The sequence below is a fragment of the Notothenia coriiceps genome, unplaced genomic scaffold (genome assembly GCF_000735185.1).
Source record: "Notothenia coriiceps isolate Sejong01 unplaced genomic scaffold, NC01 NC01_scaffold00020011, whole genome shotgun sequence".
Lineage (NCBI taxonomy): Eukaryota > Metazoa > Chordata > Actinopteri > Perciformes > Nototheniidae > Notothenia > Notothenia coriiceps.
In genome coordinates, this window is record NW_011352712.1 from 1 (window position 1) to 58,865 (window position 58,865).

A 58,865-nucleotide genomic window follows, 5' to 3' on the forward strand; every position below is an offset into this window, starting at 1 on the left:
CGTCGATTTTGACATGTGACATCTCTTTCTGATCGTTAGAGCCAATAGAATCGAAGGGAAATCGTCCCGCACACACTCATGTTAAAAAAGAAGGATGTTGTCTTTGCGCATTCAAGGAAGCTATAGAGCCTAGGAATGGCCTGCTCTGATGTTTAAAAACGGAATTGCCGTTTTATTGCTTATAGATTATCAGAACATTTCAAAGGGGACACAGCCACATTGGATATTAACCTATGGATTAACTACATCATCATTGTTATCGTTTTAATGCCATTGAAGATCAGTTTTGACCAGACAAAACCAAGGTAGCCTAAGCCATGTTAGCGTTGTGGGCTACCTAGCGCCACTTGTTTTGATGTACGTTTTTGTTGATAACGTCGCGAGTTTGTATCTTTCAGTGTTGAGGTGGGCACCGTTAGATTCTGTGTCTTTACAATCATAAACGATGTGTTGGATGTGCAGCTAGGATAAGTAATAAGGGACCTAGGAGTGATTTTCGATGCAGTAATAGGTTAGCATTTTTCGCTCGGGGCTAATTCAGAGGCTCACTGTTAGCATTGTGTGTTTTTTTTGAAAAAAAAAATGAAAAAGATCAGTTAAATTAGTTTTTTCCCGTTATATGGATATAAAATATTCATAGTTTATTAAATATTAAGGTTCCTTAGACGTTGTTTCCTGCAAATGACGCGATTTCGGCACCGGAATCGTCCGTGGGGCTTAAGAGGTTGGAACAATAAATATGCTTGCCATGTTGTTTTTGGTGGTATTTGGTTGTCAACCTATTTTTGTTTCTGAAATGTTGAAGTGATCCTACTATATCTTTATTTCTTCCGTTTTTGTTTTGTTTTTGATCGAGATGGGAATGTCATCTCCTATGTGATTATTATGTCCATGTTTGTGTCTTTAGCCTGTACGGCCCACTTGCAATGCCTTCGCGGACCACTAGGGGGCCGCGGCCCACAGGTTGGGAACCGCTGCACTAGGTTAATCATACTGTATAGCTGCTCCTGCTCCAGATACATATAATAGTGATGAAGCTGACAATGATGAAGACGAGGTACAAGCCGAACAGCAGACGGTCGATGACTATCCCGATCATTTGCCATTCCTGAGAGGAGGTGCTCCCTTGGAAGTGTTTGTCCACCTGGAAGCGGATGGCCAAGAGATCTCTGCTCAGCTTCCTCAGTTCTTCCAGGGCCGGCTCCACAGGCTGTTTCTCTGGAGATATTTCACCAGGGGCGCGCTGAAGATGAATCGCTGAGATGTTGTTGAAGCTGAAATCCTTTTCTTTTTCTGTCAAAAACAAAGAACAGCTTCTTTGAAATCGAACATATGTGACATAGACAAACTTGTGCCGAAAACGTCTATTTCCCAGTCTAATAGATTATCCAATGGGTATGGTGAATAGTTTCTTTATGGCAGGTGTACTATAAAATCATCATCAGGACACTTAAAACATTCAATTGTTATCCTACTGCTTGAAATCTCTGCATAAGGTAAACTATAAAAAACCATGACAGCAATACTTTGAATACAATCCAACCAAAGGGGGTTTCTGGAGCGACATGCGCACACCAGTGGAAAGATTGTAATTTTTGAGTAAAATATTAATATATCTGTATTTAATAAAATAATAATAACAAACCTTTAGCAGGAGAGAGGACGACAGTGACTCTGTTGCTCTTTTTCTTTGGAGGGAGACAGACAACGACAGCTAGATATCGCAGCACGATGACACTGAGCCAGTGAGGGACCGCACTGTACTGACTCGAGCTGAAATGCACATAAGTGATCAACACCGTCTCCAACAGGCTGGCCACCATCAGAGCGAGACTGACGGAGAAGAAAACATCTGCAGTAAACAAAGAAAAAAATCAAACAAAATCATGGAGGATTTACCACATTTCTCATTAGGTACTCTAATACATACGTAGCACTGCTGGACTCAAAACTCAAAACATGCAGCAAAAGTTTCCCTATGGTGCCCTTCCCGTGTATAAAATCTGATCCAGTTTAAAATATATATTTTAACGTGCCCTGGTGCTCCTTTCAAGTGAAGGAAATGCAAATGACCTCTAGGATTGCCTTAAAATGACCTTTTATTTTCGTCGCCCCTGTTCCTCAGACAGCCTGGGGCCACCACTGCATATTAGTAACCCTCTTAATCGCTTTAGTCATATCCTGGTTATAATCTCATAGGGGAAATACTGTTTACATTCAACTTGAATAACCTGTTAAGTGCTTGTATATTTAATACTGGCGTGCCTACTGTAATAACCAGACCATAACCTAAATATTTATTTCCAAGTACACCCACTAAACAAAGTCATTGAAGCGTTTTTATACAAGGAGGAACGGAGAAGGCAGAAACCCATTGGCAGGTTGAGGTTTTTGTCAAGCTGGATCCTTTGTTTCATTTTTAGCATTTATGTGTGAGGGGGGGGGCAGGAGCTCCAACAAGCCGTTTAGGACAGAGAGTGAATACCTGGTGAATACACATACTATACAGAGATGCTGTATGAGAAACCAATGTGTTCAATGTGTTTGGAACATTGAACAATTTAAATCTATTCTAGTAGACCTCAACAATGGAAATATGATCAGTAGAAATGGCCATGACACGGGACCTTTAAGTCCTGAGAAAGTCAAATAAGACGGTGTGTAAAACTACACTGCCCAGCCAAAAAAAAGTAACCACTTTGATTTAACTAGGCCAGTATGGGCTTTCCACTGGACAATAACTGCAGTGATTATTATGTTTTAGCTGAATACACGTTTTTTTAACCCTAACTGATGCAGTGATTGACAGCTGATAGGAATGACATGATTGTTAATATTATCATATTAATTCAGACAAACATCGATTCGATGAGACAGTTAATTAATGTAGTTATTGCAGTATTCTGCATATATTTGGTACCCCTTCTGGTCTAAGAGTGAAACAAACTCATTCAGTTATTGTTAATTTAAAATTCATTATATTATTGCCACCTTATATATTTATATTTAAGGATTTACTGTTTTGCTTCAATAATGTCACCTAATGTTATTTAGTTAAAATATCAATATTGTGGCTTTCCGAGTTAACATTGATTGATATGACTGGGATTAAATCAGTATATACTTCTGCTAGGGGATGCCACCCCTCAAAATCTCCTGCCACTCCATGAATATGTTTCTAGATCCGCCCCTGCTGTGGGCTACATCTTGAACCCTTTATTTCTTTAGCATATATTGGTTTGCAAATAGGCAAATTAAAAGTATGCCAAATTAGTTATTAATATGATTATTTTGCAATGCACCTATGGATATAGAAACAACTACCACTGCTTTATTTTTATACTGAAAAAAGCTTAAAAACAGCGATTCTATGCGGATTTTTGGACGTTTAATCGAGATGGACATCGGGGATAAAGATACACCGGGTAAGGGTAATTCACGATGAACCCAAGATAATACAAGTATCGTGTGTGGTCTAAGCTAAGACTGGAGTAGCCTACCAACGAAATTCTACTATATCCAGACATTTTATAATAAATACTTTGTATAGAGTTTGTGTGTGTGTGTGTGTGTGTGTGTGTGTGTGTGTGTGTGTGTGTGTGTGTGTCTTTTGGTATTTTTTAGAAGATGTGGTTACTAAATTATTCAAACATATTTGTATGTTGTCACCAAGGATTATCATCAAATAAGTAGCAGTAGCCAAGTTTTGCGGAAAATGTCCTCCCTGTCACTATATTTCAAAGTAACAGTAATTATTTGACCAGAATGTCATGAGCCGGACCAAAATATTCGTCTAATACTTTAACAAGCCATCATTAAGATTAAATTTAAAAAATCCTGACCTTTTTTCAAATATACTAACCTGGCTGAGATGACACCCAATGCTAGGAATGACTCACTTAAAAACACATACAGCTTTGAATTGTTGATGTTCCTTCAAACCTCTTTGGAATAAAATGAGTAAACATTTCACAGCAGGTGTGACTCACTGATGAGAGGCGTAGTCTCCCCAGTGGTTGGCAGCAGGTCGTTCATGATGAGCAGGAAGACGGTGTATCCCAGGATGAGGGTCATCTTGAAGGAGGACCTGTCCACACTGTGGGGGGGCAGCATGAAGCTGAAGAGGTCCACTGTGATGAGGAAGCAGCTGGGGATCAGCAGGTTCACCACATACAGGATTGGCCGACGTCTCAAAATGATCTTGGGAACGGACACAGGTACAACACCTCAACATTTTTGTTGGTCTTTTGAGATTGATATTACGTTTTTGCTGAGCTCATCAATTCACTTTGGGTTTCTTTTCACATGGTGTCAATAAAAAAAAAATGCAATATGTTTGGCATTTTTACCTGCATACATCCCCATTGATATACATTTGTATGTGTATTAGGCCTATATTTTTGTATAAACCGCCCCTTTCCTTTTTAAAACATTTCCACATTGTGAAATTCTGTGCATTGAAAAGTTTTCGCTCCCTCTATTGTGATCTACTAGTTGTGCTGGTTGCAATCATCTATTATTAATCCCACCTGGGCATCTTTTGTATCCTCTACATCAGGGGTCGGCAACCTTTTTGATATGAAGTGCCATTTAAAAAAAAAAATGTTATCAGCGTGCCAACGATCGAGAATTGTCAACGGATGGGGGGGGGGGGGGTTTGAGGAGCTTGACGCTCGTCAACTATCAGCAGGAGGGCGGGGGAGCCTCGCTGCGGGGAAGCAGTGTGTGGACCTGTCAGCGCAACTTACATGCATAGCCGTGGGAACATGTTTCAAATTGGGGGTGCTGTGGGGATCACATCCTCTAGGAGGGTCAGGAGGGAAGATTTTTTTTCAACATTATAAAGTACAATGCTTCAATCTGGTGCACTTTGAGCTGAATTGCCAGAGACTAGATCTAAGGGGTACAACTCTAAACACCCATATCGAAAAGATCGGTTTACATTTTAATAATCAAATAAGTGTGTGGACATAACCAATAACCTAACATAGCCAATAACAAGTAAATGTAACTTATTTTATTTTTGTTGTTCATTTATTTCTTATTTTACCAGTTAACATTTATTTATTTATGCATATTCTTTAATCTCTCCAGATTTAAACAATATTTCTGGTTTACTGTCCTAAAGTATGCACTGNTCTTGGAGTTTTCAATAAAGAGAAATCATCAGTCAATGAGACGTCTTCGGAGGGATGCGCTAACACTCGGTGTTCCGGTTCCACTGTTTGTTAGCATTCGCAGCTTCACAGTAGCAGCAGGCAGCTGCGTTCTGTGGTGTAAGTTTAAATACAGTGTGGAGTTCCATATTCAAACACAGACCGCTTCTCGCTCTCACACACACGCACATTTATATTATTTAATCTCAATCGCAGCCTGTGGAGTTATGTAATCGCACAGCTGATATCGCGAATTGCGTTCATTAATCCTGCAGCCAGTTCATCATTTAATGTGTTTTCACGGATAATAAACAGAAGGCTGATATAAAAGATGATCCTCATAACAGAATGACGGTCACCTGCTTCATTCAGGGAAAGATCATTTGATCTAGGACGCAGTGGATGATGAGCTGCACATTTCAGACCTGAACATCTGACTGGATTATAAACTGATTTTTATCCTCATCATGTTTTCTTTATTCAGTCTGAGGGGCTGCAGTTTGTCAGAGATCAGCTGTTCTGCTCTGGCCTCAGCTCTGAAGTCCAACATCCATCTGAGAGATCTGGACCTGAGTCACAACGCTCTGCAGGATTCAGGAGTGGAGCTGCTGAGAGATCTTCTGGAGAGTCCAGACTGCAGACTGGAGACTCTCAGGTCAGTTCACTGACTCTCTGTTACTGCTGGAGATCTCACATGTTTCATTAGTTATTCAACTTATTCTTCTACATATATATAACATCCATACGTTTGTAAATGTTGTTTTGTTCACATTTGTATTTCTCTAAATGTAGTCTGCAGTCATAACAGTTGATTGTTTCCTAAAGAAACTATTATTCTTCCACTGTTAGTTGTTAAAGTAAATGTATGTTTTCTTTAGTAAATGGTCTGAATAAAGAAGGTCCTCTGAACTAATATTAGTTTTACATAAAGTTTACTTTGTGACATAGAAATGTTTATGTTCCCAATAGGGCTTCACGATTTGGTGAAAAAGTCATATTGAGATTATTGTGGACAATATTGTGATTTGTGATTGAATGAACAAAGTGTAATATGTACTTGGTCAGGGAAAGAAAAGAGCACAGACAAATGATCATTTTGAAATCTGTATTCCTCAAAGAATCATAAACAAATCAACAACAACAACAATATCTGAGTAGTAGGCTACTGTTTGAAAATAACTTAGAATTTGACAAAATAAAATAAATACCAAAATATATCTTCTTTGAAAATAAAGGTTTTCTCTGCATACTTTCTGCACTACTATCCAGTAAATATAAGAACACATGCACATGTTCATTAAATAAGACATCTGGATGCCCAAACAAATGATGCTGTAACAGAGAAAAGAGCAAGTAACAAAATGGGGCATATTTAGTGTAACCTCTACAACTGGAACAACATATATGTTAAATAAAAGTGATACCCAAAGTAACGCCATATTACAGATGGAGCATTATTTTTAGCCACCAATGAACCTGAAAAGGATATTGCATTGATTTGTTACTTTCATTGCTATTGTATACATTTCTTAAGTGTAATTTAACTCAACTTCCTGTTTTATTTAGACATGCTTTTATTTTGAAGGCGACTTTGCCTATTAACAGGAAGCTACTGTTCCCAAAGAAAACAACTTGATGGATATGAACGGAGACAAAGTACAGACATTAACGGAGATATCTACATTTAAATACGGCGATATCAAAAGAAAGAGTTTACATTAAAGTATTAGCAAGAGGCACAAGGTTAGTGTTAACTGATATAAACATGTGTCCTGATTCGTTTATACTGTTTTATAACTTTGCGGTTCACTTGTTTAATGGTTTGCTAAAGTGATGCTAATATGGATGAAGCTTAACTGTAGTTGTTGTTTTGTGTCTTTGTGTAGCTCTTACGTTGATTTTTGGAGTTTTCAATAAATGAGAAATCATCAGTCAAGTGTACGACCATCTTTCGGAGGGATGTGCTACACTTGGTGTTCCGGTTTCCTGTTGTTAGCATTCCAGCTTCACAGTAGCATGCAGCTAGCACGTTCTTGTGTGTGTAGTTAAATGGAAAATAAAGTGTGGAGTTCCATATTAAACACACCGCCTCCGACTCCCACTCATCGGCTCTACACCACGCACATTTTATTATCTAATTCAATCGCAGCCTATTGCCGTTATGTAATCGCACAAGCTGATATATTGCGATTCCATTAATCGTGCAGCCCTAGTTCCCAATCATTTAGATGTGTTTTCACAGATAATAAAGAGAAGGCTGATATAAAGATGATCCTCAATAACAGAATGACGGTCACTGTTATTCAGATCATTGATTAGGACGCAGTGATGATGAGCTGCACATTTCAGACCTGAACATCTGACTGGATTATAAACTGATTTTTATCCTCATCATGTTTTCTTTATTCAGTCTGAGGAACTGCAGGTTGTCAGAGATCAGCTGTTCTGCTCTGGCCTCAGCTCTGAAGTCCAACATCCATCTGAGAGATCTGAACCTGAGTTGGAACGCTCTGAAGGATTCAGGAGTGGAGCTGCTGAGAGATCTTCTGGAGAGTCCAGACTGCAGACTGGAGACCCTCAGGTCAGTAAGGGGTCTCTGCTGGTTCAGCAGTATTGTATTAAACACAGGGAGGTGTTTCTCTCTCTGGGGAATCAGATCAGTGATGTTACCCACTGACTGCAGGCTCTTTCATTCTTCCACCAACTATAGAAGGCCAGCTGGAAATGCAAACATTTATATATATTATTATTTATTTATAGCCACTGTCACTTTATTTTGTATATATTGATTGTTGTATTGTTTTATTTAGGTCTTAATGTAAACGTGTCTTTGATTCTGTGTATATATATATATATATAAATATTTGCACACATATTTTTATATACATTTTTTTTTATATTCTGGATTGTGGGAAACGGTATTTCGATCTCTCCGTCTGTGCACACAAACTGGAAGAATGACAATAAAGTTGACTTTGACTTGACATTTAGTAATCAACTCTCTCACAGACACATGGGACTTCACTGAAGAGTGGAAAAGGTAGTCTGTTTTTATGGGATGTTTTTAGTTTGTAGACCAGGGGTCGGCAACCTTTTTGATATGAAGTGCCATTTAAAAGAAAATTGTTATCAGCGTGCCAGCGATCGAGAATTATCAACGGGGGGGGGTTGAGGAGCTTGACGCTCGGGGAAGCAGTGTGTGGACCTGTCAGCGCAACTTACATGATGCCGAATTTAACAAACACATTTCTTTCACATCCGTTCTGTGATTCTCCAGAGCACACATGTTATGATATTAGGGTCATGCAGAGTGAGATGAGATCGCTGTCCCTTTAAGAGAGAGGAGAGAGAGAGAGGAGTGTGGGGTGTGGCTTGTGCATGTGTGTTTGTGGATGGTAGAGCGACAGTGAGAGAATGTGTGTATGTTTCTGGAAGTGAAACGAGGAAGCAGAAAAACAGAGGTCTGTGATGTATTTTGTGAAACAGAAGAACAGCTAAATAAATGCAACGGCCTCCCAAGAAGAGCTCGCCTCTCTCCAGTCATTTAAGCTAAAGTGGGTTATTGAACCTGAAGCTTGCGGCTTCTGTCCTCCTCGACTACGGTCTGGGAGCCGACAGGAAAGTTCAACACACAGATGGCCAGTCCGCCCCTTTGTAGCATATTATTTCGATGAGAGATGAGCAGTTCGCCAATGGGCTTTCAACTTAATAAACACAGCCACGCAAAAACTGCGTCATTTGTACAGCTCCTTATGGGTACTGCAATTAGTGAAGTGCTTTCCTCCGTGGTGAAACGATCAGCACTGCACCACGGAGGAAAGCGGCAGAAAGTCACCTGGAGTTAAAGAGAGCGGGGCTGCGTTGCGTGCATGGCTTCCTTCTGCAGGTAACGGGGAGACGCGCTCTGGCGGCGGTCTCGCGTTCAGGATCCGAAAATTAATTTAAATATTTTTGCACTCTTATTCCACTTATTCCTAGTGTGCCACTGGTTACGGTGCCGCGTGCCAATGCTGGCACGCGTGCCAGGGGTTGCCGACCCCTGCTCTACATCCTCCTCATGCTCGGACCTCCTTAAAGGAAACTTTAAGTGTGTTGATTTATTTAAAACTCAGAGTATACTATGACTTGTCTATATTTTATCAAATAAGCATGTAGTATGGGATTGTGTGAAGCTATATCTAATCAAAAATGAGTGACCATGAACAATGTTAGTAGTTAAAAGTGCTTACATAGTATTTGATCTCTGAGTAGCTTCCCTCACTTAACACCAGTTGGGCGTCAGGATTTACATGGACCCCTATGAGCGCCCACTCCCCGTTGTTCTTCAAAACCTGTAGGGACTCCTCCAGGATCTCTTCAGATGAAGAGCCTTGAACCATCCTGATGTCTGTATCTTGAATAACATTAAAGGCAAAGTTTTAGTTTTTAGTAGTTTTTTATCTCCCCACACAAATTGAGATATTTGGACGCTTTCAAAGGAATTTACACAGTTTAAATTGTACAATTTGTGATTGTGTCAACAACAAATCTGATATTTTATGTAACCTTGTGTCACACACATTTCTTTATCAAAACTTTAAGTAAAAATAAGTTAACCTACAGTAAATAACCGCAGTGACTGCTTATACATTTTGTATTTTATGCTTTAGTGATGTTTGAAAAAAGTAATGCAGTTTAAAAAAAAATAGTTTTGAACAACTGTGTTTAATGTTTAAGCAGGCTTACTAAAGTGTAGATAGGATCCAAAGGTCAGTGAGCAGTTTTGGATATCAAAGGGAAAACTGTAGATATTCAATATGCAGGAGCTGATCACTGCGATCGGTTTATCATCAAATACATGACCTGTGTTGTTAATGTAGACATAGGGAGTTTTGTGAGATTTGTCCTCAGTCATGCTGTAAAAGAATATAAAAAAACATTTGATATATTAGGAAATAAACTTAATACCTTTTATGAGGAGAGAGGAATACAAGGAAAAGAGGTTTAATATCCCTCTCCCACAGCCCACTCTTGTCATTGTTTATTTACATTTGTATTTAATGTTGTAGTCTGAGAACTTGAAATGTTTTTGTTGGAAAACTGTCTTCTTAGCTTACAACTCTGCAATGTGGACGTCTGGGATCCAAAGCTTCTCTCGTGGGACAGAGACTCTTGAGGTTCCACATTCCTTGTCATCCCAGCTCAGTCCCTCTATATTCCACTCCTGCATAAAACAGATCAACGTCCAATTGAGGTACAGCTTGAAAAATGACTTTGTTATATTTATGTGTCACTACCTAAATTCACTACAGCAACGTTCGATCCAAAACACCATTATGTCATTATTTAAGTAAATAAATAAAATAAATCAAGGCTTTGGACATATCAAGTCAACTTTAACTGAAGTTTATTCCAGTTATGTAATTTTAAACTATCAGGCATAAAGTGTATTACAGTAACTTGATAAGCCATTCACATATTATTTTGAGTGTTTAGAGAAATCCAACACCAGACTTTTACCCCTCAGTGGTATTCAAAAAGATACACCTCTAAATGTGCGGTAATGCAATCATAATAATTAAAATAATTGCAATAATAGCATACAAAGTTAATGTAGTGGATTTAAACAGTCCAATACTTAGTTGATGCTTGTTTCAGTTCTCTAAGAACTTACCAGAACTTGCCATATGAGTGTTGCCAGTGATTGGGATTTTTCCTCCTGCAGGAGAGAAAAGGTTTTAAGTCAATTAGCCGTTGATGACTTGTAAAAAAAAGTTGAAAGTTGAAAACGTTTTTCAGCAAAGGCATGAAAAGACTTACCACTCCTATTATTCCCACCACAGTGATACTAATGGTTAGGTTAAGTGGACTTGAAAAACTATTAACAGGTCGCAGTAGTTTTTTAGGGAATAGATCCTTCTCAAGTTCACCAAACAAGGATTCAGGTGTAGGGCTGGTGCAGTTCAATGCTGCTGCAAAACCTGAGTTTAAACAGAAAGCATCATTTGTGATAAAGCTCAAATACAGGCACAGTCCCAGTTTTTTTTAATGGTTTGGACATCAAAGCATAGCAGATCTTTCTTTGTTTGCTGTATACGGTAAAGGTATACCAAGTGGATTGTGTTCAGGCTATTTTATTATTGGAAAAACAAAAGGGCTGTTTTTGCGATATTAATGTCCAAATCCCAAAGTGGGAGCACGGATGGGTGCTACGTCCTGAAACAGGGCTTCAATATAAACGTCCGACATAAAGACTCCTCACCTCTTCTTAAAATTGAGTATAACAAGATAATTAACATGTGACATGATTAATCTGATATTTATTTCGAAATTCTCAACAACATTTATATTATTTAGAAGACAATACATTTATTGAATTTAACTTTAGGTTCTAATTAAGTATTTACTGACAACAAACATAACAGTACATTTTTAAATGAATCCTTATCATGTTATGTATTTAAAAAAAGTTCCCAATGTACCATGAGGACCAGATGTAACTGAAGTGCACCTTTTAAATTTAACAGATTGTTTTCTTTAGCAATTGTGTTAGTCAATGTGTCTTACCGTAAAGCAGCATGAAACAGATAAAGATGAGCTCAGCAGAATTCACTTCTGTCATTTTCCGTCAAGGTTAAGCCGTTGTCTTGACAAATGCCTCACATTACAAGACAAAAGTCGTCAGTGTGCTCCTTCAAATTAAGACTTCTTGGTGGATCAATATGATTTTAGGAGTAATCCCTTTAAGTGTGTCTCCTCCTCCAGAGGCAAATATTGACTGTGGAATTTGATACATCAGCACGACCTACTGTAGGCTAAGCCCTATAGTGTACTCCTAGTTGTTTCAAGGAGCCATTTGTCTGATGCTTTTGCATAATGAATGTTTGGATTGTACAACAGGTTTTTAAATCATCTTCTTGTGAACTTGAATTAGATGTCAATATGTTTTCCTTTCAACTGAAGCCAAGGCAAAAAAAACAGCACTGTATACACAAGTATGCTTTTATTAGTTATTAAATGGTTTAGTATGTAACAATGGACATAATTTGCTCAAGACTCAGAGAAAGCTGAGGGTCATGCGAATGCAATTAGGCTTGCAGACTGACATTGCCATCTCCAGAGCCATGATGCCAACAGGACTCAAAACACCCAAATTACATTGAATCCTCATTAATTAAATGTTGCTAAAGTATTTAGGAAATAACTTGTCTTTTAGTGCTATTATTTTCCCTGCTAACAAGTTTGGGTCCATACGTTTTAGAGGAAAGCCCTATGCTCAGACTGAATGACCAAATAATTACTGCTCCATTTAATTTATTCCTGGTAGGTGTTTTCTGTGGTAGATTTGGTTTGTGACAACCAAATATAAGCAACTGAAGTCATTTTTAATAAAAATAACGCTTTGTTAGGCAGTGTACAGTTACCATGGTTTAAACCCATACATTCACATAAGACTAGATTCAAAAATTGAGAGGACATTATGTTTAAGCATGTATTGTTCATTTCAGTTAGGTATTTAGACAAAGATGTCTGCTGAAATAAGATTATATTTCTTCCTCCAACTCCATAGCTGTTCTGTGTAAATATGTCTTAGAGGATGTTACAAATTCGGAGGATTTGTTCAAGATAAAAAGCTGAGGCAAAATAAGATTTATTGAGGACAACTTATCTTTATATGGAAACAAAAATCAAAAGTCAAAATGTCACCTCAATGTAAGCAGTCTGTTTGATCCCATGAGATCATTGTTGCCTGTCAAAAATAAAAGGAAGAAAAGAGACTGGGTCTACTGATTTATTTGCAGCCTTTTATTGTTGCCATATTATCATATATAACAAACATGCACTCTTTCATAGTTTCTCTTAGCATAAAAGTTTAATATTAGAGGTCTGATAATTGTACCCTGTGGGACTCCGATTAGATTTATGAACAACTTATGTTCAAGATCAAAGTAGTTATTATTTCGTTTTTTCAAAATAACTTCAGGACACAAAGTGAAACACAAACATCACATATTGTTCTGAAATCTAGTTACACAGATTGCTTTTAAAATGATTACTTAGACACACTATGAACCGTCCCTGAATAGATTACTTAGGTCTGGCTGATCCAGACACACCACATGCAGATGATGACCACCGCATAACATGAAATGAGCAGCAGATAGACGCGGAAGAGCAAAAAGTCAAGGACGTATCCTACTTGGCACCACTGGTCCGTCAGCTCGTTCTCCTTCTGCAGCGAGATGAGATGGCCACGAAGGTCTCCCAGATATTGACAGATCTGTTTCAGTTCAGGTATAGAAGCAGCACCTGGCAGAAGAGCAGTGATAGGAGGAATCTGGGTGTACATCCAGTGAATGCCAGCGGTAACTGTTAAAACTGACAACTTTAGCACATGCATGACTAAATTAGAACAATAGGAAATATCAGCATATCTGACCTAATGGTGAATTAAAGGCTGCTTACCATGTCAAACTTACAACTTAAAATACCCCCCAAAAGACAACTTATGTTGAGAATAAAATTACATTTGACTTACTAACCAAATAACATAAAGCAAACAAAATTGCCTCACATGTAAGAGACTAATTAAATCACAGAAGAAGCTAAATTGTGTAATTATAGTTATATTTCGTTGCCTGACATACATCGATTAATTGTTTTTCATAGATTACAGCTTGTATTTCTTATTGGTCAGGCCAGTTGGCAATAGTAACAGCGAAGTATTATTTGTAATGGACAGAGTTTGATTACCTTCGTTGGTGTTTGGGTGCGTGGCAGGTGTCTGGATGGCTGGTTGGATGTTCCATGACTCCGAGTTGCTATTTGAACTTTGAGGTTTGTCTTCCTGTGGATCAGAGGGCGGCTGGACGTCCTCTGGCCATTTGTAGCAGATAAGGTTGGCTATGTGTTTGAGGACAACCACTCTCACCCAGTTTGGGACTTCTTTAGATTTCATGGAGCTGTGGTGGAGGACATTGGTAATGATGACCGTCTCCAGTAGACTGATGACCATGAGGGCCAGACACACCGAGAAATAGATACCTATTAAAGGAGAGATTGAGAGATCAAAGGATGCATATTAAATATGTCACATATACAAAATGTAATGTATTTCCTCAGTAGCAGAAGGCAGCAAAAATATATCTGTCCATCAGTACAGTTACTTTGTACAGTGATTTATTTTAGAAAGTATCCCTCTTATATTAGGCAAGGCACCCGTTGATGCTATCTTAATACAGCCATTGGCCACTGAAAAAGCTTCAATCAACCCCATTACACTATATGTTTTTAACTCTCAACATCATCTCGAAGGCAGAATTTAGGAAATGTAAAAAATATACAATTATATTACATTTCATAAAATATGTAATGACTGTTATGATAACATATTAAAAATATGTTAAAACTCAGAAACTCTGCTAGATCCAATACTTACATTTCAATTCCTTTCAGTTTACATCTCTGTGTTAATTATCTGATAAACACTCAACAGGACAGCTGTGTAGTTTTGAAAAAAGCAAGGGGGGGGAACTCAAAACTTCATTGATTGACTTTTGCCACTTAGGGGCAAATTACATAAACGTATTGAAACCATTTAAGAAAATAGATAGGTGGTGGTTGGAATCAGCTACTTCATTATCATGATGTTGGTGATGGTAAACCTACAACTCAGGCTATGATAATGCTCAGGTTACGTCACGACCTCTGACCTATGATGGGCGTGCCGTTGGCTGTGCTGGGCAGCAGGTCGTTCATGATGAGCAGGAAGACGGTGTAGCCCAGGATGAGGGTCATCTTGAAGGAGGCGCGATCCACACTGTGCGGGGGCAGGTAGAAGGACATGATGTCGATGAGCATGAGGAAGGAGCTGGGGATCAGCAGGTTGACCACGTAGAGGACCGGCCGCCGCTTTATGACCACCTAGTAAACAAGGCGCAGTTTAAAGGATCACCTTTACATGTGTTGGACATCAACAACATTTTTTTCCAAAACATGGTACGTTATCTGTCATAACATATAATGAAACTGACTTATCTTAGGAAAATATGCATTTGGAAGGAACATGATATAATGACAATATGTTGTTATTCTTGAATAACAGTTTTATTTTTGCTTTTTTAATTACGTGTTAAACCTGCAATAACGGATTTGGCCACTCAGGGGCAGCCCAATCAAGTTGTAAACACAGCATTGACTTATAGGTATATACTCTCTCATTGTCCTTCTCTACTGATATTGAGCATGTGTGGTGTTTGTTGCTTGGTGTCTGGAGGTTTGGGGTTATTTTTTATCTACATATTTGAACCTCCTGATCGCCTCTTGTGCTGCTTAAATCCTGTACAACCTTACTATCATTGTGTTCCACTCTTTATGACTACACTCACCCAGATGGTAATGATGTCCCACTGGTCGATCCCAAACTTGAGGATGGATGTCTCTCCCAGGATGTCTACTAGCTCCCACTCTCCGCTGGCTTCCAGGTAGCGCTTTGAATTTCCAGACATTTCCTCAAAGGTCAGAGCTGGACCCAACCTCACATCCCTTACTGTGAAAGAAAATAAACAATGAGAGAGGGAAAACTAGTCAAATATAGCACCATCCAAGTGAATCTATAAATCATTTATAAGTTACTCTTGCAAACTACTTGACCTATGTGCCTAATATTGTATGTGCTCATTTAGGACTGTATGTTCCATGACGCCTGGTTGTGGCCGTGATTCACACTTTTTGGGAAAAAATATATTAAATTAACAAAGAGACCAGATGAGTTTGTGATTGTGTACATTTTAGAACGTTTTTTCTTACTAGTGTGCATGTAGGAGCCAAATGTAAATGAGCAATTCTGCACATCAAAAGGAAAACTGAAGATCTCCAGGTTGCAGGATGAGACGAGCCGAAGCATCCTGTCCCAGCGGATGTGACCGGTGTGGTTGACGTAGACGTAAGGACACGCTTGGGAAACATCGTCATCCACACTGGAAGGGATAAAAGACACAGGTTGAAGTAAAAGGACAAAGGTGTAATTTCTTAAGGAAGCAAAATCACAAACAAAACACTTTCACAGTTCATTCCACTTCTCTGCTCTCTCAGCTTTGCAAGCTGTCTTGTCAGATATGTTTTCAACAGATAAATAATCACACTAACAACAAAATTAGATGGCCATATCCTACACTTGCCTGAGCAGGATCCACTAATCCACCTCCTTCCCCCTACTTTCTAGTTCTGAAAAAACTGTGAACAGTATGGTCGGTCCTGCATATCTATACCCTGAACCGTCACAAGGTGGTATGTGTTTTCAACACAGAGGAGGATCCCAACCTGTGGCTAACTTTTGACCAATAGTAGACCTATTTGCATTTATGGAAAATGTCTCCGATGACTATGGTATCATATTAAAGATGAGCAATTCTTCGGATGAGCCTCATGTACGTGCTGCCATACAAGGGAGCAATGATGCAGCTGGTGCACAAGATCACGACAGAGCAGTTTTCATTTTAGAATCACCTGATTGTCAGTGGGCAGGCTTGTTTCTGGCCCTATTTCAGATGGGACCTGAAGGTCTTTGGCAGCTTCAAGATGTGCAAGAAACTCTGGTCCAGGCAGGAAGTGGGATATTTTTCCGTCAAGATCTGTCTCTTGGTTGCAGCTGAATAGTGGGCTATAATTACAATAATATTTACAGTTCTGACTTTTTCCATTGGAAACCTATGATCTCCAGTCTGTTCCAAGTGCACAACTCCAAAAGCAAACACTATACATGCTGACTGTACAGACTGTGTCAAAAATGATGTTTCCTTGGCCTTATACCCACAACTATAACCAGTATAACCTCTTAGTTAATTTTGGCTTTTTTAACACCGCCCTTAATAAAAAGATTGCAGAGATTGTTTGACGTAAAAAGCAACCTAATAATATTTGTATCATCTTTTTTTCTTTGTAGTGTAATTTGGCTGTTGTGTAATAATGTATTTATGCTCTATTTGTTCTTAAATGTCTTTTGCTTTTAATCTGTCAAGCACTTTGAATCGCCACATGCTGAAAAGTGTATATAAATAAAATTGCCTTGCCCTTGCCTTGCCTTGCCTTGCCTTACCTTGCCTTTTCTTGCCTTGCCTAGTGCAACTTCATTATCGTATCCTAGGATGTAGTTCAGAAATGTTGAAGTTCATTATGAGCCATACAGTTTGTGACAAAACCCTGAAGGAACCATACATAAAAAACTATGTACAGCTGGTTAACTTACAACTCATAAACAATGATGTCTGGAGACCAGAGCTGCGCTGCGGGGAGAGAAATCTTGGTGACGCCGTCACACTCATCAGGGTCCCAAACCAGAAACTCATGTCTCCAGTACTGCAGCGAAATAAAATGAATCGGAAAAGTTTTTTTTGCCTTGAAATTTCATAATGTCTGTATGTGATACTTCTGTTGTTACAGGCACATGAAACATCAGATTCCATTTCATTTTTCACAGTGTATTATGTCTTTCCATGCTAAATAGGCCTACCTGTCTCAGCCACAAGAAGGTAGTGAGTATTTGGGTTTTCTCATTCTGAAATGTATTAATCATTGGTTAATGTGAAGTCCTAATGCAATGATTTACAGCAATTCACATGATTTTGATATTATCAAAATGTATTATCAATTGCAGAGATAGATCTTTGCAAAAATATAGACAATATCATTACAGCAATCTTCTTAGATTAAATTCCCTCTCTCTACAATAATGAAGGTTCTCTAAGAGCTTCTTTAATCTGGATTTAGTTGGATGGATGGATTTCTCTGATCCGCTCACGGACAAACTCACCACCCCCAGCACAGCATACAGGGTGAAGGAGATGTTACTTATGGTGGGGTTGCTGAGGTTCACTGCTGGCCTGAAGGACTTCAGGTCAAACACAGCCAGCATGGACTCATGGGTCGGACCGCTTTGTCCCTCTTTGCAGGTCAGTTTACCACAACATAGAGACACTAACCAGAGAGAGGCCGTTTATAAAAATAATTTACTCAATATAATATTATTGCAAACATAAATAAGATAAACTGAAAATAACATTTTAGACTTGAAAAAAGCTAGCTTTGTTTGAATATAATTGTATATTCGTATCAATATTATAATATTAATTTGAGTAAAACTATAGGACAAAATAGATCATAATGACATTCTTATATTAAAATGTGTATAATATAGCTTAATGACTCCAAACTATTTTTTGTAATGAATATATTACTCTGAATGATTATAAACGGTAAATAAAGTGGATAGATGAATGATAGATAAGTGTTTTTCTCCATTTGTACATTCTCATATCCAAGCAGTTATAATTTACTTGGGTAAAACACAAAATATGACATATCATTGCATTGTAGGATCATTTAGACTTGAAACATGCAGGATGAACTAGAAAGAATGTTTTCTGTTGCAGAGCTAAACATGCGTCACTCTGAAAAAACGTAATATGTAATCATGAACAATAAAGTAGTACATAGAAATAGGTCATCATTACCTGCAATTAAGAGTGAAGCTGAGATTATGCTGATTCTCTTCAGAGATGGATTCATGCTCAAGGTTTTTGATGAACTAAATATCCTCCACAACCAACAATCTGACCAGGAGTAAGCTAAGAGCTCCTATAGGCTGTTCAAATGCACACACACTTGTTTTTTGGCACCTAGCAGGACATTGAAATGACTAACAATAATTCCCTTGAGACTAACCCTAATGTTAACGACACCCACTACAGTACATGCCTTACTAAGTTAGGCCCTCAACTTTTGGACAACCCTTTTGTACCCAAATGCTTACTGAGTTCTCGTAATGTCATCAGTTTTGTCCCCATAACATGAGTTATAAAAACAGAAGTAGGCCTACAATATCAAATATATACCAAACAAAATATTACTTTTGTGTTGTGGAGATTGTGGACATATTTTCTTTTACTAACTTATTAGAAGTATATAATATATTGCAGACTCAAGCACATACTGATTTCGCTATCCTTCTGAGGACAGTCAGTCTTAATGGACCAACCTTATTAGAAAATAAAAGTGAATTACAGTATGTGCAGATGGATCATAAACACTCTGAATAACATAAGACTTGTTGTTCCACACCTCCAGTGAGCATTGAACCATTTTATTTTTCAACACCTCGACCTATGGGAGTTCAAATCTGTTCCAGTCTCAAGTCGTAGGCTACCAGGTGCTTAATTATGGCGTTATACTTTTCTAGAAAGTTGAGTGGAGGAACACATTTATTTCAGTTCGTTTATGCTAATTATTCATTTTCGAAATTGCAGGGTTTGAAGCGGTGACCCTGCGGTTTCCATATGATCCGTAGTCTGAGATTTCACCCGCCCCAAAACAGTAGTTCCCTGACCGGGAATCGAACCCGGGCCGCGGCGGTGAGAGCGCCGAATCCTAACCACTAGACCACCAGGGACTAACTATGTGCATAGAAGGACCGCAATAGAATTTACAGCTGAGTTGTTTGTACCTCATTCGACGTGATTTTGAAGGGTATGGAAATTGACGAAACCAAACCATGATGCGAGTAGCCACTCTACCGACGTGGACGTGTTATCATTCTTCGGCTCTAACCAAACCTGAGTTCAAAAAGAGAAAGAAGGAATCTAAATTCACAAGACAGTCCAAATAAATATATAGGCCTATCATATATAAATATATTTTATATATGTGTTCTCTCAAAGGTTAGTCCACCTTCGTAGCTCTACTACAGGATTAGGGTAGAAACTGCTTTATGACTTCTACACACTTAATATTGATCCATTTTATTTTGTTTTCTCTTGTATTTTCTTCCCAAAATCTTGAATTTTAAAGTTCGTTATCAATGGAAGTTAAACCAAGTTTTAAACAGATCCTCTTTCTTTTTTATTTTACTGATTAAGTAGGCTCGACTATTATAAGATCCTATACTTTCTTTCTTACCGTGAAGTAGTGAAAAACAGATGAAAAAAAACATCTCTATGTCTGCCATCGCGTCGTTGTCCCATCAACTTAAGCCAAATGTCAACGGTATAAACAAATTGTGTACCTTTCTTCTGATTGGCTTAACTCAACTCACAGTTTTACTTATGAAAGTATAACATGCTTGTATTCTTTATATTGCATTACCATGTTAATCAGGTATGTGTTGTGGCATCTATGAAATTGGTGAGATTGTGTGGATATATTCCAATCATCTGTTTTGAAACTCTAGCTCATCACTCATATTCAATCATTTATCTGAATATAAGATGCAAAAAAAAAAAGACACACACGGTGAAAGACCATGGCCGCTCCTTTATTACTGTTGAGATGTATGTTTTCAATGAAGCCAAGAACCTTTAAAACACATGCTAAGTTTGGAAGATACCTTGAGGTTAGAGTATTTACTGTAAGTCCAATAGTTTGTACGTGTATGCAAATTATTGTTGAAAGAGAAGAGTCAACAGGAGTTTCAGAAACTCTCGGATATTTGTTTCAAAGGCAAGACCATTTTCAACAAAAGAAAATACATGACAAAACATTCAAATGTATTTTAAAAGGGGTACAAAATGTAAAAAGCTTCTTTCAAATGCTTTTCGAAGTACAAACTGACAAGGAATAACAGAAATCATGTTTTTTATTGAACAAAAAAGCATGATAACAAATAATAGTTCACAATCCCCCAAAATATGAAAAAAGCGAACTCAGAATATGTTTCATGATTTCACCCAGATTATGATCATGGTAACGAAGCTGACTGATATGAAGAGGATGTATAGGCCGAACAGCAGGCGGTCTATGATGGATCCCACCTGGATCCACTCCTGCGAGCTCTGGCTTCCTCCCTGCTGCTGCTGCACCTGGAGGCGGATGGCCTGGAGGTCCATACCCAGGCTCCTCAGCTCCTGAAGGGCCTTGTCGTTATTCAGCTGTCCCTTCTGTTTTGGAGCCTCGCTGTCCGCTGCCACCACAGAGAAGACTTTCATTTCTGTTGCAGAGGAGATGAGGTGATGGAAACTGTGATTATTTATATGTGTTTTTCTGCATGCTGACTTCAAGAAATGTTTCACCTTACACCTTTTAAATTCTACCTTGTGTGGCAGGATTCTGGATGACTGTGTCCTCTAGATCTCTGGGCTTTGGAGGAAGCCTAACCAGGCGACCCAGGATTTGAAGAACCAAGACTCGGAGCCAGCGAGGGACTGGAGAGTAGTGAGCGGAGCCACACAGCAGGTTGGTGACGATGATAGTCTCCATTAGACTACTCACCATAAGAGCCAGACACAGCCCCAGGAACACATCTGGGATATTTAGAATAAAATCCAAGTTAAGTCCAGGCAGGAAAATGCAAGATTAAGGCCATTGACATGACGTTTAATCTCCTTTTATTTCTCTAAAACATGCAAATGTGTCAGTGAACAGTTGCTGTTTACTCATTTAATCTCCACTTACACACAATGGAACAATTTGGTTCTGGCTTCTACTTGCTCCACTATGTTCACCAACCAGTTGCTAACTGCAGCTATTTGGTGCTAGTGTACAGTTGGTTTTCAGAACTTTTACAGTAAAATATGATAATGACGAAAATAAAAAAAACAAAACAAAAACAAACCAAGAACCAAAAGATCCTACTTGCAAAAACCTAAACATGGACTGGGGAGCATTACCTTTACTCAGTTACCATAATAATAATTAACTCGTTTTTGAATTGTGTGTTCTTGCACAAGTAGAACATATTGACAACTGACTTATGAGAGGAATAGTGTTTCCAGTGGTGGGCAGCAGGTCGTTCATGATGAGCAGGAAGACAGTGTATCCCAGGATGAGGGTCATCTTGAACATGGAACGGTCCACAGTCTGGGGGGGCAGCAGGAAGCTGAAGAGGTCCACTGTGATGAGGAAGCAGCTGGGGATCAGCAGGTTCACCACATAGAGGGTGGCCCGGCGCCTCACTGTCACCTGTAGCAGTGTATACCACATTTCTCAAGTTATATAACAGTACAGCTGTAATCAACTGCTAAATTCAATTACATGACATTCAATTTCAGTTAAAGTTTTCTACATTTTAACAGCATAAAAATAGGATAAAACTCACATTTGTAGCATTTGGATACAGTATAATGGTTTGGTTTAACAGACTGACATACTGCTATGTTCATATTACTGTGTATGATAATGGTACATGCATACATCAATATGCTGTGGTGCATTAATGTTTCGTCATTTTTTTACCTTTAAGCTTAACATTATTTGTATAATCATAAGGTATTTGGTGACAAAAAGAGTCTCTATAGACTTTTCAACTTTTACATTTTACTCTTAGCTTTCATCTTGTGTAAATAAGATAAAGCATTACAACAGCATGTTCTTACAAAGAAGCGAATCTCTTGGTACAATTCGTCATCCCCAGCTGGTAGAGTGATCCTTTGCACTGTGAGACCAATGAGTTCCCACTCACCCATGGTTGTCATCACTTTTTTTGATTGGTTTAAAATATCCTCTACAGAGGTAGAGATGTCCATCTGCAGAGCAGCCTCTGAGCGGAAACAATGATTTGGTGAATGCTTTTGTGAGACTTTATACATACTGTATATGATGTCAATAATAACTAAATATCTTCTACTTACTACGGTGTAAATAAGAGTTGAAGCTTAAACTGCAGTTCTGGACGTCAAATGGAAACGTGTAGATGTCGAGTCTGCAGGAGCTGATCACTCTGATCGGATGTGAATCCAGCACGAAGCCATTCGAATACAGATAACTGTAGGGCACGAATGGAGCTGAATTCTTCTCCATACTGCAGGACAGGAAAAGACAAAAGCCAGTAAATATCAACGGTAATATCTTCCTTCTGTGTACAAATACTAAATACTTAAATATATACTCCAAACAAAACAAAAAAACATAAATACAACTTTTAGTGAATTAGTCAATCCACAGCTAATGCTGCTCTTACAATTCATTGATGACCATGTCTGGTACCCAGAGCAGTTTCCTTGGAATTGTAATCGCTGAAGAACCACACTGTTCTGGGTCCCACTCGACAAATTCATTTCTCCATCTCTGCAACACAAATTACGCTGATAAAAAAAAATAAAAAAAAACCTGCTACATAACCTAACTAGTTAGGTCTGTGGAAATATTAGAGCTTTTTAAAATGTCACCAGCTGGTGACATTTTAAAATATCTTGTACTCCCATTTAAACAACATTAATAAAGAGCAGTATTCTTTGTTGGTGTAATTGGACAATAATAGGTTAGAGTATTTGTTTTTGGTAGTTTAAGTCCTGTAGTATCTAGTGGTCTGTTGCTTGATGAATAAGGATGTTTATTGTAGAATACTTACCATATCTTGCCAGATATACGTTTTAAGAACTTGAGCCTTTTCATCCTGAAGAAGAACAAACAATCCGTCATACAGTATTTATGGTCTGAAAATGAAGTGAGGCCAGGTTTATAGTGTCCCTTACCAAGCCCAAAATGCCAAACAGGACAAAGCCAATGCTGACGTTGGTGGGAGTTGACATATTCATGGTAGGTCGAATTTCGTTTAGCTTGAAGACCGGTTGGAGAGCCTCCAGCAGGGAAGGTGTGTCAGGTCGAGAGCAGTTCTGCATGATGGAACTACACGGAGCTACTGAAAGAAAGAAATCTGTCATTATGATTATCAAATCACATTAACAGCACGTACTAGTAGCAAGTAAAGGCATTTCCCAAACGTATTAATGATTCAAATATAAAAATAAATGGTTTCTTGATGAACCCATTATTAGGGGAGGAGCTGTACTTACCATGCATGAGCACAGAGATGAAGATGAATAGAACCTTAGAAGGCTTGAGTTTCAGCGGGCAGCGCTAAAAACATTAACATTGGGTCAAAAGCCGTTGTTAGTTTGAGTGATGTGCTGGTGGTTTAGGCTATTTTGTTTCTACACACATTTTAGGTGAAAAATACAGACTTGAACAGACTCTAGAAAAGTGAAAATGAAATATGTATAATTGTGTTTGTAAGTGTGGGTGCACTTTAAGAAGCCACGTGAATTTATTTAAAATGTGGCATGTCTGAAAGCTCTGAATCCCAACAGTAGGAAACCCTCAGAAAATATCCAGATTCAAATAAATATATTTAAAAAATAAAGGGACATTTTGAGTATCAAGGTTGTCAACATGAGAAAACAATTAACATGTTTCAGTTTGATTTACATTTAAATGTGATCAACAGCACACCAGGGTTATGATTGGGCAAATAATTGTACCCTCCTGCTCACACCGTAGCGAGCTCTGCATATTTACATAGATAAATAAAATATATTTACCTACTAAGAAATAATAGATGAGAATACAAAAATAATGACAAAAAAGTGAAACCATGTTTTTTATGTAGTTTGATTACAACATTCACTATATTGCAGAAATGATGGCCGTGCATACTAGTCTCAGTCCCTTGGTTGTAAGGGATATCTAGATACAATACATAGGACAGCAAAGCTTCCAACCCTAACCCTAACCTCATCCAAAACCTTCAGCATGACTGTGAGCCATCAGTGCCTGACCTATCACTGCAGCTATGTTCAAAGTCTTGTGATTGGATGTCCATAGTAATAGAATATAGGATGCAATACTGGTATTACAATTAATGAATAAATAGGAAAACAATTTGAACATGCTTATTATGTTTGAAATAAATGTCAATCGCAAGCTGAATGAATTTTTTTTCAAGTAATTTTATTTCTTTCACAAGGATTTCCAATGATTTTAGAATGGCACAATGAATGCAATTATATGAATGAAATATAACGAATGCAGATACAACCGCTTAAAATGCTAAGAACTACTATATAAATGTGATCAAGTAAATGTAATATCCGGTAGTGATGGTTTGACCATAGGTTATGAGTAAAAGTAAGACAATAGATTATGTTTAAATATATTGTTACCAAACAAAACAATAAAATTATCAAAGTGATTATTACTCGACAACTGTTTCAGTCATGAATGTTGCCCCTTTAAACAGACAGCCATTGTCTATGGGCTGTATGAGTTCCCCCAGATTATGGTGATGGTAATGAAGCTGACTGATACGAAGAGGATGTAGAGGCCGAACAGCAGGCGGTCTATGATGAAACCCACCTGGATCCACTCCTGCGAGCTCTGGCTTCCTTCCTGCTGCTGCACCTGGAGGCGGATGGCCTGGAGGTCCCTACCCAGGCTCCTGAGCTCCTGAAGGGCCTTGTCCTCCAGCGCTGTCCCCTTCTCCTCTGGAGGCCCGTCAGCTTTCTGCTGTGTCGCCTCAGCGTAGGGTTTCATGCCTAGTTTTGAAAGAAACAATTATTACATTCACTTCTTCTAAGTGGTGTGTGTGTATAAACAACATCCATCTTAATTACTCTGTACTAGTCATTTTCTGAAATGTACATATATGTACATTGCCTTTTTATGCTGCTGCAACGCAAACATGTCCCAAATTGGGATCAATAAACTGCTTCTGATCTAATCTTATCTACATCTTAAAAGCCTATATTTCGTACAGAATGTACTCTTTTCTTTAGTCTTCTGAGGCAGGCAAACCAGACGGCCCAGAATTTCCAGAACAAACACTCGGACCCAGCGAGGGACGGGAGAGAAGTCGGCCGAGCCACACAGCAGGTTGGTGATGAGGACAGTCTCCAGCAGACTGGTCACCATCAGAGCCAGGCAGAGGGAGAAGAACACATCTGGCAGAGAGAGGCAGGAAACAGGTTGGCACTCACTCAATACCAGAGATGGCAGAAGTGTGTGTTTAAAAATACTCTGGTAAAAGTAGAAGTATTGACTAAACTTCTTTACTCAAGTAAAAGCAAAGAAGTATGGGCTTCGAAATGTACTTAAGTAAAAAGTATCCATAACTAGCAACTGTTTTAAAGAGTACCTGACCTCCCTTTATATTAATAGAACAATCATGTCATTCTTAGCTGAACAGAATGACAACGTTTTCATTGGTCACTTTTCTTTAGAGAAGACCAGGAAATTACGGATACACGGATCGTATTAAAAGGCATGCAATGAATCAAAATAATAATGATCACGCCACCAAACGCAGATTAAAACTAAAGTAACCAGCCTGTTTTGAAAATGTAAGAAGTAAAAGTACAGGTATTTGTGTTAAAAATGTAAAAGTAAAAGTAAAAAGTCGTCAGAAAAAGAAGTAGTGGAGTAAAGTAAAAATGTACTTAAGTACAGTAACAAAGTATTTGTACTCCACTACTTCCCACCTCTGCTCAATACTGTATAACAGGTGGACAGCTGTTTATACAATGAACACTGACTTATGAGAGGAATGGTGTTTCCGGTGATAGGCAGCAGGTCGTTCATGATGAGCAGGAAGACAGTGTATCCCAGGATGAGGGTCATCTTGAAGGAGGAACGGTCCACAGTCTGGGGGGGCAGCATGAAGCTGAAGAGGTCCACTGTGATGAGGAAGCAGCTGGGGATCAGCAGGTTCACCACATACAGGGTGGCTCGACGCCTCACTATGACCTGCAGATAGAAGAAACAAAACCTTTGGTACCTTTTCCATGCACTTTTAACATTTCTCTGAGCTTTTACATTCTTGTTCTGTGTTCTATCGTAACGCAGTCCCCATACAGTATAATAACGGCAGCTACACAATGAATGATTTTAATGGGCCTTATATAAGGTGTGTTTGACAAATGAAAACATTACAGGACAGAATGATGAAGCAAAGTAAAACATTTTTAAACATACTTGCTTCAAAACCAATTCAAGGCCAGGTTGTGAAAATGACACACACTTACATGAAATACAAGCTCATCAATGTAATTCCCCTCGATATCTCCGTCACTGTGATGGGAGGTGATATCCAGCAGCTCCCACTCTCCCATGGTGGTCATCCAGCTTTTGGAGAGCTTGGTGATGTTTTCTGCATCCCTATCCAGGACAATCATTATGTCCTTAGCTGGGGAGAGAATACATCACAAATATATATAATCCTGTAAAGTTAAGGCCACACAACATACATTACATACATATAAATGTATAGTTTCTCCAAAGTAAATATGGGTCTACTCAAGATTCTTTACATTTCATTGATGATTTTTGTCAGTTAAGAAACACAAATGTGTACTTATAATCCTAACTCTGAGGTCACAGGGGTAACTTCATAACAACAAACTTTAAAAAGAAAAAACATGATTATGGAGTATATATTTAAGTTTGGTCGTGGTCATGGTAAAAAAAAAAGCAAATGTGTTGTGAAGATGATGTTTGAACGTTCAACATTTAATTTGCTTACAATAGGGCTAAAAACTATTTACTGCCTCTTATTTACATATGCATTTACATTTCTGGCATTCAACCTGGCATACAGAGTTATTTTAGGAAAGGAAATTAGACCTTTGGTGAAGTGACTTACCCAGGTGGATGTAGGAGTTGAAAGTCATAGTGCAGTTCTGTATATCGAAGGGAAAAGTGTAGATATCGAGGTTACAGGAACTGACCACTCTGATTGGTGAGGCATCGTGCACCCTACCATCGCTGTACAGGTACACATACGGCACAAAGGGGGCTGTGTTTTCATCCATACTGCAAGACAGGAACAAGCAGAGCAGTTACGAGTCAAATGTCTGCAAAACAAGAGCATTCCACCTTATATTTCTGAACTTAAATGGGTGTGCCCTTGTCCCTAAAACCCACTAGAAGACAACATTTTAAAGTATTTCGTGTTAAGCATTAATCTGACCACACAAAAATCTGTCAACTAGTTCTGGGAGATCTTTTTTTCACCACAATGAATGGACACATGCAGCCCTGCTGATGGAAATACCCCCTAGCACACCAAATGACTAAACAAATATAATCCTTAAATAAAATGCACTATTTATGGCTTTTGAGCGATGTTTGATCAAAGCTAAAGTTCCCAATTGTTTTGCGAAATGATTTGCTTGTGTGTAAAGGATGTATATATACTGTATACCCACAATTCATTGATGACAATATCTGGCACCCAAAACTTTTTCCTGGGAAGAGAAATCTTATCGGAGCCACACTGCGTTGGATCCCAGCGGACAAACTCGTTCATCCACCACTAAATATAAAAAGCGGTGTCAGTGCACAGATCTTGTATAATTGATGGTACATTCACATAATTCACTAAAATATCCCATCATTATCCAGTCATTAATGATTAAGACGTAACGATGGATCATTGGAATACGTACAAAATGCTGCCAAAGGTAGGTAAGCAAGAGTTGACCCTTTTCATCCTGGAAGAAAAGAAGACATGGTTTAAGACAGAAGGTGTCGCTGTTTTAAGATATTTGTTTGGGACCATTTAAATCTGAAAAGAAGTTTCAGTGGAGCCCAGAAAGAAGCGGTTTAAATCAGATTTGGTTGAAGAAAGAAATAGAATTACAGAGGATGTTGCTTTTCTGGTGATTTATCAATACTAAATATACTGTATAATATACAATTATACATTCATAAAGCTCCTACTGGTATACAAATAACTTTTAAGTGATTTGCCTAACATACCATACAACTGAAGAGTTTAATTCTAAGACAAAAGCCACATTCAGATTTTAAATGATCCTTTACTAAGAGCTGAAACATACCACTCCTAGTATCCCATACATGATGAAGGATATGTTGACGTTGGTGCGGGTGGTCAAGTTCATGACAGGTCGTATGGCGCTCAGGTTAAAGATTGGAGCCAGAGCCTCCAGTAGGGAGGGCTGGCTCGGTTCAGAGCAGTTTATCTGGATAGCACTGTCCGCAGCTGAGATAAAGATTAAAAAATGAAAAGCTCTATAAAAAAAGTTTGGGGACTTTATAGATCTGCATGTCACTGGAATAATGTGTAAGAAGATTGCCTGAGCTTTAATTCACAATGATCACTGGGAATTCAATGGACTTTCTTTACGAATATTAATAAAAAATATAAAGGAATTTAAATCTTCCTGCATTTGGCAGACAACATTGCATACATAGTATAATTGTGCATGCAGTAAACATTAACCTGCATTTTATCATTCCTTGGTGTTATTTGTTTTTAGATTTATTTTATGTAAGCAGGCCTATTACTTAAAATGGTGCTTTCCAAAAAAACTCTTACCTGGTATCAGAATGAGAAACATGACCACAGTGGCCATTACTGATGGTGGGAGACCCTAGAATATAAAAACAACAATCACATTAATTTGTCAATGTAAGTAACTAAAAGCACTAATTATAGATTTTTATCAGATTCAACCAAATGCTGTATTTAGCCTTAGAAAATAACACAGAAAACATACACAACATGTAAGGTTAGGAGATACTTTACCTTCAGTGTAGCCCCCTTAGGTGTCATGATGTCAAGAGTTGAATATTTATCTTTCTACAGTTGTCAGATGAAAGCACTTTTTTACCGAATCACATGCCTGGAAATCACAGAATAATTATCACACTGCTCTATGAGAACATTTGCTTTAGTTGTCAATTGCATGAACAGGAGAGTCATATGTAACTGTGAATAACCATTGTCAGAAAGCAAAGGCATACCCACCACTCACCACCGGAAAACTCACTTCAGCAAGACTAAATTCAGCGTCGGAGTCCAAGATATACAAACTGCCAAAGTAAACCATGCGTGATGTGGATAAACCCCTGGCAAATGATGTGGGAAATGCAAGGCAGCTACTTTCCATGAAGGTGGTTTCATATAAAACAAAGATAAACCACGTTTATGTGTTGTACCACACGGTGTGACTTGAGGACGGTGAAGACTGACCACAGCGGCATCAGCTTCACACATGCTGGTTGTACGCAAATAAACAGTGGAGGGCCTTTGAGAAACATGTGTCCTCTGGTGTCCTGCATGCCAAACTATTTACATTTTCCATTACAGTATGTTGTCAGGTTGCAAACCAACCTTTCTTTTTATTTATTTTTCAGCAGATTTTTTTTTATTCAAGCAGAAACTCAGAAAAACATGGTACAAAACTAGTGCTGTGTACCTGGACTCACATTCAGGTTCAGGTCCGGACTCAAGTCCAGAGGTTCAGGTAGTCCGGACTTGTGTCAAGTTGTGTGAGTAACTAAAGTGAACTTATTGTGAGCTAATTATCAATTGAAAATAAACTCATAATCAACTCAAATTCAAACTCGTCAGGTTTATTGTGCCCCCTTCCAACTTGTGTCTACACCATGTCTTTTCTAGAACTCTACATGTGTTACTAACTACACTACACAACTACATACATAGTGATGTACATACAAGACTCAATATGCAAGAGTACACTTCTTGTTCAAGAACAACAGCATATTGACATTGTCTGGGTGAAGTGTTGCTCCTTCGGCAGACACTATATCACCATACATACAAAGGAGTTAGCTTAGCTACACTACCAAATATGGCAACCAGCATCCCACGCTGTCAGTGTCCACTATGTCGAAGCCAGCTTCCCTTGGCGTCACACAGATCTCGCGAGCAGTTGCGATATTTTTGCGAGACTTCAGTAATGGCCGCCATATCAGAAGCCAAAACAATGTTTTTCGTCTTTTCTCAGCGCAAATTTCTCGATCTATGGAAGGTTTTAGATGGTTTAGAACACAAAGGAGAATATACGTAAGTAACGGTTCCTGACGTTCCGGTTTTAACCGGACTTGAACCGAAACTTTTTACAAGTCCAGTACCGGTTCGGCGTACCGGTACGCAGCACTATACAAAACACATACATACCACGGGGAAAAAAACAACCTTTCTTTATATTAATTTATATTGCTCTACAGAATGTGATTTTTTTTTATTTTTTTTATTGTTACTAAATTGCTTCGAAATATATAACATCCTTGAGGCTTTTTACCAACACCAGGCAGTATTCTTCTTGGATTAATCTTGTGTTAATGAAGTGTGAGGAAATGTGCTGTGTTATATAAAGTGCATCACTCACTTCGTGTTTGGCACAGACACTTTACGACTGATACCATGCATAAAAAAGGACCTACTGTGTGCAAAATGTCCCTTTGTCTCAAAATTGTCCTTTACACTGGTCTATATATTTTTTTTTATTCAACCCACAAGGACCCACCGTGACACAGGTGTTACATGCCATTTAGATGTTCTGGAAAGTTCCTTCTACAGTTTTAGCCTTGTTTTTATCCCATGAAGTATCAGTGACACACCCTGAACAGTCTGGTGGGTCATGGCCAAGGGCCAGGTCATGTGATTTTGTGTTCCCATAACAACATGTCCAAGAGGTCCATGTGCCAGGTAACACATGTGACAGAACTAACCACATTTCAAAAGCTTTTTTGTTTGTTGCTAAAGGTCAAATTCAAGCCATTTAAGAATTGTCCTTTATTAGATTTAACCTTTGTGGAAACATTTCTTGTTTAAATTGATATGAAACAAATGAGATAAATATCGCTGTGACACTGATGTCACATCTGGACTTTAACCCTAAACTTTCACAGTAAACCCGGAGTGACATATATGCACAATCAGAAATATTATTATGATCTGCTCAGCTAATTTAGCTGATTCAATTATGGTATTTTTAGTTAATATATTCTTTATTCTTCAATGTTCAAACATATTGAAACAAAAAATCATCCTCATTAATTAAGTTATAAATAAGAGTTACTTTACCATTAAAACCCAAAGTGACATATATGTCACTTTTCAGATAATTGACACAATGGGGGCGGGGGCGGGGGGGATGTCAGAAATGTGTTCTATGTGGCACAAATGCAGAAGGTTGGTTGAAAATCAAAAAAATCCTTTAATTGCGGAACTAGGCCAGGCAACAAAGTAAAATAAGGCAAGGCAAAACATTAAATCCCTCAGAACAGAATCCTTCCAACGACTTCAAAACTCACAACAAGACAAAAGACAGAACTTAATTGCACACAACAAGACTAATCACACGAACAAGACACAGGTGGGGAGGGATGAGAAAACACAGGGGCACCACACAAGGTGAACACAATCGGGTAATCAAGCAGGAGGGAACACAGAGAGAGGAAGCAACAGACAAGACGGGGGATGAACACTTTTCAAACTAAAACAGGAAAGCAGATCTTGGCTGGACAAAATAAAACAGGGAAAACTAATACGAATCATAACAATTTAGTCTAAATTATCTTCCCCTTAATCTCCCCAAAAGTATAAATGGGTCTGGGTTCTTATGGGTTAAACATTGTACTGTTTAAAGATTAGTTTACCGGTATCTTAGTGACTACTTTATAAAAACTGTACTTCAAGTGTCCAAATTCATTGACATGCTTATATCTTTCCTTTTTGTGCAATAATCATACATTACATTTAAAATCAGACAAAAGTATTTGAAAACAGAACACATTCACACCGTTATTGTTTGTATATACTTCAATTATTCCCAACATTTCTAATTGTAAGAATGTTATTTTAATGCTTTGGAGAAGACAACTTCATATGTTAAGGACTTTTGACCCCCAAAAAGAATAAATATAAAAGCTTGCATGCACTTGACTATTGTTTATACTGTAAGTATGATAGAAGCAACCAACAATGACACGGCAAGAAAGGAGAGGAGATCAAATACAATTGATGCTTTACTGAAGTGTGTTTATGCAAAGCACAAGACAAATGTATTATTATTTTAAATTAGGTTAAGTTTGAAAGCATTACAAGCTTAAACCCTTGTACAGTAGCCTCCAATACAAGCCTCACAATGAGCAGGCTCATGGGGACTTTTGACTTCAAGGGCTAGATAAGGCTTTGGTGCTTCACCCAGCTCTTCGTTGTAGCATTTTATTCTTATCTTCTTCACCAGATTCTCCAGGAGGATGTCTATGTTTTCGGGGGTGATGGTGGGCTTCTCCATCGGAGCTGCGCAGCACTTCTTGCACTTCTGACGGAAGGCCCTCACCTTGACCACGCCCTCCCGCTCTGTCAGGCGCATGTTGAAGAGCACCATCACCCGGTTGGTTGGCCAGCCTCTTCCACAGGAGGTGCATTTGAACCTTAACATGACAGAGGACCAAAGTTACTTGAATTCTGCACTGGCCCTTTAACAAAATGACAAATACTCTGCTATAAGGGTTTCCAGTCTAAAACATATGATCTTCTCAATAATGTTATTTATTTTTCACAAATAGAACTCTAACTCCATAACTAAGCTTTCGTTACACTGTACAAAGCATGAACTTACATTCAATTCCTTAACCCTAACCTGACCTTTATCCTTTCCTAGAATGTACCTAATTTACTTTGTGGGGACCCATTTTGGTCCACTAATGACATGTAAAGAAACATAGTTGTAATAATTATTTTCTATATCTGTCAAATAAATTATAAATCCAACACACTGCTCTTTAGGTACCAGTAGATGCACATAAACAAACCTTTATAAACCAAATGCATCCACTAAACTATACTTTATATTAACCTAACGTATGGTATACCATATCTATATACACGCAGCACCTATATCAATTTACAGTATACTTGTTCACTGACCATGCACTGGTGTTCCTGATGTACTGCTTCCATCCAGAGTTCGGGCTGTCAGGTACAATATTGTCATCAAACTGCAGACGCCAGGAGTGTTCTTCTGGAAGATCATTGGTTTTTATCTTGAAAATACTCGTCCACTCCGGCTGTGCCATCCTGTCAGTGCCAGTGGTGACGATGACTGAAGAGACAAAACACTAACAGTTGATCTGTACACACTAACAGCTGACCAATGTAGCCTTATATAGAGTTAATGAAAATGAAACTTAAAAACAGAAACCAGTTTTCCTTAAGTTTCGTTCGACAACCCTTGGAATGAGGAGTGACAAGGTTGTTTTGATGGGGCAGATGCCACGTCTTATAAATATACCAACAGCATTTTTTCATTTTTATATGACATGAAGAGAAGGTAACACCCATGTAATGAATTTATGACGGAGTGATTTATGACTAATATTGACTGGAAGTTGACTAAAAGTTAAGTTTCATTTACGAATAAGTTGCACACAAAACATGTTGATTAGTGTGTATTAACTTAAATATGATGTTTCCCTTAGTCCTTCATAAAAACTTCATAGCTATCAAATATGAAAACTACAACAGAAATGAAACTGAAACACTTTCCTGTTGTATTCATGCAACACTGTATGTGTGTACTGTGTGTGTGTGTGTGTGTGTGTGTGTGTGTGTGTGTGTGTGTGTGTGTGTGTGTGTGTGTGTGTGTGTGTGTGTGTGTGTCGGTGTGTTCATTTATTTGAAAACAGAAAACACCCAAACGGAAATAACAAACATGTTTAGTTTATTGCTTGTAAAATCTTCTGATTTACATTTATTTGTAAGAAGGCTGCTTTAATGCTTTTGAGAAACATATTTACATTTGTAATAGAACACACAACAAGGAAAAACCAACAAGAATAATTATATAGCTTACATGTACTTGAATGCAACAGAATGACAAGGAGTAACTCCTATTTTGCTTATATTAGCTGAGGAATAACATATTATTGAAAAGCCTGAAACAAATCCATCATTTTTTGTTGTTGTATAAACAATAAAGCTGATTTAGGAGCGGTTCTTTGGACAGAAGCCTCTCATACAGGCTTCACAATGAGCAGGCTCATGGGGTTTGTAGCCGTCGAAGTTTCTAAAATGCTTCTTTCGTTCCGGGGTTTCATTGTAACATTTTACTCTTATCTTCTCCACCAGATTCTTCATGAGGGTGAAGATGTTGTCGGAGGGGATGCTGGGCTTCTCCATCGGGGCTTCGCTGCACTCCTTACACTTCTGACAAGAGGGCCTCACCTTCACAACGCCCTTCCCGTTTCTCAGTTGCATGTGGCAGACCACCATCACCATGTTAGAAGACCAGCCTCTGCTACACTTGGTGCATCGAAACCTTAAAAATGATAGAGGCACTTTAGCTAAATGAAAACCAACCAAAGTTACACTGAAAAGATTAAGCTTAAGCATTTCGAGGCAGCGATTTCCTAAAATAGAAATAAATGATATATTATGTTACTGTAAACATCACTTGGCCACCCACATGATTTGGATAAACAATATTGATATATATATCAATATTGATATATATATATATAAGCTAGTTTAAAAGTTAAAATATGAAGAAAGAATAATTTCTTCTCAAATTACACAAAAGTCACTACAATAATACTACATGATCTTTGTCCATGCAACAAAAGTAGTGCATGTACATAGACAGAGATTCAAACCTGAATAAACAAAAATGCATTTACTATCTATGAAATACCACACACACTGAATTTACCTTTGGGGTCAGTCAAGGTTTATCTTATCTTACACCAATTACAGTAATAGTCCATCACACTGACCTTGCCCCTGTGTGCACGATACACTTCTTCCAGCCTTGTTTTTGGCGAACATCCACAAGAGTATCATCAAACTCCAAACACCAGGAGTCTCCAGGTTTAAGATCTCTTGTTGTGATCTGAAAGTTCCTAGTCCACTCCGGATCTGTCATCCTGTCAGTGCCAATGATGCTGGTGGCTGAGAAAGAGACAAAACACTGACAGCTGATTTTTACAGTATACAAACAACGTGTGAGCACCGGTGACTCTTTATAGCTTTAGGGAGGGCCCTCTACCAAAATAGATTCAACAAAATGAAACCTAAATGTGGAAAAAGTAAGAGCTTTGTGTGAGTTTGAGTTGTTAGGTTGCCTAACATTGAACAGTCCCTGACGGACTTCAAGAGAAATGAAACTCAAATGTTTTCAAGTTGTATTCATGCAACACAGTGCAACACTGCCACCTGTTGATGTTATTTTTGTTTTCTGAATTCCAGGAAATTGAAACATAAAGTCATATTTACTATATGTTTGATGACGCCAGACACAACGTATTACATTACCATGTTCACATTGTATATAGCGACACATTGACAAACATCATTGGGACTATATTTGTATAAGTGCTGCTATCCTTTGGACATTCATCAGATAATTGTATGATTCCTGCAGAAAACTACCAGTTGCAACACTCAACTTCTTTACCATTAGAGATAAACTGTCTGTACATATGGTAATACTTTTAAGTTTTGTTTTCATATTTTCATTGTATTTTCCTCAGATATATTTATGTCACTTGTCCACATCTTTCATGCCCTATTTAATTTAATTTCTCTTTTATAGATATGTTTCTTTTTTATTTGTCCATGTTCATGTATATTAGGTACTAATATATAACATCTATATGCTTGCATTTTAAATATAAACTAGATTTGAATGTTGTACTGATATCATGGAGGCCATTACTTTTTCTTTTTTTAACTGTGATGTCTGCAGCTATCATGGGACCAAGAACAGTAATTGGTAACTATCACTAAACAATAAACCTTTAACATCTTCCCGGAGGACATAATATAGATACCTGTCAGCGGCTCATTGTAACAAAGAAATAAAATCATTAAGATCTTAGGGCTCATTGAAGCTCATTTGCAGGTTAAATGTTAGAGTAATTCAATTAGAGGTATTCTTCTCATTTGTATCTCATTGGGGATAATGATGATCAATACTAAATGTAGGCCTAATGAATCACACCATGTTCAACAATTAGCACCAATATTATCATACAATTAAACTGAGCATGCAGTGTTTACCCTTCTGGCATTGTGACACCTTTACAATGGATTGAGAATTAAATATGAATTATTTAATTAGTATAATACATCTTCATTAAGATTTTAAACATAATTTTATTGGATTTGTATTGTATGACTCGATGTTTGTGTTCAGATCTGCTGATGGTGGATGGTGCATCATGTTATTATGCAGATGATTTAAGTTGCCCTTTGACATACCTGATTAAATACTGGTGGATTTTAATAGGTAAACCACAGTGTGATATGTAAAAATTGCCTCTTCTTTTTATTTTTGCGTGACTTAAATACAACCTTCCTATCTTAGTCAAAGAAGGCTAAGATGGTGCTGAGCATGGTGATAATATCCCAGAATAGTGATATCCCCAGCTATCAAAGCTAGAGTCTGATCTTTAAAGTCGAAAAGTTCTCTCAACTCTTCTTTTTGCTTGTGAAATCATGGCACATGGTTCAGAAAAGTGAAGCCAAATGAGATATGTTCTGATTTGGATGTGGTTGACAAAGCCTTGAAAGCAGGAGAATTCAGAAATCATGATGAATATTGCTGTGATTCATCTTCATTGTGTTATGTCTTTGGATACCACCCCTGGTGCCAGTCTTTGTGGCAAAAGATAATATGAACTAAATAATTAAGGCATATTTAGCGACAGTTTAAAAGACAATGTCCTTGTCTGAGAAATACAATTTGAATATGAATGTAAATTAGATGATTGATTCCTCCTACACACCTTTGATAAGGACATACTTACACACAACAACAACAACAATGGTTGAGGAGGAAGTAGCTCAGATAGAAGGTTCAGGCTCCCTGTGGTTTAAAGAAGTAATTTCTGAGAAACACGGATGCACTTTAGCAAAGCTGTTCACACCTGTCAAGAGGACTTTGTAATGTAATACAAATATAGATTGTTTGTTATTCGAGGGATAAAACAGATTGAAGCCTGCATTAAAGTTATTGACCATTTTAGAAACTTGAATGACTTATTTCAATTCAGGTTCATTTGGAGGGACTTTTAATGTTAAGCTATCACTTATGTATGGTGTATACATAAGTGATAGTTTCACGTTGAACATACTTAAGAAATTAACTTGAAGCATACAAAATTGTGTAAGGTTAAGACATGAAAGTTGTGACACTGCCAGGTACAAACTGTACAAACGCTGTACTTTTATTTTGAAACCGGAAACTGGAGAAGTACGTCGCTATGGTAACGGTAGAAACTCTGCAAAGATCATCTTGTTAGCAACAGTGTGACCTTTTTCCTCTCTCTTTTCGTACCGAGACTCATATTATCGACATGCGATGGAGGGGTCGGATACATACCTCATAAGACCTAATCATCAGTACAAGTGAGTCGGTTAAGTAGTTTAATATAAGTTATTTCAGATTAAGTTAGCTTTGAGCCAGCGAGTCCATTGCTAACGATATGGTTTGTTAGCTTCTTTAGCCACTAACTTTAGGGTATGGCTACTGGCTGGATTGCCATTTTAAAACTTACCGTTAAGAATGAACCTAAATAACGTTATGTTTACGTTTTCAATTCTGTAGTAAATGAACGAAGGTCACACAACCCAGCATTAGGTTTAGGGACAATGTTAGAAAAGTAGCCCAGTGTTGGGAAGTTTAGCCTGTGGTCATACACTTGCCTGCTTTATCATTAACCTGGGGTAAAGAATGCACTCAATATAAAACAAAATAAGAATTGAAAGTATAATACAAAGTTCTGTATCAAATTACGTATATAAGTAAGTATATCAAAGAGAGCTCACTCAGTTGTGGTAACCAACAGTACAATGCACACAGAGGACTCATTCAAGATAGAGGGGAACCGACACCTGTCCAGCTAATAGTCCACACTTATTATTTTTCCCCAACTGGGACATGAACCGGTGAACCTTTTGTTAGCAAGCCAAGTCCCTACAGACTGAGCCACTGCCGCCCCATTTCATATCTCTGTGACCCATACTTTAACTGCTGTTGTGTTGTGTCCACTGTGACCTGTGTAAGCGGATTGAAGTTAACTTGCTGCCTTGTTGCTCTCTGTTTATCTCCCAGGTTTAAGCCAGCCATTGTGAAGGAATGTATTCGAGAAATTGTGAGGGAGCGCCTGTCTGGGATGCGTTATGACCCAGAGGAAGTCCCCGAGCTGTCTCATTCACTGGCAGACTGCATTAAGGATAAAGTCAAGAGTGAGTCATGCTTTCTCCCTCTCTTTTATGTAGCCAAAACAGTTATTTTACCCTTCCAAATAATCAACAAGATAACATTTCTTTTTATATTGTAGTAAACGATACACATTGTATTGCATTTGAGAATGCATTTCTGTATTGTCGCTGCAAAATGTTCAATTATTACAGATGAGTTCTCTTCAACAGATGCAGGATTTGACAGATATAAGCTTGTCGTGCAGGTGGTCATTGGAGAACAACGAGGACAAGGAGTCAAGTAAGTGATCGTTTGATTATGGAAAACCAAAATAAAAGCTGTGACACTGTAAAATACAATATTTTAGTGGGATACTTTCTCTAACTTTGGGCCTCCTGTGATAGGCATACCATTGAAGCAAATTATTACAGGACATGTATGTGCATGTAATGTGTACTTTTTCAATGCTCAAGCTGCAATTGAAGCCAAAAGACCAGCAATGTAATAGCACTATCTTTCTCAGACTGTAATCTTAAATGATTTGCAAAATATTACTTACAGTACTTGCTGTCCTGCAGTTGCATTTAGCTTGAATATTAGTTTTCACCGTATTTTTACATTAGTAACATTTGCAACTAATTGACACAGGAGCTTTAACCTTCTTTCTTGTTTCCTCATACCATTACAAAATGGCATTATTTAATCAATAGTAGAAGAAGCTAAAAGCTGTTATTGACTCAGCTCAGCTTTTCTTTTATATCATATATGTTATGTTATAATAGAACATTTATTTAACTTAAAATGAATCCCACAATGTTGATTCAAATAATAAAATCTACAGAGTTGGAATTTCCCTCTGACTTATTCTCAGCAAAAATGGTATATTGTGAAAAACTGTAAAATAGTCTTGCTTAAAGGGGTATTTTTGGGAAAATTTCAGAAAGTAGTTCAGACCTATAAAAAATGAATCCATGACCGTGTCCTGTTTTTTTTACCAGGATGTCTTCAAGGTGTTTATGGGATGCTGACACAGACAACTATGCAGAAGATGTTTTCATAAACGTAGGTGCCTTTGTCACATTCGGATGTTGGGTGGGAAAATCATATTTCTTTACAAGTTTTATTTCAACATACTTCAATTAACTGTGTTTTACCTTTGGGTACAGGACAGCTTGTTCTGTGTGGCGGCAGTTTTTGGGACTTATTACTACTGAAGACAAGAGGATGGATGACAGAATTCTTTCCGATGAAGAGAAAAGGTGAAAATCCAAACGATAGTGCTCACTGTAAGCACTTCTGGTCTACAGTGCGTTGATCTGATTTAACTGTGCTGCATCTTGAGACAGCTAGCATCAAGAGTGGAAGTGATGGATCTCTGTGCTGATACTGTGGAAACTCAAAATGAAGGATTTCACCAGTATTTCCTGACTTGGTTAAGATGATGAAGACTGAATAGTTTTTTTCTTGGAACAGACCGAAGGTCTTATTTTCTTGGAAACATTATTAGTGTTCGTTCGGTAGACCTGCTGGATGAATAGAGGATCCAGACTCAATGTACTGCAGTACAGTTCGTATTTGTGCTACACTTATTGACATCATTTTTGGTAATAAAAAAAAAAAAATGCCAGTTCAAATAAACAATTAAACATTTGAATGGATGCCATCATTATATTCTGCACCACATTGTCAATTATATGTTAATGGTAAAACATTTCAAACTCACCACTGGCCAGTGACATCAGCTGGTAGTCATGCTCTCATAATGAAGCCTTCTGGGTGGGGGCCGTCTGACGAGTAAATGGAACTGTGGCTGTCAATAATATGCATTGAATATATATATTTATATCTTTGGAGCTTCCTTTTGTTCCTCTGCCTCATTTCATCTGGCTCTACTCTCAATGAGTCTTCCAACCTTCTCCAATCAGTCCCTTTATCTGTTTGTGTCATGCAATCTGTCATCAGGGTTTCAGTCAGGGAGTGATTTTAAAACTGTTCGTCAATAATAGCTGATTAGCTCATGCAAGCTCAACTTCTACCACCGCTAACAAAACTGCTGATTCCCTCTCAGTCAAGCCCCTAGGCGGCAGTGAGACACAATTGAATGCTTCACTGGCAGCAGTGTGATTCCAAAACCTACTCAGACAACTGCAAGAGAAGACTGCATATTTGCCCCATTTAAAATGGCCTTAATCTATTTTTCTCTGTTGTAGTTTGTAGTGCTTTTACTAATTTCACTTTCAGTATGTGCAACTACTGCCGGTTATCTTATCAAAGACAAACTAGTCTAATAGTGAAGCTTCCCTGTAATTTGTTGCTGAAATTGATGTCTGTCTGCAATACATATCAGATATTCTTATGTTTTTCTAGTTGCTCTTGGTGTTTTCAATTATTTTCAGAAAACCAGCAGCCAGCTGGAAAACTAGATGCTTTTTAGTCTATATATAAAGACTAATGACACAGACGTGAGCAGCTGAAGTGATCAAGCTTAGCTGACAGTTGAATGACTCATCCTGTGATGTACGTGCCAAATGTTGCCCCTCTATTTCTGTTTGCAAAGCTGAACTGTAAATTAACTTTTAGAAGCTTGAATAATCAAAAGTATGCTTGGGCCATGCATATTACTACTCACAAATGTTTTGTGTAAAATGTATTCAAATCTAAGAATATGTTGCTTTTCATATACAAAACCTACACAAACATACCATTTTTAATGAGAATGAAATGTTCCTTTTATAACTATTTTCTTTCTTATGGATGTATCCATATCTGTTATAATAAACTGTGATAAACAAGGTCCTCTTGCAGTTCAATGTTTACTGAAAATGAATTACACAATATATATTATACAAACATTGGCTCCTATTTAAATATGTATTCAATTCAGAATACTGTGGACTTAGTTAACTTATTTCAAACAACACAGGCTGTACATTGTAGCCTCACACTGCTTCTCTTTCTGCAGAGCCTGAATTCTCTCTGCAGTCGGCTGCTCAGCAGCTCTTATACTTTCAGCAAAGGTTTTCATGTTGTTTTCCCATGTGACTGCAGGGTGACAGATGTTGATTGTTGGGTGTTTGCCACTCGGAGCAGTGATCGTGGCGACTTCAGCATATCATATTATACTGTGCACTCTGTTCCCTACAGTCTGTTATTATAAAAGCAATGTTATGGTGATTTAGACTACATATATGGGCAATGTTGTCACTCAATTTGCCTAAGTGGTTGAAAAAATAACAAATTTGCTTCACTCAAAGTGGATTTCGTTTTTTCGGGTGCATTTAGAGTAAACCTGTCAGAACGGTGCACCGCTGAATGACAATCAAATGGATGTTTTTAAATCAGATCGGTTTGCAGAAACCAAAACAAAAACACCCCACTCTGGATCTGGTGGCTGCTCATTTTCCATAGTTTCTCCTTGTCAACACATCCATTCAAAATACCAAAACCGTACATAGACAAGTATTTTCTGTGTAGCCAAAGCCTTTTTTGGAGCATGTGTCCAGGCATTATAAATTCTACCTTTTTAAATTGTATATCCTCCTAACGGGCTTATGAGAGCCATGGCTATAAAATAGCTTAGAAAGTTATATTGTTGGCTTATATGCTTAATTTAAAGCCTTTACGTTGCTTTACACCTTAAGTATTCCTGCCTATTCTCATGTGCAGCGATTAACTTCCAGGTACTATATATTGATTTCTTTCCAGCACTAAATGTGAAGCTGAGTGATGTTCGGGGGAATATTCACTTCAGCACACTTTGAATAAATTAGTTTGGTGGATGAGCTGATTAAAATCAAAAGGCTTGTTAACTTTAATGTTCTTATTTGACCTTTTATCACTTACAAAAACAAACCCCCCTATTGCAGAGGCTCATTACAAAACACTCTTGGAAGTCTTCAGAGATTCCTCTTTAAATGGACTCATATTGAACATGAGTGTGACATGAAAGACGTTTTTCTTTTTTTCCTACATTTAAATGGACTTTCATCAGGCCATGTGGGACTGTAGTAATTGTTTACTTTGTCAAAGAAACAGCCTGCTGAAGTAATATTCAGTTTATGCACGCTGTTAATGTGTTTTTCTGTTTTAGAGTTGGTTTTATGGATGAAGTTTATAGTATATGTTTGTAGGAATGTGGTCTTGTGTACATAAATAAAAGCTTAAATAATTTGCTACTAAACGTTGTGTGTGTGTGTGTGTGTGTGTGTGTGTGTGTGTGTGTGTGTGTGTGTGTGTGTGTGTGTGTGTGTGTGTGTGTGTGTGTGTGTGTGTGTGTGTGTGTGTGTGTGTGTGTGTGTGTGTTACACATTTATTTCCATATTTCCATGAGTATCAAGATTCACAGGCAGTTGTTTTTTCATTCATGAACATGGATCTTCTGGGTCGGATGCAAAGTTTCCTGTTGGATGTTTTTCTCCCATTGACGCCACTCCTTTTGAAAATGTGCAATAACAAGGGCTATTCAACAAAGAAGACAGCAGCAGAAAAAAAGGGCTAGCTTTGGTCTCGTTACAATATAAATCAGATCAGTTTGTTATATAAAATGTGTCTTTATGCTGATACTTAATAAGGCTTCATTGACCTTGAAATTATCAATCTGGATCTTTGGCAAATGTGGTACTTTAAGTAAGCTGGTATCTGCTACTATGCATCAACAACAAAACATATGCAGTTAATGTGGGTGACGTATTATGCAAAATCCCACTTTTTCATGTCTTTTATACATAAACATGTGTCCCCTCTGTGTAAAGAGATTCTGAAAGTTTCAGGAGAAAATATTCTCTCTCTTTTCGTCCTGATCCATTTATATAAAAACCTGTCTGAAAATGAGCTGATCAGATTTTGGCCACTTTATGATGTCATCACGATTTTGTTGGCTTGTGTAACCATTAGCCAATCAGCAACCAAGGTAACCCCCCCACCTTATCACCTGAATCTCCTCCTAGAGCACCATTGTGTTCTTTTTAACCAGATATCTCTCAGAGGGCCGTGGGGAGGGGCTCCTTATTTTCATCTAAAGTAAAAGACCCAGAATCAGCACTTTTGAAACAGGGCTGAAACAGAGGGGATTATGGGATGCTGCAATGCATGATCTGTTTGGTGTTTCGAGCCAAACACTTCAGAGACATGTTTTGTATATATCTGAGACCTATAATATATTGATGAAAAACAGTATTAATAACACAATTCCAACGCTTGATCAGAATATAATCTTTCACCTTCCATTTAGGTTTTGAATAAACTTAGTACATAAAAAGTGCATACAACTGACATGGAGTTCAGGGTCTTATAGCCATAGATTAATACTTTAGGGGGAAGTGGAAAGAGAAACATTAACGAATGGGAGGTGGCCTTCACTGATGGAGCTAATCAGCAATACCTAGTGTCTGAATTTTACACTCCTAAACTCAATAAACATTTGTTTTATGCCAGAAAATATAACATTCTGATCAAAATAGTCCATTACAATTGTAGTCTAATAGGTTCATTAGACATTTAATTGCAAAGAAATTGCTGCATCATGAAGATACCAACAGCACTTTCAATTAGCCTCTTATTTCTCGCCATACATCCTAATATTGTGTGTGGACCAAATAAACCCGAAAAATAGCTTTTATTATCTGGAATTTTAGCTGCACACTAAAAGGACACCGTTAGGATGAGTAAAATGAACCTGAAATTGACAAAGCATATTTAATTAATACCGGATGTTGAATGTGAGTCCACCAATCATCAGTGCAAACCTTAAAATATCGGCTTCATGTCATGTTTTGTCAAAGGACTAATTTAAATAGGCAATATGTAATTAGAATAAAAATGTATACGTCTGTCTCCTTTCTCATTACTCAGAACAGTGCAATCTAACCTCTAAGTATTTATTTATAAAACAGCTCTAATTACCGGACTGTAGAATTTGAGTGAATGCATAGCAGTCAGTGATTAGCATCATTTCCAGGCATGGCTATTAGGAACTGATGGTAAGTATATTGACAGATGCTTAATAATATGTTAAATCCAATGGTTTCTGACCAAGGCAGGCTACAAAAAATGTCTTGGTTCCTATGTCATAGATTGTGAGTTGGTAGGCACTCCATATTCCCAAATGAATGTGCACATGCTCTGAATAGGAGGGTTTTGATTCAGTGTCGCCACTGTCCCCCATCAATAAATAGATCGCCTTTCTTTCGTTTCTACACAGTGCTTTTCAACTAATTAATGAGTCACCATACGAAGCATCATTGCGTTTGAGCTTGCTGAACTGAATTACCTTTCTCCTTTTCAGGATTGGTTGCCAAAATAACGTTAATCTCAAAAGTCGATGTAGTTAAGCACTTAGTCGTCATAGATGGTGAGCTCCAGAACAAGAGTTCTCTCGGGTCAAATGAAGTTAAGAGTGTGATGATGAAAGGAAAATCTGTCAACGTATTTTCCACCTTGTTTTCATTTAAGGACTGAGGTTCATATTCTCTGATGTGACAAAATAAGACATCGCCACAGAGTTTTTCCAGTTAAGTTTGCACCTTTCAGATGGGTTGAGGTGAAGGCTGTGTGTCTGCATCCACAATCTACTCATGCTCTCTGTTAAGAGTTGTGTCTGAGCATTAATGAGGCTTTATTTTCCAATCTTCACCTTAACCCCCATGGCAAGATGGCTATGAGATTATCACTGGCTGTTATTTACAAGAGGAGTGTTTCAGTGGTATCCAATATTGCTCCCAGAGACATTAGCAAAGCCAGATTTTCTTGGCACCTACTCTAAAGTTTGAACTTTCTTCTTGCACAATTCTTTGGCTTGGGTTTTTATTTCAAAAGGTTTAAGATATTTGACAGAAATGTTTGTTATCATATAAACTTGTGTAACAAATCTGTTAAACCGTGTTGGGATAATGTAATTTGTTTTTTGAACAGCTTCCACTCTCTATTCAACGCTTTGTTAACTGTCTGCCTTATAAAGAATCTACAAACGAGCGAGATTTTATTTTTTTACTCTCCGCCAGAAAGCAATTATCTGTATTTCGTTGAATTGAACTATCACATTTGCGATTTAAGGCAATAGATGAAGTCCATTCTAATGTTAAGAGGTAGATGGTAATGTGGTCTGATAATGCTGACGTAATGTTCATTGTGCAGTCATAGTGTTTAGTTTGATCTTTTATATCTGATTAGAATTCAAGCTCTTACAACTCTGGAATTTTATATTCTTTTTTTGATTGAGAGGGTGCTGAATCTCTCACAAGGACAAAAGGTGTCATTTGAAACCTCGAGGAAATAACACAACGCTACCACTTCCAGTCAATTGTCCTTATTATTCACCTTGGAAGGAAAAGAAGACAATCAGTGACTTTAACATGGATATTTGTGCCATGTGTGTGTGAGGGGGTTAATGACATGTGCAATAGCAATGTAGGAGGACACGTGCACCAGTGCAGGTGTAGTTTAGGGTTTCACTTTGTCTTTGCAAGCTTATGGTAAAGGGTGAGATCAACAGTATAACGCTATAGTATTAATCAAATTTTTTTTTTACTGGTTTCTTCTCATTATAGCTTTTTCTTTAATTGCTGTGTTTAATGAAACATGTAATGCCCTCATAAATGTCCTCTGTGGAACAGTGCAAGAATATTGTTTAATTAAGATTATCTTTTGCAAATATTCTGGTGCTTAATGTAAGCATAGCTTTAGAAAGGTTTTCATACTGGTGTGCCTTTAACAAATAATAATAATGTATCATTTAAAAAGGCAGCATTTCCTGCATCCTATGAAACTCTTCTCATTATAAGTACGCAAGTATGAACATTACTTTAGTTAGGAAACAAGAATATTTCAAAGTTTAAAGTGATAAAAAACAATGGAAGAAAATAATTGAAAAATGTATTATTTTCCTTTGTGATGGACAATAAAAAGCATTACGAAATGTATAGAAGATATTTATTTGACACAAACACATATTCAAACAGTGCACTGGGCTGACACACATTTTGTAATCTGAACATAGCACACATTATATATTCTTAATGCCCAAACACTTTGATATTACACTTTAGCACATTTCGGCTCACACATTAAATCACAATAACAGTAACAGTATAATAAAGAAATTAAGTTTTGCACCATTGTATTCACATTCCTGTACTATTTTTTAAAACAAGTCCATAACATTTATTTTTGGCATGGAACAACTTTTGGATTCATTTTTCCACCCGATACTTCTCAACTTTTCAAATGTTTGTAATAACATATAGAACAGAAGATCCTTAAAAGCAGCACTTAATAGTTTGATAACATACAGGACCTGTATTTACATTCATAGCTGTATCCATCTTTCTGATTCATAGCTTAAAGTGGCTGCAACAGACACATGTGGCACGATACCTACACATGTGTTGGCATGGCCGCCATGTGTGTTGCAGGCATGAGTGTTCAGGGTGTAGAAGGAAAGGGATCAGGTTCAGGCTAAATCATAAGCCCTGCAAAGTGCCACAATATTGCATCTGTTTACATCAGAGCAGCCTTTCTTCATGCCGGTCAACAAGCAATTATTTTCCAGTGCTCCTCACTCTCTCTCTCTCTCTCAAAGGATAATTTGCTCAAATACCAGTTGTGACGAGTCTCTCCTTCCTGTCTATAATATGCTATCCTGTATTATTCCAGAGAGCTTGAGTATTGATCTAATGCCTGCCCAGGCATTTTTAAAATAGTAGTAATCTGCTTTTAAAGTTTTCAAAGGAGAATAGTTCATTTAGGCCTCAATGAGACAGAGCACTTTTAATCAGCTCGCAACCTCTGATATTGTTTTCAACTAGAGTGAGGCTTTAAGCTTTCTGTTTCTGCATCACTGAGCGTCTGTGAGTTTAGCAAAAATAAAGGTTAGGTAAGGTGATGTTGTGGTTGCAACACAACAACAAGACAAAATAAAGTGCAGAAAGCATAACCTTTTGCAAAATGATCGGGTCCTAACACTGCAGCCTGACGGCTCCGGCTTTTCTGTTTTTCCACTCAGACTGTGTTTTTTCTAATTGGTAGCTAATGCACCTCAAAGTGGATGACAGATGGATGCAGTGGGTCAGAACAAAATAGCATGCCATCCACAACAATTCATCCCCATTCACACCCCCTTGTGTTGTTTTTAACACGAAAAAGAAGTTTCACCTTTTATCCTCACTTCTCCATCTTCTGCCACGGCTTCAACGACAGCAGCTCCACTGCTCAGCGGAGCGTCACTTAGGGTGCTGCGGAGCGTCATACGGGTGACACTGAGTGAGTGTTTTCTGGGAATTATGTCGTGGGGCCGATGACACATGACCTCTTTGAACATTTCTCTAAAACGTGTGGACATGAGGTTGTACAGGATAGGGTTGACGGCCGAACTGAGGTAGAAAAACACTCCGGAGATGATGTGTACGTACTGAAAGATGTGCAGGTGGTTGTCAGTCCAGTTATCGATGAAACTCCACATGAGACGGTCAGTGTGAAACGGGGCCCAGCAGATCCCGAAAACCACCACCAAAACAACTGAAAGGACAGAAAGAGAGGAGGACACAATAGGAGTCATGGAGGGGAGATTTCAATAGCAGTAGGCTACATTGATTGAAGCCAACATGCTATCTATTAAATTGTCCCTCTGGGGACTGTGTGTCAACGATGCAGAGACTATCTTGTCTGGCTGACAGCTGTCGATTTTTGTAGAATTGTTAAGGTTATTTTAGGAGATCTCTCAAGATTGTTTGTAAATGCAGCCCCTGATCTTTAAAAACCCTTCACTATTGGTCTCCACCTAGTTTTGTTTGGCAGTGGCTGGCTCCATTAGCATTCTTGTGTTGGGAAAAATCCCTCTGGCTTGTTTGTGTTTAAAAAATAAAGAAAAATGAGGACAATGCCTTGTGAGATACATGGCCAATTGCCGACTTTTTCCAACAATGTACATCCAGTGAGCCAGACTAGCATCGGCCTAAAAACTCTATCGATTAGGACTCTTAGTATTTCATAAATATTTCTGCTTACAGGTCAGCTAGGCACATAACTCTGGTTAATATTAAGGTACAAACCATTTTGATACTCACACAACATTTTAGTGACCTGCCGGCGACGGGCCTTCTGCTGCTGTGTCCGGATGTTACAGAAGCTGTCCTGTCCAAAGCCTGTCTTTGCCTCCAGTGTGTGACACATCTTCTCCCGCTTAAGCTGCAGCCCAATGAGCGTGTAGAGAGCGCTGATAGTGACCATGGGCAGGAAGAAAAATAGGAAGGTGGTCACCTGGATGGTCAGGTTGTACATCCAGGGCGGTTTCACTAGAGTACACATTGCTGAGTCGGGGAACTCTCTTGTTATGTTCCCAGCTGGACCGGTGAATTGAGTATGAAGGATGTCGATCCCATGTAGACTTGTGTTTGGTAAAGCACACAACACAGACACCCCCCAAACCGTAAGGATGACCTTCTTTGCATGGGTGCGTGTTACAACATATTTTGCCCGTAGTGGGTGCACCACAGCGATGTAACGCTCTACGCTCAGCGCTGTTACGTTCAGGATAGATGCCAGGCAAACAGTCTCAAATAGGAACGTTTTAAAGTAGCAGCCACCCTTCCCCAGGAGGGAGGGGTAGTTCTGCCACAGCTCATACAGCTCTAATGGCATACCGAGCAGCAGCACAAGCAGGTCGGACACTGCCAGGCTGAACAGGTAGTAATTTGTTGGCGTCCACATGACTTTGTTGCGTGCGATGACAGTGCATGTCAGCACATTCCCCATGACACCTACCAGGAAAATGAACAGGTACGTGAGGCAGACAGGGAGGAACACAGATGACCGACGAGGCCCTAAATACTTCTCCAGGTAGCTTTCATCCGACAGACAGGCATCATCCAGTTCAATATGGCTGCCGTTTGCATCGGAGGTCAGATTGATACACTTTTCCCCCAGAGGACAAAGCCATCCGCCTTTTTCAGCCATTACATCAAAAGAGCAGTTAAAGGCAGCCATTTCTCTGCAGTAATCAGAAAAGGTATCTGAGAAAAGAAAAGATTAAACAGACATCAATCAGTATGAAATGCCATTTTAAATCATTTGAACACACATGAGAATAAAGGTTAAGATTATAACATTTCTAATCGTAGTTGAAAATAAATCTAAGTTTTGTCGATTACTGCGAAAGAGTACAAGGAAGTCGTTTTTTCACATCATGACATTTATCTTTCTTCATCATGTTTCCCTAACGATTAGATTAGCTATGACTGCATTTTCTGCTAATGAGATATGAATTGACTTTGACAGTGAAAAGAAGACTGACTTATTAGATAAGCTTGAATTGCCATCTGTTTCCTGCCGTTGTAGTAGAGCAAAAAAAAAATCACAATCTTTGTCTTGGTGCTTCAATAAATAAATATAAGCACATCTTATTATTTCAGTAGAGTTAAAGAATTCATGAGAGGCATAAATATTTTAGTAACAGCTAGTACTCGTATTTTATATGAATTACTACTATTAGGGTGAAAGGGGACAGTGACAAACTAACCAATAATTAACAACCTATTCAAAGCGTTCTTGAATCTATCAGCCTATTGATTTAGTTTTTATGGCTAATGTACTAATTAAAGCCACTTCCAGCTGCACTGATAGAATATAATTGGGAGGGACGAAACCCTCTTTAATGGTCACACATGCAGAGCACACAGCACACACAGTGAAATTTGTCCTCTGCATTTAACCCATCCTAGTACCAGGAGTCTAGTACTAGGAGCAGTGGGCAGCTATTGTACAGCGCCCGGGGAGCAATGGGGGAAGGGGGATGTCCGGTGCCTTGCTCAAGGGAACCACGGCAGGGCAGGAGGTGAACTGGGACCTCTCCAAGTAGAAGTCCACACTCCATATATAGGTCTGGTCGGGGATAACATAAAGAACAAACCTATAGTAGTGTATGCATTTATAAGGGAATGTAGAGAAAAGACGAATAAACCATTTGGTCACACATGAAACAGACAATTGAAGGAGAAGCAATGCACTTTGTAATGGAAGCTGCACCATATACTAAGAGTAAAGAGAAAACAGATGGGATTTGGAACACAGCCAAGACCAGGCCAAGACCAAGCCAGGGTAAAAAATCACATTCAATTGAATCACAAATATGTACTGTATTTTTATTATTATTTAAAGGGGGTTGGTGGGCTGGGCTTTTCAGTTTGAATAAAAGCTACTCAAATAGGCATGCAAATGTTTTGGGACTGCTTTTGATCTACAGTAGGATACATACACATTGGCAGGCCCAGAGGCTGTCTGGTAAGGAACATGTCCACATTCAGTGTAATAGTGGTGAATTTATTTGAGCGGTCCAATCTTTTTACAGGCAATAGCACAGGGATATGGGCATAATACACAGGGGCATACTTTGTCGCAAAAGCACTTACAATTCGAAAGAAGGGTCTAATCTGACTTTTTATTCCATTACCATGATCCTCTAACAAAAGCGGTGGCTACGGGGGACTCCTTGTGTGAGTCAGTACCTAGTGAAAGGCTCTGTTTCTGTTCTGAGTTGTCTCCCGATTCTATTCACTTTTCAGTGTTTACTCAAAGCCCTGAGTCACTAAATTAAAGTCGCCCACAAGGGTAGTTGTAATGATATTATGTACCTTCTGTCACATCCTGGGAGGAGTCATCTGGCTTTCAATTTTTTGGGATAATCTGGGGAAACTAGCTTTTTCTTGATGGGGATAGGATAAGATATTGTTGGGCAAATAACAAACCAAATCAAACTGTATTATTGACTCAACACATGAGATATAAGACAGGCACCAAGCAATAGATTCTCATTGAAAGCAGTATGTCCTTGAGATGTACTGTACCCCCTGTTCAAAGGAGCACACTTCAGAAAGCACTGAATCATTATATATTAAGTATTACAAGGCTTTTGAAGTTCCGGTTGAAGGAAAGTAATTGGGTAATACGTTAAAGGGCTTCAGAGTAACTTGGACGAGATGAAAGTTAAAAACATCTGTCCTGTGGATAATTCCGTCATTACATGAATGTTTGAATTCAAAAGTCTTTTTTGGTATAGATTATTAATGCATTACATGAAAGACATTACACACGAACTTATTTAGCCTCTGTCAGATTTGAGCCGATGCAGGAGAAGTAGGAACTGGTCAATTAGTTGAATGGAAATTTCCAATGATGTTGACATTTTTCCAAGTGAAAGCCGGGTAATAAGAAAAACAGGAAACACTTTCCTGCAAGTTTAATGACCGACAGTTGAGAAGCAGGAACACACAACAATTTTCTTTGCATTTACATACGAGTCAAAGTTATTTTCTCTCTACCAGCAGAGAGTTACCGTATTCATCCCTTTTTTTCAAGACAGAATGTGAGTTATAAACTCAATCAGTGGTAGGGCTTGTTGTCAGTGGTGGCATACGCAATGCATTACAACAAAATACATGCAATACACCATTTTCCTATGGTTGTGGAGTGTAGTGTGCCATAAATGATTTATTTGATCATTCACACCATTCATAAAAGCTAGCAGTCAACCTTGGGGTGAAGGTTGTAAGAGCATATTACTATATCACTCTGTCCAGTGCATACTCCAAATAATAAAATAATGTGCTTTGTAAAAATTGACTAATGAATATTTCAGCTCTGCACGTTGAAGGATCACCAGAGGATTTGATTAATTGAGATAACACATTACATATTCTTTATTAGCATTCTGCTAGTCATGTAGGCTGCCTCTAATATTTTTTGTTCAGTCTTAGTAAGTCTACATTGTATTCTATATTTTAGAGTATGTTAATAATGAAGTAAAACTAGATTACATAGGCCCTCAGTTACAATCATCTATTAGAGCATATCTCTTGATGCTTCTTAATCGCCTAATTGCCGTGATCACCAGAGAGTCATGACTTGCTTTCACTAAAATGAGTGAAACAAAGTCACAACACGCTCTGTTCCAAGACTAATTCAAGAAAGTTGCGGTTGCTCTTGTAACTGCTGCATCACCGGTTGGACACAGATGAAAATCTCCAAGATGTTGTGGTAGATTAAACTTTATTGTTCTCCAGTTAAAAATATATCATTTTTTGTATGGCCATTGAACAGCTACAGCACTAACAGCACTAACAGAGCCTCTGCGTTAAAAAAAAACGATATGCAATGTCCTTTCCCGTAAACAAACAACCCAAATTCACTTTATTAGCAGATTTTTTCATGTTCACAGCAACTGTGCTGCAGTTATTGACTATGACTTGTAGATGTAGATGGAGTAAAAAGCAGGACATTCTGTTTTCACAAGTCCTGCCTTGAATATATAGCTCATTAGAGCAGTGGTTCTCAAACTTTTCCTGTCAGGCTTAAATATTGAAGCTAAATGCATCAATCTGGTGCACTTTGAGAGCAAAATGAAGAGATCTATGGATACATCTCTCAACACCCATATGAGTGCACCAGATTGATGCATTTAGCTTCAATATTTAAGCCTGACAGGAAANAGCATCTGGTTAGCTAGCTGCACTAACGGACAAAAGGAGCTGTTTGTTCCACAACAAGCTGGAGGAGAGTCCTCTCCTGTCAGACTGAGAGACTCAGGTGAGCTAAAGCAGGGGTTCCCAACCTTTATTGTGCCAAGGACCGGCAGATACATTAAAAAACATTTGTGGAGCGGTTATCAACTTTAGCTCATTTTAATATTTACTCACCAGCAGGTGGCAACAGAGGCTAATTGTATTTAACAGCCTGAATACATACCAATATGCATCCAAAACATATTTGTTAGAATATGACATAGATATATGTATATTGTATATGACTTATATTATTACTGTGCACCACATTGTCTATGTAAGTAGCTGCGACTACTAACTGTGTTCATTGGTTAGCTGCTGTACCACATGATTGTACTTACATAGACAATGTGGTGCACAGTAATAATATAAGTCATATACAATNACCGGAAATAAATCCCTGGGGGTGGATTAGGCAAATGAAGCCGCTGACGTCACTTCTTCTTCTTCTGCTTTGGGTTTACTGACAGGCCGCAAACAACTTCACGGCGTATACTGCCGCCCAAAATCCCCGGCCGGAAGTCCCCGGAGTTAGGGACTGGCTTCAGTAGAAGCTGCTGGGACTCCCAGCAGCTTCTACTGAAGCCTTCCGAGTAAATCGCCAGAACGCCGACACCTCCTCATCTCCACCGCTCTCATGTTTTATTTTGTGTTGTCATAAGTTAGTCTCTCTGCGTTTCTGTGCTGGGCTAATGCTAATGCTAATAATGCAATGCGAGGATAATAAAATGGCGGCTTCACAAAAGTCTTTGGGAGTTTTACGGGGCGTGGTTTGCAATCCGCCCGCCAATCAGACATAGGAACCTTTTTCTCCCACGAAAGTCCCTGCTCTCTAGCAGGAACTGAAAAGGGGGTAAAAAAGGTTCTCATGAACTAATTTGGTTCCTGGGTTTTTTTTATGTGTGAACGCAACTAAATCGTAGTTCTCAGGAACCTTTGTGGGAAAAGTACTTGGTGTGAACGCGCCTATTGACAGTGTTGTGTATTAGCACAACAGCTAGGCTTAATATTGTCAATAGGGGAAAATCAGTAACAGATGGCACTCTGCCAATGCCTAAACCACTTTTCTCTCCTACACAGGAGCAGTATCAGCCAGCTGTTTGTCACCAGTGGGCAAAGCACATATCCAGTTTCCCACCTGTTGCGACTTAGATTTTTTCTATGTGGCCAATTACCCCTGGAAGCCAATAAATCAGCTAAAGGGTGCGTAAGGCTAACCATGCGCTTGATTATACACCTGCTTCATTTAACACATGCATATTTATCATGTAATGTCACCCGAGAATAAGTGGGCACATTACGTCCAACAAGATGTGTTCCAAGGACGAAGATGGTCCATTTTTGTATAAAGGGGAGTGGGTTCACCTCTATTAATTGTTATTATTTTCTGAGGTGCCCATGTCATGCACTTTCCCATCACTACTGGATTGCCATGGTTAGAATTCGTAGATGAATAGAAGAGAGAGACAGCAACAGTCTGAACATATTTCCCATTGTTCAAGGTTATTCAGTGCACGAGAAGATGACACACGAACATCTGAAGCTATTATTTTCTCCCGGTGAAATGGATGAATAATGGATGGAAGAGATTCCAGTTTGGTCCAGCAGAAACTGACCAAAGGTCCTTTATCTGGCTTTCTGCAAATAACTACATTCCTCTATAGAACTCATTCCCGAAGACTGGTCGCAGCTGACAGGTGGGTCGCAGGAGATTTTATCAGGGTCACGGAACAAAGTTGCAGAATTTCTTCCAGTTTGGGATTCTGAAGTTATATACACCTTTGAGCCACATAAGGGAGCTTGTTGGTATTTCTAACACTCACAGGTTTCAGCCATATTAAGATATTATATTCTGCAGCCAGCCAAGAGATGGAAGCTTGACTAATTAACAAAAAGGAGAACAAGACCAGAGTGCAACATTAGACAACTGTAATGAAGCCAGCAATAAAATAAATGTGGAGCATCACCGCTACAGGTCGTGTATAATGCGGACATGTGGATTTGTTAATTGTTCCAATCAAAACAGGAAGTACACCCTAATCATTTTTTTAGGATTTATATTTTAGACCAGCTGTGCACTGATATTGGGCAGGGATACAAAGGCAGAGGTCTTGCCAGAATGTATGAACTGAAAAATTACATTCATGCTTTCCCCCACCAATTGAAGCCCCACCTCCCCTCACTCATGATTGGCTTCACACTTTGTCGTATCTGGCAGATAGTTATTCATCGCTCAAGGATATTAATTTAAAATTGAAAGGACAAAAGGGTGATGTTTTCCCAAATTGAAAACATATTCTTGCTTTCCAAAACAACTCCAACATGAATCTGGAAACAAAAGCTGATATTGAAAAGGCCAATTGTTCTGATACAAGTGAAAAGCTTTTAAATGAGCTTTCAACAAGAGGCCTGTTTTTGGTATAATGAACGTTTATATGGTTCTAGCGTACATTTGTTTTGTTCAACTGATGAGGAACACAAGAGCTTAACTCTGCCTAAATACACCTATATTGTCTCATTTACAAGCTATTTTAAATGTGTATGCTGTGTTACTGATGAGAGGAAAACAACAATTACATAGACTGTTAACTTGGCCTAGATGCATTCATTTGTCTCATTTATAAAGCAATGATAGAGGACATTCACTTCATCCATAACAGAATATGCAGCAAATACTCACGGATGCAAAACTGCAGCACATAGTCAATAAATTATCCAATATAATTGAATCCCACCTTTCCATAAATTGAATTACAATTTCACAAACGCTGAATCAAAAGAGAAATTAAAAAAGATCTCCGACCCCGCACCCTGCCCTCCACACCTTTCAAATGATGACCAACAGGAGTCGCTATAAGTTCCAAATCATCTCTTTGTTCATTGATTGTTTTGTTTGTTCAACTCTGGGCTGTTCCACTACCCAGCCTGCTGCTGGCTGATGTCTGTTCACTGGAAAATAAGAAATAGATATACAGCAAAAGTATGTGTGCCTTCATCTTGGCCTCGAGGGTCACGCTATTGCACTCGATGGGCAATAAGCAAGCTCAAGTGAGATGAGTGGAGGCAGACTGTGTTTACATCAAACGGCAAAGTTATAGAACTGTGTTTCCCTGATGTCAGATTCTGATGGTGACGGCCATGTTATCTTCCATTAAACATCCACCATTGTTTGGTGTTTATATTCCTTTTGTTGCTGACTCAAAAAATGTGCAGTTCAGGAATGCATTGCTAGCACTACTATAGCTGTATTTGTTTTGTTCTGTCATGTATCTTGCATGTAGGATAAATGGACTACAACTGCAACATCGTGTTACAAATTACCATAAATGATACTCAAATCTTTCTGCCTCTTATCGAGGAGATAAACAGACATGAGCACAAATTGCCATCTGGCTGCAGCACTGTGGAGGAGTGTCCTTCTAACCCTCCAGACAAAAAACTAAAACAAAACCAAAGCAGTCACGCTATGTGTCAAAGACAGCTCCACTTTGTACACTGTATGGCATAAGGTTGTGTAAAAAGTACTGTAATATTTGTAGCTAAATACTAATTGATTTTTTGTTCATTACATTGAAAGAGCATTGTCCCTTTGTGAAAGGGACACATATCTTGTTATTGCCATATTGACATAAGAGTAATTATACTAGTTAGTGTGGGCAGTTATAAATGTAGGTTTGAATGTGCGGTGTATGAGGGTGAACGTGAGGGGGAATATCAGAGAGGGAGCGTGTGTGAGCGTGTGTGTGGGGATCGGCGCTTGACGAGAGAGCGACAGAGCAGGAGGAGAGTGGACTGAGAGAGCAGCACATTGTTCACACTCCGCTCAAGATACTTATCTGTCTCTACATCAGGGAATAAGACAACACATCAAGCGAACACTTTAGAGGTAAGAAGATTTATGTTATTTGGAAAGCTATTTATATCCATTATCTATGTTAAAAATACACCAACAAATGTATCATTTTGTAAACCTGTCTTTTTTATTTTATTTTAATAAAAGCGTTTTTTTAATTGTACATATGACATAGAAAAACTGTTATGATAATGAAAGGAAGATGCATTGATTCTCTAAACAGCTCTTATGATAATGCCATGATCAAAACATTATATATAGTCGTATTTAATGTTTATAAATAAATTGCTAAGATTATATTTTGTATCAGGGCAGTGCATGTTATCAGACATGTTGTAATATTGTATAGGGTTTGCTAAGGCAACCACACTGAGACTATAATTCAATTTGAAAAAAGTCCTTCACCTGTAAGTGGTTCCTGCATGAAAAGGCACCTGCCACATTTAGCATAACAGGATTGTGGGGGGAAAAGTAATCAACGTAAAACACTTTACATTATATTGTGCAGACGATCAATGTAGGAATGAGAAAAATCCAAACATATTACATACTGCTTTTTAAAATCCTGTTCAAAAAATCATATGAATCAAAAAAGATATCCAGAGTTTAAACTCACATGGGACCTTATGAGTATGTAGTTTATCTCCTTGTCTCACTTTTCCTCCTTCTGCTTTTAACATTGTAACAATTCCAATTATGAATAAAAAGTACAGAATAACTGAACAAAAACACAGAATTGCTCATAATTGTGAAAATAGATCATACAAATCAAATGAAGTCATGAAAGGTGCAGCGTGCTCACTGCTCATGAATAAAGAGACATAATGGTCTATCTCTTAAGTGCATAAGGTGAAGGAGCAAAATGCCTCAAAATGTGTTATTAAAGTGATAGCTTAAAATGACTTGTCGGTATAAAGAAACATCAGATAAATTCCACATACGGGTTTCGCACAATTTTGTTTCCAGTTTGTGAAGCGGCATACACAAGTCAGCCATTTGCCAGATTACATCCTTGGCTCCTAGGGGAACAAAACATGTATTTCATTCTGGATAAGGTGATTGAAGCTTTCCTGGAATCTGATGTGAAGGGGTTTATAGCAGTGGACTAGATACTTAATTGGTGTTGGAGTAGGAGATGCTCTTACAGATGCTGCAGTTGTGTAGTTAGCCGAATGACAAATATCTTTCTATAACAACATCTATAAGAGTGGTTCTCAACGTGGGGGGGGGATCCCCCCCTGGGGGGCGCAGAGGCATGACAGGGGGGGCGCGAAAGACCAGGAGGAAAACAGGTTATTAAAAAAAAAAAAAAAGATTAAAAAAAAAAAAATCATAATTTGAAAAATTATTGATTTGAAAATAATATCATACAGTACAGTACTATTACGTCTGGGTCTCTGTGTTTCATTAAAGCTCGGCTCTGTGTGTGTGGAACGAGCCATTTTGTGTGCGTGCACAAGTGAAAGAGAGAGAGCGCACCGGTACCAGAGATCGTTGTTGCTGGCTTCTGGTGCTAGCGAGCTACGCTAACGGATATAAGGAGTTTTTTCAACAACAAAGTGGAGGAGAGTCCTCTCCTGTCAGACTG

At 38.3% G+C, this 58,865-nt stretch overlaps 8 protein-coding genes and 1 non-coding gene across 14 annotated transcripts; 2 read left to right on the forward strand and 7 right to left on the reverse strand.

The window, feature by feature from the left end:
* Positions 1 to 907: 907 nt before the first annotated feature.
* On the reverse strand, positions 908 to 11,796 carry LOC104952429 (5-hydroxytryptamine receptor 3A-like). Its single transcript, XM_010779248.1, has 9 exons — positions 11,703 to 11,796; positions 10,956 to 11,116; positions 10,810 to 10,854; positions 10,253 to 10,359; positions 9,882 to 10,051; positions 9,386 to 9,549; positions 3,990 to 4,200; positions 1,646 to 1,852; positions 908 to 1,293 (listed from the first exon to the last, which is right to left on the reverse strand). Exons 1-9 carry the CDS (start codon positions 11,755 to 11,757, stop codon positions 989 to 991), a joined length of 1,425 nt encoding a protein of 474 aa, XP_010777550.1. The 5' UTR covers positions 11,758 to 11,796; the 3' UTR covers positions 908 to 988.
* LOC104952428 (ribonuclease inhibitor-like) lies at positions 3,479 to 12,779 on the forward strand. 2 transcript variants are annotated; one of them, XR_799111.1, is made up of 5 exons: positions 3,479 to 3,491; positions 5,647 to 5,811; positions 7,567 to 7,737; positions 8,201 to 8,203; positions 9,932 to 9,943. XR_799111.1 is itself a non-coding variant. In XM_010779247.1 (4 exons), the coding sequence occupies exons 1-4, from the start codon at positions 5,624 to 5,626 to the stop codon at positions 12,771 to 12,773; spliced, it is 366 nt and encodes a 121-aa protein (XP_010777549.1). In that variant the 5' UTR covers positions 5,605 to 5,623; the 3' UTR covers positions 12,774 to 12,779. The 2 variants fall into 2 exon arrangements, 1 of the variants encoding a protein (XP_010777549.1); XM_010779247.1 differs by lacking the exons at positions 3,479 to 3,491; positions 8,201 to 8,203; positions 9,932 to 9,943 and adding exons at positions 12,732 to 12,734; positions 12,770 to 12,779 and having other exon boundaries at positions 5,605 to 5,811.
* A 266-nt stretch (positions 12,780 to 13,045) lies between these two features.
* On the reverse strand, positions 13,046 to 18,048 carry LOC104952434 (5-hydroxytryptamine receptor 3A-like). Its single transcript, XM_010779253.1, has 9 exons — positions 17,947 to 18,048; positions 17,647 to 17,691; positions 17,383 to 17,492; positions 16,630 to 16,797; positions 15,945 to 16,114; positions 15,524 to 15,684; positions 14,849 to 15,059; positions 13,890 to 14,180; positions 13,046 to 13,514 (listed from the first exon to the last, which is right to left on the reverse strand). The coding sequence occupies exons 1-9, from the start codon at positions 18,046 to 18,048 to the stop codon at positions 13,228 to 13,230; spliced, it is 1,545 nt and encodes a 514-aa protein (XP_010777555.1). The 3' UTR covers positions 13,046 to 13,227.
* Positions 18,049 to 19,509: 1,461 nt separating this feature from the next.
* On the reverse strand, positions 19,510 to 19,581 carry trnae-cuc (transfer RNA glutamic acid (anticodon CUC)). The gene has a single exon. It is a non-coding gene; the product is annotated as a tRNA-Glu (tRNA).
* An 867-nt stretch (positions 19,582 to 20,448) lies between these two features.
* LOC104952426 (5-hydroxytryptamine receptor 3A-like) lies at positions 20,449 to 31,773 on the reverse strand. 5 transcript variants are annotated; one of them, XM_010779241.1, is made up of 20 exons: positions 31,193 to 31,773; positions 29,446 to 29,542; positions 29,236 to 29,290; positions 28,736 to 28,899; positions 28,343 to 28,387; positions 28,103 to 28,209; positions 27,538 to 27,707; positions 26,921 to 27,081; positions 26,432 to 26,642; positions 25,655 to 25,840; positions 25,257 to 25,435; positions 23,918 to 23,981; positions 23,597 to 23,763; positions 23,473 to 23,517; positions 23,083 to 23,189; positions 22,754 to 22,923; positions 22,499 to 22,662; positions 21,875 to 22,085; positions 21,218 to 21,427; positions 20,449 to 21,114 (listed from the first exon to the last, which is right to left on the reverse strand). In XM_010779241.1, the coding sequence occupies exons 2-20, from the start codon at positions 29,470 to 29,472 to the stop codon at positions 20,843 to 20,845; spliced, it is 2,715 nt and encodes a 904-aa protein (XP_010777543.1). In that variant the 5' UTR covers positions 29,473 to 29,542; positions 31,193 to 31,773; the 3' UTR covers positions 20,449 to 20,842. The 5 variants fall into 5 exon arrangements, with proteins under 5 accessions (XP_010777543.1, XP_010777544.1, XP_010777545.1 ...); XM_010779242.1 differs by lacking the exon at positions 31,193 to 31,773 and adding an exon at positions 29,690 to 30,177; XM_010779243.1 differs by lacking the exon at positions 31,193 to 31,773 and having other exon boundaries at positions 23,597 to 23,760; positions 29,446 to 30,177.
* Positions 31,774 to 31,865: 92 nt separating this feature from the next.
* On the reverse strand, positions 31,866 to 33,835 carry LOC104952430 (receptor-transporting protein 3). Its single transcript, XM_010779249.1, has 2 exons — positions 33,604 to 33,835; positions 31,866 to 33,107 (listed from the first exon to the last, which is right to left on the reverse strand). Exons 1-2 carry the CDS (start codon positions 33,750 to 33,752, stop codon positions 32,777 to 32,779), a joined length of 480 nt encoding a protein of 159 aa, XP_010777551.1. The 5' UTR covers positions 33,753 to 33,835; the 3' UTR covers positions 31,866 to 32,776.
* A 544-nt stretch (positions 33,836 to 34,379) lies between these two features.
* On the reverse strand, positions 34,380 to 35,851 carry LOC104952431 (receptor-transporting protein 3-like). The gene is made up of 2 exons (XM_010779250.1): positions 35,448 to 35,851; positions 34,380 to 34,993 (listed from the first exon to the last, which is right to left on the reverse strand). The coding sequence occupies exons 1-2, from the start codon at positions 35,594 to 35,596 to the stop codon at positions 34,660 to 34,662; spliced, it is 483 nt and encodes a 160-aa protein (XP_010777552.1). The 5' UTR covers positions 35,597 to 35,851; the 3' UTR covers positions 34,380 to 34,659.
* Positions 35,852 to 37,862: 2,011 nt separating this feature from the next.
* dynlt2b (dynein light chain Tctex-type 2B) lies at positions 37,863 to 40,529 on the forward strand. Its single transcript, XM_010779251.1, has 5 exons — positions 37,863 to 38,082; positions 38,789 to 38,922; positions 39,109 to 39,178; positions 39,877 to 39,940; positions 40,045 to 40,529. Exons 1-5 carry the CDS (start codon positions 38,036 to 38,038, stop codon positions 40,090 to 40,092), a joined length of 363 nt encoding a protein of 120 aa, XP_010777553.1. The 5' UTR covers positions 37,863 to 38,035; the 3' UTR covers positions 40,093 to 40,529.
* A 7,160-nt stretch (positions 40,530 to 47,689) lies between these two features.
* Positions 47,690 to 49,877, reverse strand: nmur1a (neuromedin U receptor 1a). Its single transcript, XM_010779252.1, has 2 exons — positions 48,937 to 49,877; positions 47,690 to 48,388 (listed from the first exon to the last, which is right to left on the reverse strand). The coding sequence occupies exons 1-2, from the start codon at positions 49,853 to 49,855 to the stop codon at positions 48,003 to 48,005; spliced, it is 1,305 nt and encodes a 434-aa protein (XP_010777554.1). The 5' UTR covers positions 49,856 to 49,877; the 3' UTR covers positions 47,690 to 48,002.
* Positions 49,878 to 58,865: the final 8,988 nt, after the last annotated feature.

Coding starts and splice junctions, on each gene's coding strand:
- LOC104952428 (XM_010779247.1), top strand. CDS start 5,624: ATGTTTTCTTTATTCAGTCTGAGGGGCTGCAGTTTGTCAGAGATCAGC. Junction 5,812..7,566: donor TGCAGACTGGAGACTCTCAG/GTCAGTTCACTG, acceptor TTCTTTATTCAG/TCTGAGGAACTGCAGGTTGT.
- LOC104952429 (XM_010779248.1), bottom strand. CDS start 11,757: ATGACAGAAGTGAATTCTGCTGAGCTCATCTTTATCTGTTTCATGCTG. Junction 11,117..11,702: donor CTGTTTCATGCTGCTTTACG/GTAAGACACATT, acceptor GTTTAAACTCAG/GTTTTGCAGCAGCATTGAAC. Junction 10,855..10,955: donor TGGTGGGAATAATAGGAGTG/GTAAGTCTTTTC, acceptor TCTCTCCTGCAG/GAGGAAAAATCCCAATCACT.
- LOC104952434 (XM_010779253.1), bottom strand. CDS start 18,048: ATGCTGGCTGTGTTTGACCTGAAGTCCTTCAGGCCAGCAGTGAACCTC. Junction 17,692..17,946: donor TGTATGCTGTGCTGGGGGTG/GTGAGTTTGTCC, acceptor AATACATTTCAG/AATGAGAAAACCCAAATACT. Junction 15,060..15,523: donor GGGACATCATTACCATCTGG/GTGAGTGTAGTC, acceptor CTTGTTTACTAG/GTGGTCATAAAGCGGCGGCC.
- LOC104952426 (XM_010779241.1), bottom strand. CDS start 29,472: ATGACACCTAAGGGGGCTACACTGAAG. Junction 25,436..25,654: donor TAAAGAAAAGAGTACATTCT/GTACGAAATATA, acceptor TTTCAAAACTAG/GCATGAAACCCTACGCTGAG. Junction 22,924..23,082: donor GACATGGTCATCAATGAATT/GTAAGAGCAGCA, acceptor CCTGTCCTGCAG/TATGGAGAAGAATTCAGCTC.
- LOC104952430 (XM_010779249.1), bottom strand. CDS start 33,752: ATGGCACAGCCGGAGTGGACGAGTATTTTCAAGATAAAAACCAATGAT. Junction 33,108..33,603: donor ATCAGGAACACCAGTGCATG/GTCAGTGAACAA, acceptor TGTCATGTTAAG/GTTCAAATGCACCTCCTGTG.
- LOC104952431 (XM_010779250.1), bottom strand. CDS start 35,596: ATGACAGATCCGGAGTGGACTAGGAACTTTCAGATCACAACAAGAGAT. Junction 34,994..35,447: donor ATCGTGCACACAGGGGCAAG/GTCAGTGTGATG, acceptor ATCATTTTTAAG/GTTTCGATGCACCAAGTGTA.
- dynlt2b (XM_010779251.1), top strand. CDS start 38,036: ATGGAGGGGTCGGATACATACCTCATAAGACCTAATCATCAGTACAA. Junction 39,179..39,876: donor CAACGAGGACAAGGAGTCAA/GTAAGTGATCGT, acceptor TTTTTTTACCAG/GATGTCTTCAAGGTGTTTAT. Junction 39,941..40,044: donor CAGAAGATGTTTTCATAAAC/GTAGGTGCCTTT, acceptor CTTTGGGTACAG/GACAGCTTGTTCTGTGTGGC.
- nmur1a (XM_010779252.1), bottom strand. CDS start 49,855: ATGGCTGCCTTTAACTGCTCTTTTGATGTAATGGCTGAAAAAGGCGGA. Junction 48,389..48,936: donor GCAGGTCACTAAAATGTTGT/GTGAGTATCAAA, acceptor CTGTCCTTTCAG/TTGTTTTGGTGGTGGTTTTC.